The 72,089-nt window shown below is 45.6% G+C and overlaps 1 pseudogene; it reads right to left on the bottom strand.

Moving 5' to 3' along the window:
- Positions 1 to 19,029: 19,029 nt before the first annotated feature.
- On the bottom strand, positions 19,030 to 46,610 carry LOC115462056 (annotated as a pseudogene).
- Positions 46,611 to 72,089: the final 25,479 nt, after the last annotated feature.

The following is a 72,089-nucleotide window of genomic DNA, read 5'->3' as shown; positions in this document are numbered from 1 at the left end:
TGTTTATTTATTTATTTATTAGGATTTATTTACCGCCTTTTGAACAAATTCACTCAAGGCGGCAATACAAAGTATGGCATGATATACTACTTGCAATGACTACACAATATGTAATAGAACATTATAATTGGTAGTGAAGGGTAAGGCAAAGTTGTAACATATAGATGAGTAAAAAAGTAAGAAGAATTAGAAAGTAAGGTGACTGATTTGAAGAAAGTTGCACATGAGGTCAGAGAGATGGTTAAATATCTCAGCTAGGGTAGGAGTGGATAAACATGTCCCGCTGCAGTATGTGCAGCCCGAGTCAATCCTTGTGTGTGTGAGTGAGACTAACAAGTTAGTTACTTCTTCCATTAAAGGCTTGGTTGAAGAGCCAAGCTTTCACTTGCTTCCTGAAGTATAGATAGTCTTGTGTTAAGCGGAGCCTTTCAGGCAATGCATTCCAGAGTGTGGGGGCTACTCCGGAGAAGGCTCGCTTGCGGGTATCACATCATGTAATGTCTTTTGGAGAGGGTGTAGTTAGTGAAAGTCCTTGGGAGGACCTTAGTGTCCTTGGCAGTGTGTGGAGGATCATCCTATTCTTCAGATACTCGGGGCCATTTCCTTTCAGGGCCTTGAAGATCAGACATAGAGTTTCACGTTAGAGCTTCCTGCAGGCGCTGCTGTACCTTACTAGGTTTCTTTCCCGACTGTCTTCAACTCTGCAATTCTGCATCCACCTGGGCAATATTTTCCTGCAAGCCTTCCTGTGTCCTGCTTACCCTATATGGGACTGGTTCCTTGGTGTTCTCCTGGCTACAAGGTCCCAACTCAACCCAGGTTCAGTTTTCACCACCCCAATGGAAACTCAAATCCCTTTCTCGAGGCCCATTCCAGTGTGGCCCCCCATCAAACATAACATACTGGAAGACTGATTTTCCCCTTGCGCTTCAGGTGACACTGTTTTTATCTGGTCACCCATACAACACCCAGCAATCAAGTTGGATACCCCAGCAACATGATCACCTATTTCCTATTCTGGTCCCCTAGTATCCTTTTCACATGGGCCTTTTAGGACTTCAGATTCCCTGGTCCTAATTCCAGCTCCTTCCTGACAGTTGCAGTTAGCAACCTACCCTCCCAGCAAAGGTCCCCTCATTAGAACCATGGTACCCCATATTTCTGAGTCCCCATTGTCCATTTTTGATGGCCTTCCTCCAGGATGAGTCTTCCCTGGCAGCAGGATCTCCCCCCTTTGCAGACCTCCTAGACTTTCTTCAACCTATGCCTCTGATCTCCATGAGGTCTTTCCAGGTGAAACAGGACCAGAAAGAAATGACAGGAAAATCCAAGTGCAGATTGCGACTCCTTCAATCTCTGCACTTCCCTTTCTTTCTTTCTCCCGGGTACTCTTACCAGATAGGAATAATTTAGAGCCTTTCAATACTCCAGTGGCCTCCAGCTGGGGCTTGTTTCCTCCATGGACTGAATGCTCCTGCACCATCACTCTGTCATAAGCTGGCCTGGGAACAAACACAGACAGGGGCCCAAGTGCAGCTCCTTAAGTCCCCGCCCAAGGTTTCATAAACCCGCCTGGGTTATTGAGGGCCCCTTCTGCCCTCCCTTTAGCTTCTCCTCCTATCCAGCAGTGCCCACATTTTGTACCTCTTACCTTTTGTGACTATGGAAATCGCTCTGCTAAGTTTGGCTGGGGTCCTCTTCACTCAAATGCATTCATGTGGCCATCTGTCACGTCCCATCTGGGGTGCCATTGTGATAATAACCCTGGGTCCCAGGTCCCTTGAGCCCTTCTATTGCTTGGTCAACACTTCCAGCCTTGTAGTTTATTTGAGGTCAGGTCAAGGCCACAAAGTGCAGAATAACCTAGAGGGCAAAGTTGATTAAGACCAACTAAATGGAGTGGAGAAGTTGGTTAGTGCAGTGGACTTTGATCCTGGGAAACTGAGTTTGATTCCCACTGCAGCTCCTTGTGACTATGGGCAAGTCACTTAACCCTCCATTGCCCCTGGTACAAAATAAGTACCTGAATATATGTTGCAAAATTACCACAGGACGCCTGAGTGCATCCTGCGGTAAACATGCGCTAGAGGACAAATGCAAGGTGATGCACATTGGAAAGAATATCCAAATCACAGTTACCTGATGCTAGGGTCCACCTTGGGGGGGGGTCAGTGCTCAAGAAAAAGATCTGGGTGTCGTTGTAGATAATACGCTGAAATCTGCTCAGTGTGCGGCGGTGGCCAAAAAAGCAAACAGGATGCTAGGAATCATTAGGAAAGGGATGATGAATAAGACCTAAAATACTATAATGCCTTGGTATCTCTCCATGGTGCATCCACACCTTGAGTTCTGTGTTCAGTTCTGGTCACCATATCTCAAAAAAGATATAGCGGAATTAGAAAAGGTTCAAAGAAGAGCGACTAATATGATAAAGGGGATGGAACTCTTCTTGTATGAGGAAAGACTAAAGAGGTTAGGGTTCTTCAGCTTGGAAAAGAGACGGATGAAGGGAGATATGCTTGAGGTCTACAAAATACTGAGTGGTGTAGAACGAGTAGAAGTCAAATCGATTTTTTACTCATTCCAAAAGTAGAGAGACTAGGGAACACTTGAGGAAGTTACATGGAAATACTTTTTTTTTTTTTTTTTTATTTATAAGAAGTCTTTATTGTGCAATTCAAAAATACAGATTTGCTGCGATACAATAAAAATGATGCACCTGTCCACAAATCTTACATAAACATAGGTAAAGCCAGTACACTTTTCGTATATAACTGTAACATTCAAATACAAACCTTAGTAGACTTCAAGTTATTTTTCTTAAACTTTTCAATATTCGCTAATTGTCCCCCCTGTGTCCTACCCGCCCCCCCCCCCCCTTCCCATTTTCCCCCCCTTCCCTCCCTCCCATTTAATTTAGCGATGTAACCGTACAGGCTGCTGTCATGATAACATCACACTACAGAGTTTGCATAGCGATCAGAGAAATGTTTCCATATCGATTGCCATTTATTCATCTGGCGTTTTCTAACCGCTATCAACCTCTCCATCTCACACACATAGCTCAATTTGTTATGCCATTTTTTGATTGGCGGGACCCCTGTCTGTTTCCAATGGGAAGCTATGGTGACTCTGGCAGCCCCCAGTGCCTGTTGCACCAAGATTTGTTGGGGCTTCTTTAGTCCTGGTGGCTTTACTGAAAAGAGAAAGAGCTCAGGAGTCCACGGAATTGAACATCCCACCCACTGCTGTAACCGAGCATGTACTGACTTCCAAAATGCCCGAACTTTTACACATCTCCACCACACATGACCCATATTCCCTCTTTGTCCGCATCCCCTCCAGCACAGCCCGGAAGAATCCGGAAATATGCGCTGAAGGCGGTCCGGAGTGAGGTACCATCTGTATAATACTTTCATTGCATTTTCTTTAAATGGGACATGGCTATACACTCCGGCCACATGTCGCTCTATTCTCTCCCACTCAGTCTCCCCCAGGGCCATTCCAGTCTCTTTTTCCCAACTCTTCCTATGTAGAGTATAGCTAGGTACTTGTGCAGCGATACTGTGATATAATCGACTGATCAATCCCCGTGAGAAGGCAAATTTCTCACATATGTCTTCTAGGCATAACCGTTCCCTTTTTATGACCTTACGTACAGCCTCAGTTTTAAGGAAATGTGCTAATTGACAATAAGCAAATTCATCCCCATCCTCTATGGAGTATTTGATCTTCAGGGTTTCAAACGGGATCAGAGAATCCTCCTCAAACATCCGACCCCAATTGCTCAGGCCCTCCATATGCCACCGCTGAAAAAACCCCCGTTTCGTTCCCGGGTAAAACATGGGATTAAATGCTATAGGGGCCATACGTGTAGTATACAACGCCCTTTTGGAAACATGCTATCCCAATAGTGGAGAGTGACACATATGGACGGACACATACCCTCCCTCAGCACTCTGAAAGGCTTAGGAAGCCACACAAGCGATCCCAAAGGCCTTGTCCCCAAGGAATGTTGTTCAATATGCACCCATTGTCTATCAGGGTAATTCTGATGCCATTCAATCGCAGCTTTCCCCTGAGCGGCCCTGTAGTACCATAGAAGATTTGGGACACCCAATCCTCCCTTTCTCCTAACTTGGTAGAGCAACTGGCGCGCTAAACGCGGACGTTTACCCGCCCAGACGAATCGCATAATAGAGTCTTGCATGGATGCAAGGAGTCGCCTGGGCAGCATTACAGGTAGCGCTTGGAATAGATATAACAGACGGGGTAGCACGTTCATCTTAACAATGGCTATCCTTCCGAACCACGAAACCTCCTGATCTCCCCAACGCTCTAGGTCTAGCTTGATGGTGCGGGTCAGCCCCTTATAATTGGCCTCGGTTAGTTCAGATAGATTGGAAGTAATATTCACCCCCAGGTATTTGATGTGTTTTGTAGCCCACCGGAACTGGTATTGTGCCTTCAAGGTCTCTACTATATCCTCTGGAAGTGAAACATTCAAAGCCTCCGACTTTGTCATATTGACTTTGAAACCAGAAACTGCTGAATATTCCTCTATAAGACACAGAAGGTTAGAGAAAGTGGGCACAGGACGAGTAACATATAATAAAATATCATCCGCGAAAAGAGCTGCCTTATGTGTTCTATCCGCTACTCGGGCCCCATACACTCCCGGATCTGACCTTAGTTTTGAAGCAAACGGCTCCATAACCATTGCAAATAAAAGGGGTGACAACGGGCATCCCTGCCTAGTTCCCCTTTGAAGTCCAAACAGATCTGAATTACTCCCATTGACCCGAACACACGCTTGAGGAGAATCATATAGTGCCTGGATCCATTTCCTGAATTGGGCTCCAAATCCCATGGCCTCCAGAACCTTATACATGAAGGGCCAATGGACCCTATCGAAAGCTTTTTCTGCGTCCAAGCTAAGTAGACACAGAGGCCGTTTAGTATTTTTTGCTAGGTATATAAGGTCCAGGGTACGCCTGATGTTATCTGTGGCTTTACGATGCGACACAAACCCAACCTGGTCGGGATGTATGAGTGTCGGCATCAATGGTGCCAGTCTGTTTGTCAGCACTTTAGCCAGTATTTTAACATCTGAGTTCAAGATTGAAATAGGTCTGTAAGAACCACAGTCAACCGGATCTTTATCTGGCTTAGGTAATACTGCAATCCATGCCTCCATCATTGAGGTGGGCAACTTCCCCCCCCTTCCCACCTGATTGAACAGGTCCGCGAGAAGTGGGGCCAGTTCAATTGCAAATTTCTTATAGAATTCATTCGGAAGCCCATCCAATCCAGGCGACTTACAGGAGGGCAGGCCACGCATTGCCTCCTGTACCTCAAGTGGAGTAACGGGTTTATCTAACAATTCTCGGTGCTGGAGTGTTAAGCTTGAAATCTCACTATCAGCCAGGTAGGTATCGATAGATTCCGAGGTGGGTGCGATCTCTTGTGTATACAATGTTTGATAAAATTCCCTAAAGCGTTTACGAATAAGGTCTGATTTATATATTGTGGATCCTGTGCCATCACGTACCTGCTTTACTGTACGATCAACTTTTTGTCTCTTTAATTTAATAGCCAGGAGCCGGCCAGCCTTATTGGCAAATTCGTATACTCCAGCCCTTAACCTCTCTCGGCCCATGTTAAGCTGCTCTGTGTAAATGGAGTCCAGCTTCATCCGTTCTCCACGCAGTTGGGTCAGTATGTGAGGTGATTTATTAGTTTTGTGTTGGCCCTCCAGCACCTGTATCCGGTCCATACATCTCGCTATTTGGAGTTTACGTGCCCGCGAGCGTGTGCTTGCTAGTTTTAAAAAATAACCCCTTGAGACCGCCTTCATTGCATCCCACACAGTAGCTAAGGATGGGCCTGAATTAAGGTTGAACTCTAAGTATTCCTTCAACAGCTTTCTATAGCCGTCTTCCACCTCCTGTTCTAGCAACAAGCTCGTGTTCAGTGTCCATCTCCTATCTTTTATTTCCAATTTTATATTCGGCAAGGTGACCCATACAGGTGCATGGTCGGAGATCGTTATGTTGCCTATTCCAGCCGTTGGACCTTGCTCTACCAGCGAGACATCTACAAATATATGGTCAATACGAGAATAAGAATTGTGCACTGGGGAGTGATATGTGTAATCTCTGTCCGCCACATGTGTCAATCTCCATAGATCTAGTGTACCTAGGGAATGTGCCAATGACGCCAGCGCTAGAGCCTCTCTTCTCCCCTCCGTATTGGTAGGTCCCGTTCTATCCAATTCTGGGTTAAGGACTGCATTAAAATCACCCCCCATTATTAAAGGGCCCTGCACAAATAAGGCTAGCAAATTCTTCACCCTAGTAAAGAACTCTGCCTGCCCACTGTTGGGGGCATATACAGATGCTATCGTTAAGTCAACCTGGTCTATTTGGACATGTAAGAATATAAACCGCCCTCCCGGGTCTTTCTTTATTCGTAGCACCTTTACCGCTACTGCTGAGTGGAACATTACAGCCACCCCTCTTTTTTTGGAGGCCTCAGATGAAGCACAATAGACCCCAGGGTATCCCGAGCAGGAGAGAAGTTTTTCATGCTTGCTTCGGAGGTGTGTCTCCTGCAGGAGAACCACGTGTGGCTTCAACTGTTGTAGCTCTTTATAGAGCTTCTGCCTCTTTTGGGGCATATTCAAACCTTTAACATTATAGGATATTATTTTTAATTCAGCACTCATTATTCAAGGTGTAAATAGCGTGCAACTTTGATATTGACAGCAGCTTTACATTCCAATTTGCACCACAATATAAGCGTAAGAACATTTCAGTCACCCAGCATCTAGTACAGTCTATACATATGGTCCTTTCAGTCACCCCATCCCCCCCTTCTTTGACCTTACCCCAAGATCCCTTTCTTAATCGCATCCCTCCCTCCTCCCCCTGTTCTCCCCCCCTCCCCTACCCTCCCTTCTAGTTCCCAACCCTTAAAATCCCTCCTAGTTCCCCCATTCCCACCAGGTCTACCTGATTCCATCCCCCCACCAGACAGTGCCTTAGGCACCGAATGGGTTATCAGAGAAAGAAACCTCTCCGATCAGGTTGGCCACCCTTCCCCCTCCCTCACAAAACACAGCTCCCCTCTCTTTAGATTTATTGCTCATGATGCTATTCATCCGTGGCACACCCACCCCTTATAGGAGCATATACCACTGAAAACTTTCCCACTTCCAGACAGTTTGATAAGTCCCATTATGCTGACATCAATACTTATAACAGAGTTTACCAGTGTACAAACCAATTCAGTTCCTTTATTTCTGAGTCTTCTGACCCACACGCTTCCATTTCTGCAAGCGAGCTTTCGTGGAAGGCGCTATCTCTGTTGGCAGCGCAGATGTCGGGGTCAGGCCTGCATCGTGTAAGATCTGCCATGCTTCAGAGACCCGGCGAAGCCGGAGCTGTTTGCCTTTTAATTCAAAACATACAGCAAAAGGGAAGCTCCAGCGATATGCAATTTTTTCCTTATTTAGGATCTCCAGGACTGGTTTCATTGCCCTCCTTTGAGCCAGCGTGTATAATGAAAGGTCTTGAAACACTGTAATCCGCGCTTCTTTATATTCTAGCGTGGTCAGTTGGCGAGCCCGCTGCCAGACCCGTTCCTTAAATGTGAATGATGTAAAGCGCACAATTATATCTCTAGGCCTGTTTGCCATTGTTTTACCCAGTGCCCTGTGTGCACGATCTATCTCCAACTCTCCAGGGGTGTAGCTCTCTCCCATGATGTGCTCGCAGAGAGTTCGCACGACAGTTGGGATATCTTCGCCGCCGCCATTTTCAGGTACTCCCCGAAATCTCAAATTGTGTCTGCGCCCTCTATTTTCTAAATCATCCAGCTTATATTGTAGCTCCTCAGCCTGGTCAGCCAGTTGACCGATGCGTGCGTCCATGGCCGCGTTAGCCTCTGCTTGCTCGTCGGCTCTCTCTTCTAGTGTCACCACGCGGCCTCCCAGCTCCCGTAGATCCATGCTAATGGAGTCCACGTGTTCCAGAATTTCCACCCTGGATGCCTTAATTTCTTCGCGTATTGCTTCAAGGCATTTCGCTAGATCTTTAGGGTAACTTTTCTTTTTAAGCGCCGAACTTCGCCGGTCCACGTGGGAAGACGCAGTGTCAGAGTCTGATGATTGCCGCTGCTCCGGAGAAGCATGGCGCGACAGGCCTTTCGCCGTCTGCCTTGTCGAGTGGCGCTCTCCCTCCCGCGTCTGCGAAGTCGCGATTTTGCTCATTATGTGGAGCGGGTTATTCCAACCTTGTCCACCCGATTTGGCACTTGATTTGTGATGGGGCACCACAGAAAACAGCTCTATTCAGCGGGGAAGTGCAGGAGCAAGAGTTTTAGGCAGCCATCTAATCTCGTGACGTCACTTCCTCACATGGAAATACTTTTAAGACAAATAGGAGGAAATATTTTTTCACTCAACGAATAGTTAAGCTCTGGAACTCTTTGCCGGAAGAGGGGGTAACAGCAGTTAGAGTATCTGGGTTTAAAATAGGTTTGGACAAATTCCTGGAGGAAAAGTCCTTAGTCTGCTATTGAGACAGACATGGGAAGCAACTGCTTGCCCTGGGATTTGTAGTATGCAGTGTTCCAACGATTTGGGTTTCTGCCAGGTACTTGTGACCTGGCTTGTCCACTGTTTGGAAAACAGGATACTGGCCTAGATAGACCATTGGTCTGACCCAGTAAGGCTACCCTTATGTTCTTATGAGTGACACACCGAGTTTCCATGTTTTACTGGCTATATGACGCATGTATGAGAATATAGTTTTGAGAGCACTTAGTCCCCTGAAGAAGCTCGTTAGAAGAGTGAAACGAAGTCAAGAATTAAGCTAAGTTATTTTCTATTAAGCTACATGCCTTGCATCGGACTATAATAATCACTAAAGCTATGAAGAAATAGACATATAGTTACCAGGAGAAGTCACCGTGCACTTTTATACAACTAAACAAAAATTATTAAAACTATTGAAAAATATTCAAAAATCAAGTAAAAGGTAATTTAGAGGGTTTTTGACCAATGATATGACTGAGTCTAGTATGAGCTGGCACTAAGACATTATACTTGCTGCCAAGCCAGGACATCTGAGGTCTTTTCCTCCATTTAGTGATAGTAAAATTCCAGAGTAAGGAATTATAATATTGATTTGGAAGTTCACAGGCAGAGACACAAGAATTAGGTTGATTTTTAAGCTTATTGTTTTGTCATCAACATTTGATTTTGCTGAATTAGTGTCTACATATTGATTAATAACAACTAAGTCACAAAAAAGTGCCTTAACCAGATGACCACTAGGAATAAATTAATAACCCCTCCCCCCCACCCCCAAAGATGTGAAAGAAACAGTATATACCAGCCTCTATGACAGCCTCAGATTTTATGGCCAGTCCTATTAGAGCCAGTCCTATTCAGGGCCGGTCTTAGGCAGAGGCGACTGAGGCAGCCACATAGGGCCCCGCGCGGCGCACCTCAACTCTGCCTCTCCGACCCCCGCTCGCTCGGACCTCAACCAAAAACCAACCACATCATGATGATCCGATCCCGCTGCTCGCTCCGGACCAGACCGCATCGGCATCGTGATCACAAGACCACAATGTATTCTTCTACCACATACATATGCACTTGATTGCAAAAACACGTGTTAACAAGTATGCAAGCACACAATGCATTCTTCTACCATGTATGTACGCACTTGATTGCAAAATCATGTGCATATCTAAAGTCCGGAAATGGCAATCGCCATAACAGCAAATGTAAGCCACATTGAGCCTGGAAATGGGTGGGAAAATGTGGAATACAAATGCTACAAATAATAATAATAATAATCATCATCGCTCGCTCCCGCCACCACACCCCCCTCTGCTGAGCCCGCCGACAGCTCCCGCCTCCCAGACTAGTCCCAGGAAGGACAACGACGACGACGACAGTGTACTTGCAAGCAACTTGCAGCGTAGCGACGGCCCAGCCCGCCCCGACCCGACAGAGTGACAGTTGCAGCAGCCACAGGCACGACAACGGCTTCGCTCACCCCAGCTTTTCCCTTCCGCCTTCCTGCTCAATGTCCCGCCTTGTACTTCCTGTTTCCGCGAGAGCGGGCAGGAGTCATTGAGCGGGAAGGGAAAAGGAGCTGGAGAGCGTGGTCGGTCGGAGGTGAGAGCAGCCATCGGGAAAAGGAGCTGGAGCATCATGGTCGGAGGTCGGTGAGCAGCCATCCAAGGGAAAAGGAGCTGGAGCATCGTGGTCGGAGCGGAGGTGAGCAGGCAGGCAGCCATCGGTATTTAAAGCTCTTCCTTTCCCACAATATGCCAGCATGCTGCTTCTTTATATGATTCAGCACGCACGAGAGAGTTTATTTCTCTGTAACCTTGCGAAGAAATTTTGGGGTATAAATGACAGAAAGTTCATTGTGCAAAGATGCTGTGTAATTTTGTCTACCTTGCCAAGGTAGACAAAATTACACAGCATCTTTGCACAATGAACTTTCTGGCATTTATACCCCAAAATTTCTTCTGGGCGCTGACAGCTAACGTGGAATATGTGACTAACACACCAAAACATTCAGCACAACTTAACAAGCTGCCTGCAGCTGCAGAGCTGAACCAAGGAACACAAATGGGAGGTAACATTTACTGTACCTCTGAATTCCTCCCTGTTCTTTTGGCCTAGTAAGCCGAGGAAACTCATGCTGCTACACTGACTTCTAGAAAACTCCCTCCCTCTCTGGCATGCACATGCATACATGGACAGTCAAATTTCTGGATTCTGAAAGATTCGCTGAAGACCTACTGTGCATGCATGTGGTGGCTACCGTTAGCAATAGTGCCAGTGAATCAGAGACTGACTGACAGACAGACCTGATTCGCTGGCACTCTTGCTAACTGAATTCGCCACATGCAAGTGTCAGGCTTCTCTGATGCAGGGCTGGCTCATGCCTCATGGTGTGGATCTGCCCTGCATCAGCTGATTCAACCCAGTCCACGAGCAGAGAGGGTTATGGGAGACTGCTGACTTCGTGAGCTGTGCACTCAAGCAAGGAGGCAGAAGCGAAGACGGCACTAGACTGAATCAAGATGAGAGCGAGGCCAGACACCTTCCACAATAACCCCGCAGGAACTGCTTCCATCCCCGCAGGAGTCCCACGAACCCGGAGGGGATTCCCGCAGCACTCCCGTGGCCATAGAAGGGATTCCCACAGGACTCCCCTGGACTCCGCAAACCCTGTTCCTGTGCAGGTCTCTACTTGAGAATAAAAGTAAATCTTTCATCTTTATAAGATCCAAACATCTTAATTGCCTTCTTTTGAATATATCAGGCAGATGACTTAAACATGTTAAAGAATTGAGATTCCTTTGCTAAAATTTCAGTGCCAGCATAGCAAATCACAGCAAGTGCATATGGAATTAGCTGTAAATCAAGACAGCTTGGAAGGCAGGCGAGATCTCAAAGCCAAACTGAACAAAAAGAAAGAAGAGTTTACCTCATGTAATGGAATGCTGGAAGGTGAAGAAACATTAAGGACTAACAATGTGTGGGCAGTGGGTGGGCGGTAGCATAGAGGTTATGGTTTCTTTTGAAAATTCACACCTGTAGCAAACAAAATCTCTGAAAGCCCATATTGATACCCCCCCTTAATGAGAGAAATCCTTTAATAATTCTGGTTTGATGGGTTACAGAGTAATAGGGGAATTTGAAAGTACTGAATCTTTTCTTAATATTTTTCCTTTATTCTCCTTTGTTATGAGAATTGGAACTACTAATTGTAGTGGACTTGAACTGAATAATTTCTGGGGAGGGGAAGTTTCATGATAGCATTGTGCTTATTATTTCAATCAGTTTTTTTTGTACAAGTTTAGCTTCATTTGTCTTTATTTGAAATTTCATAAATAAAAAAAATTTTCTAAAAATGGAATAATCATATCAATGGGGTGGAGCTAGGGTGGGGTGGGGCTACGGTGGGCAGGGCTAGGATGGGGCCCCATCAAATTGGTCTGCATAGGGCCCCGCACTTGCTAAGACCGGCCCTGGTCCTATTAGAGCACCAAGCAGGTTCCTAGTTTAGCCTAGCGGTCAGTGCAATGCAGTGTGGAGAGGGGGACCCAGGCCCATAATCCACTCTATCTGTTATAGTTGTGGTGGAAAGTGTCAGCCCACCAAAAACCTACTGTACCCACATATAGATGACACCTGCAGACATAAGGGCTATTGTAGTGGTGTGTTGTTGGGTATGGTAAATTTTGGTGGATTTTGGAGGGCTCATCATACCATATAAGGGGGTAAGGGTGAGATATGTACCTGGGACCTTTTATGTGAAGTCCACTGCAGTGCTTTCTAGGATGTCCCACAGCTATGCTGGGATGTCTGTCTGATCAGTCTACTAAGAATGCTGGCTCCTCCTACATCCCAGTGGATTAATTTTGTTTGTTTTTCACTTGGCGAAAATGGTCAAAAAGATAGATGCACCAAGTACATCAACATCTAGCAAATGGCCATTTTGCTGTTTCGAAAATCGCTAAATTCACCACTTGAATTTTCAACGTGTTGAGCAAAGTGTCCAAAGTCAGATTTAAACATCATATCAAAACTGCTTTTCCATATACACTACCAAAGAAAAACAATACAAAAGAAAGTAGGTGACATAGCTCGCATTAGGAGGAGGATATGAGAAATCAAAAGAAAAATTAATAAGGTTAGCTAAGGAAGCAACCTGAGTTCTAGCAATCTTATGGCTTAAGCTTCATGGAATCCCAGTTCCTCCCAGCTATTCATAATTGAACAATTTATCCAAAACAAATCTCTCCAAATGTGATGGGTCAAAAAAGATATATTGTTTCCCTTGCAAAGGTATCAAACATTTATATGGGAACCTTAAAAAATACCTGAATTTTCTGACCACAAAAAGATCATCTTTCTTGTTAAAGTAAGACTTCAGTATCAATCATTTATCTTTCTCAGCAAAGAGAGTAACATGAAGCATAGCCCTAAAGGAAATATATCTGAAGGACCCTCCAAAACATTTGTGGACTCAAAACTACTTCCCTTGAGAAAGCCAAAAGCTCCTTCATTCACATTCTCCACACAAGAGCGATTGGACACATAATAACAATAAGAAATTTGTATATTCTCAAAATTAGAAATAACAAAAACCTCCTTAGAATATCTAGGCAGCAGTATATTTGCAGAAAGCAACCTTATATGTGGAAAATTTAATAATCTTAGATTCCTGGTTCATAGAGGATTTTTCAGCCTCTCAATCCATAATTGGGTAGAAAGTCTATTCTTAATCGCCAAAGATCCAGTAATCTGCAGTGTTGCAACCTGAGGTTCCAATAACTGGAGGCTCTTAAAAGAGCAAAGTTTATTACTCACCTCTTTTAATGTAGCTACAATTTTAAAGGGATAAAAGGCACAGTTGCCCCACAGTTTCCTAAATCAAGGCTTCAGTGCTAGTAACTACAATTCATATGTCTTTTAAACTACTATCTAGTAAAGAATCTGCTACCAAACTTAGGTCTCCTTTTACAAAGCCACACTAGTGATTCCTGTGCTGCAAATGTGACAAAGCCCATTCGATTCCCATAGGCTTCGTCACATTTGTTGAGCCAGAATCACTAGCGAGCCTTTGTAAAAGGAGCCTGTCACAGTAATCACCCCATTTACATTTACACTGTATCTGCAGTACTGGAGGGGGACACAAAGGAGGTACTTGGCATAGGTGGTGGAATTCTCTGTGTGGAGCTGACAGACATCTGAAATGTAGCTACTGTCAAAGTTCCCACTGGACTTCCTTCCATTATCAGATGTTTATCGATAGGGCCCTGAAGAGGGGTACTTGAGGGAACCACACCTTTAGATTAGCATTTAACCTTCCTCTTCCCCATTTTAATCGTGAGGGAAAAAACAATTACAACTTACAGTTCACAAAAGAGTTCCACACACCTCCAGTGATGCAAACCAGAGACAAGCTCCTTCACTGCTCCTCAGTGCTCCAAGGGGTTCCAAGGCCGCCGATGTCACCCATGGTGGCCATCACGCAACTTTCTCACTGTTCATAGAAGGACAACTAAGCCTGGCTTAGTGCTTCTCTGGTCACCAACTCTCTTCTACACCTGAGGACTGCAAGCGGGGTTGCCTTTTATGTGTTCTGTTCTCCACATGATTTCCTCACTCATGGCGTCCACCACACAACTCACTCACTGCTGATAGAGGGGCAGGTAAGCCTGGCTCAGCACTTCTGTCACTGCCAACTCTCTCCTCCTCCTCAGGATTGCAAATGAGGCTGCCTTTTAAGTGTTCCACTCTATACCTTGTGACATTACCTATGGTGTCTGCTATGCGGCTCCCTCACTGCCGATAGATGGGCAGGTAAACCTGGCTCTTCCATAGCATCCCACAGATCAATCCAGAGACGAGTGGTTTATGTCCCTCTACCAGCAGGTGGAGATAGAGAGAACTTCAGAGGTTTACTATATGTGGACATGTGCAGCCATCTTAACCTCAGTAATCTCTCTATCTCAGCAGGTGGATGGCATCCCCTGTGCAGCTGCAGTGTTTGCTCCTAACCTGTTCCCTCCAGTTTAGTTGAACTGGGGGCTCGGCATGGCTTTGCTGGTCAGTTGCCTTGCTTTCTTAGGAAATTCATGGCCATGGCTCCTATAGGTCCTTATAGAACTGAGATAGCGGGGGTGCAGGCTGGGATTGTTCTGGTGGCACTCTGGCTATGGCTGGGCTGTGCCTCCGGGCTTTGGTTGTTCTTAAAGTCTGCCGCAGGGTCTTCCTGAGATACTTGGTTTTCTAGGATCTCCTCGGAGCCCCCCTTTTCTCCTAGGGTACTTTCATGGAGCACCATTCCATATGGTGGACTTTTTCTCTCTTTCTCCTAAAGTACCTTTAGGGGTTCAACATCCCCTCTAGGATGTCTCTACTTTGGTTGTTTTCATGAGTCCTGGTCTTTGGTGGGACGGATGCTGGTTTCTGGCATGCTTGCACTGTGGGCCTTCCTGCCTCTCATTTCTCCTGCCCGGGAGCTCCTGCCTGCTATTTTGACTTGGCTGGGATAGTCATAGGCATGCAGGGTAGGCTACGAGGTATGTTCCTGCGGCAAGTTTCATCTTGCTAGCTCAGCCAGGCTGTCTTCTTGCTCCGGTTTGCATCTATATGGCCCTGCAGCTGCTTGATTCCGGATGGCAGCTGGGATTCGTTTTCAGGACACCTCTTTATCCATGAGGTGGTACTCCGGCTGGTCCCTGGGTAGCTGGTTCTTTAGGTGGAATGCAGAACCTGAGCTTCAGGTGGCTCCTACGCTGGAGGACTGGGTCCTTTTCTCTTCCATGGCACTTCTGCTTTCTTTGCAGTAGATGGGGTTGCCCTTCTCTTGCCGGGCAGCTCTGTTTCTTGTTTGGGGGATGGAAGCAGGCTCCCCTTTGCAGAGCCGATTCAACCCCATCCTGTTTGGTTTTCTGCTGTTCCTCATGGAGACCTAGGACAAGCTTCGCTCCATCTTACAGGGGGCAATTCTTGACACAGGGTCTCCTTGTTACACCGTCTCGGTGGGCATGTTTCTCTGTCTTCAGTTCAGGGCAGGACCCCATTTTGAGGGGAGTTCTGTTGCCTATGCCGGGCATGGGATGTGGTTTTGTCTGTTTCCCTAGAGGTCTGTCTCGATTTTCCCTCGTTTTGGTGGCCGGATCTAGCGCCATCGGGGTCTTGCTGAGCATGATTACACACCATAGTGTCTGGCCCTGTCTCTGGCAGTCTAGGCTCCATGCTTCTCAGCTCGGCAACCTTCCTTTGTGGCTGTCAGCCTTGCTTCATCTAGGGCCATTTTGGATCAACTCTGTCTCGGGATGTCAGACCTGGCTCCGTCCCTGTACGCCAAGCCTTGCTCTTGCACCGCCTCTGAGCTGTGCTGCGCCTTGGTGCATCAAACTGTGCTCCGCCTTGGTGCATCGAGCCATGCTCCGTCTCGTTGCGTTGAGCCGTGCTCCTCCGCCGTGCATGGAGCCTTACTCCATTGCTGTACGTCGAGCCCTGCTCCGTCTCTGTATACCGAGCTCCGCTCCATCTCCAGGTGTCTGGACGCTGAGCCTTGTCTGGTATGGAGCCTGCTCCATCTATGCTGGTTGAGACTTGCTCCATCTTGGACTGTTGGGGCATTGCTCTGTCTCCAGCCATGGGGATATTCTCTGTTTCTGGTAGTCGGCCTTCTTTCTTTGTTTCTCTATACTGAAACTTGCTCGGGCTCTGGTCCTTTATCCCTGCTCTCTCACTGGTCATGTGGCCTTCCCCAGTCTAGGGGCTTTGAGTCTTCTTCTGTCTCTGCAGTCGGGCCTTGTGCCATATCTGCATCTTGAGACTTGCTCCACCTCTGCTCATTGGGCCTGGCTGTTGTGTTGTGGGTGGCGAGGTGGGCTCTGTCTCTGGGCCCAAGCCTTGCTCTGCTTCTGGAAGTGGAGCCCTATTCTGTCTCTGCAATGCTCCGTCTCTGCACATGGTACTTTGCCCCGTTTCTGTGCAGCGAACCTTGCTCTTTGTGCATCGAGTATCGCTCTGCCTCTGCACCTCGTGCATTAGGCCTTGATCCTTCTCTGGGCATCGAGGATGCATGGTCTCTGTGTGGCATCCCTTGTCCTGTCTCTTGGAGTCGAGCCTTGTTGAGCTTTGCTCTGTCTATGGGTGTCGAGCCAGTTCAAGCCTTGATCTGTCTCTGGGCATTCAGCCTAGCTGATTCTTGCTCCATCTCTCAGCATCGAGCTTTGCTCTGTTTCTGGATGTCGAGCATTGTCAAGTTTTGTTCCGTCTCGGGACATCGAGCCTTGTTGAGCCTTGCTCCGTCTCTGGGCGCCGAGCATTGTCCAGCCTGGCTCTGTCTCTGGGCACCAAGCATTGTCCAGCCCTTGCTCCATCTCTGGACATCGAGCTGGGTACTGCCTTGCTCCATTTCTAGACGTCGAGCCTTGTAGAGCCTTGTTCCATCTCTGGACGTTGAGCCTGCAAGACTTGCTCCGTCACTGGATGTCAAGCCTTGTCGAACCTTGCTCCGTCTCTGGACGTTGAGCCTTGCTCCATCTCTGAACGTCGAGCCTTGCGCCGTCCCCATAGTTTAAAAAATGTAACATTCTGCCACAGCCTACAGCATTAATAGATAGCCTCTAGAAGGCACAGCAGGGCTTACTTTAGATATGGCGGAATTAGAAAAGGTTCAAAGAATAGTGATCAAAATGATAAAGGGGATGGAACCCCTCTCATATAAGGAAATGCTAAAGAGGTTAGGTCTCTTCAGCTTGGAAAAGAGACTGCTGAGGGGAGATATGATTGAGGTCTACAAAATCCTGAGTGGTGTAGAACGAGTAGAAGTGAATCAATATTTTTATTCTTTCAAAAAGTACACAGACTAGGGGACACTCAATGAAGTTACATGGAAATATCTTTTAAACAAATAGAAGGAAATATTTTTTCACTCAACGAATAGTAAGCTCTGGAACTCTTTGCGGGAAGATGTAGTAACAACGGTTAGCATATCTGGTTTTTAAAAAGGTTTGGACAAGTTCCTGAAGGAAAAATCCATAGTCTGCTATTGAGACAGACATGGGGAAGCCACTTCTTGCCCTGGGGTTGGTAGCATAAATTGTTGGTACTATTTGGGTTTCTGCCAGGTACTTATGACCTGTATTGGCCACTGTTGGAAACAGGATACTGGACTAGATGGACCATTGGTCTGATTCGGTATAGCTATTCTTATGGTCGCTGGGCGGGGAGCCTTGCTCCATTGCTGGCTGCCGTGGTTGGCGCTGGCCATCAATCTGGTGCAGTTTGCCAGCTCCCTTCAGTCTTCGGCCTTTGGTTAGTCGTGGGAGGTCCGGAGTTTCTCCATTTCTGGGCATCAGTCTGGTTTCCTCTGATGTTTGAGCTTTTTTCCTCACCAGGAGGTCAGGCCTTGCTCCATTTCTGAACGAGGGGGCCTTGTCCAGCTCTGGAGAATGTGCCGTCCTATGTCTCTACGGGACATATGATGTTATCTTTGGAATGGCGCATGTGCTCCCTCTTGGGAGGGTACGTGCTGGGGATATTTTTCGGGGTTGAGCATGGCTCTCTCTCTCGCTCTTTCTGAATCTTAAGAATGCTCCAGGCCCGAGGCTTGCTCCAATTTGGTATTGACAATACTGAGGTTAAGATGGCTGCACTTGTCTACATCTGGTAAACCTCTGAAGTTCTCTCTATCTCCACCTGCTGGTAGAGGGACATAACCCACTCCTCTCTGGATTGTTCTGTTGGGACTAATGGAAAGAAAATTATCAGATAAGGACTAATTTTATCATCAGTTAGCTGAGATGACACAAAGAAATAGTTTCTAGACTATGTTAACAAGTCCAATTTTATTGTGTAGTGCAAAAGACACATCAAGTCCAGATCAATAATGGAACTCAAAAAGACCCAACATGGCCATGTTTCAGCCCACCGGCCTGCCTCAGGAGGCCTTCTGGTCAATGCTCTGGACACGAAGCTTTGCAATATCAGCATTAAGAAGTAGTCTTCTCAGTGCTTAACAAGTAACATTGAGTAGATTCTGTCATATCTCCCCTCACCTGGTTGGAAGAATACTGCTAAGCGTATTTTTTCCACACCGATTTTTCAGTGCCATATATAAATCTAGCCCATAGAGACAGACGTAAAGACTTCAATATGTATACTTTGGAAGAAAGATGAGAGAGAGAGGGGATATGACTGAGACATTTAAATATCTCTGTGGAATAAATGCACAGGAGGCAGGTGTCTTATGTGAGAGGGCAGGTGATAGGAGAACAAGGGAACCACGGGAGCGAGGGTTGTAGAGAGCAGGGGAATGCCGACCTAGAAAGTTCCAATACCAAGTTCCTAGTATACAGAAAGCTCGCCCTCTGGTGGCTGAAAAACCAACTGAAGGGGGGAAGCGAGGAAGGAACTACCAATCCCAGGAACTCTCTCTTCCCAGACGAGCTATGCAGAAACTAGGGGAGGATGTAGAGGATTGGGAGATGATTTCTGATGAGGGTAATAGGGCCAGCTGGGAAGGCTTGGGAAGGAGGAGGCTGGTGATGAGGATAAAATGGAGGTGACTGAGGGACAGGGGGAGGAGAGCATGGAAATTGCTGCTCTGGCCCAGAAGGAGAAGGATACAGTGAGAGGTCTCCTGGCAGCTCCATTCGATTAGCTCCTGCGTTGTCAGGCCTTGGCAGCATTTTGGGGTTTGGCTCCAGCTGAGGTAGCAGACTATGACCGTCTTAAGAAAGCTATTCTGGACAGATATGGGGTGAACAGACAGACTTATCGCCGACGGTTCCGGAGTTGGAGGTGGACAGAGGGAGATACTCCAAGAGCTCTGGCTCAGAAACTAATGGACCTTGCCACGAGGTGGCTAGAACCGGATAAGAGGTCAGTAACGCAAATTTTGCAAGAACTGGTATTAGAGCAATTTTTAGAGGCTCTTCCTGAATTAGTAAGAAAATGGACTTGGTAAGGAGAGGTTGTGATACATTAGAAGCAGCGGTTAAAGGAATGGAATGCTACCTTGAGTCTCAATGTTTAGGAGGACAAAGGGGGTTTACCTCCCAGTCTAAGAACATGACCGGTAGGGTTTCTCACGGATATAAGGAGTGGGGACTGACTGAAGAGAGGAAGTGTTATCTTTTACAAAGTCAGTTTCCCCAGGGAAGTACTAACGGGCCGGGGTACCAATTTCTTGTCACGTACCCTGAAGCAGGTATGGGAGGCATTTGGGATCCAGCTCCTGCGTACGGCGGCATATCACCCCCAAACAAATGGTCTGGTGGAACGTTTTAACAAGACCTTGAAGATGTTATTAAGAAAGGGTTTGAGGGCATGTCATGAGCAGTGGGATCTATTACTTCCATTCATCCTGTATGTGTACCGAGAGAGGGTTCAGGCCTCCTTAAAAGTGTCACCATTTGAGTTGATGTATGGTAGGACACCAAGGGGAGTATTGGATATTTTGAAAGAACAATGGGTGCCGCCCCGGAGGAACAGGATAGGGATGTAAATAGTTATTTGGTGAATTTAAAAGAGCGTTTGAGTAGAGTACAGGAGGGTGCTCAGCAGCAATTAGCCAAAAGCCAAGCCTCCCAGAAGGCCTATTATGATAAAAAGAGTGTTAAAAGAACCTTTCAAGTGGGAGAAAAAGTATTAGTATTAGTGTCAGACTCACCGCATACATTCACAAGTAATTGGAAAGGCCCTGTGACAATATAAAAGCAGTTGGGCCCCACCACCTATGCAGTGAAACATGAACAAGGTAGGATACAAACGTATCACGTGAATGTCCTGAAGCCCTGGCAGGAAAGGCAGGGGTTATGGAGTCAAGGAATAAGAGAGGGGGAGGAGGATCTGGGACCTCAAATCACAGAGCTCTCTCAGGTAGATGAACCCCAAATTGACCCGGGTCTTAGTGAAGACCAACAACAGGAGCTCCGGAAGCTCTTATACGAATTTCAGGATGTATTAACCTCCCGCCCTGGTGAAACCACCCTCATAACACATGACATTATATCTGAGCTAGGGAAGGTAGTGAAGCAGCGCCCTTACCGCCTCTCTCCCCCCCCCCCCCCCCCCCAAGCGGCAAGAGGTTATACGTCAGGTTAGGGAGATGGTAGCATTTGGGGTGATTGAGGAATCATTCAATCCCTGGTCAAGTCCGATGGTACTGGTACCCAAAGCTGATGGGACCTGGAGGTCCTGCATTGATTTCCGGCAGGTCAATGCTCTATCGATTCTGGATGCCTATCCGATGCCACGCATTGAAGAGCTGCTGGATTGGTTGGGAACTGCCCCTTTCGGAAGAGGCCAGGCCAAAGACCGCTTTCACTACACCGGTGGGATTGTATCAATTTAAGAGAATGCCATTTGGGTTGCATTCAGCGGCTGCGTCCTGCCAGCGGTTGTTAGATAGGATTCTCCATCCGCACCAGGAGTATGCGGCAGCATACTTGGACGATGTAGTTATACACAGTGAGAATTGGGAGACTCATATGGTGCAGTTTTGGGAGGTGCTGGAAACTTTCCGTCAGGCAGGGTTGACCCTAAGGCCCAGATGCACTAAACTTTAACGACCCTTTAACGAAGAAATTTTCAACTGTAGCATGCATTAAAGGCCATTTTCCGACGATGCTAGCAGCTAACGAAAACGGAATGCAAACGAGTCACTTACAATTGCAATGTGGACAATTCGGGATGCACTAACCATACCGACGATTGCACCGAATCATTTACCGTGAAATATTTAACGTGAGGTCAGAGCTGTCATTAAAGCTTGAGCTGTCATACAGACACTGCTCCCGCTTCTCCCTGCAGCATAAAAATCCAAGCTGGCACATTTGAAAATATAAATAATCCACACAAACACGTGGCTCCCCGCTTCCCCATGCATAAAAAAGAAAATCAAACCAAACAGCAAAAAAGGATCAGGAGGGAGCAAAGGCGCTCGTCAGGAGCGTCCTGTATGGACGGCCTTGCCCCCCCCCTACCCGAGGTCGCCGCTGCTCCCTGCTTCCCCCTGTATTAAATAAAAAATCAAAACAAAAATCAAAAGTTTAGCAGCCCCGGCCCCCCTCCCTTCCTCTCTCTCTCTTTCTCCTTCTCCCACAGCTCCGCCTCCCGCCATCCTCCGCCCCCGTGCCCCGCCCCCCTGAAGTTGTCGCCGCTGCTCCTCCCCCTCCACTGGACCCCCCCCTCCGCCTTACCGGGCCCCGCGCAGGGCCTCTCACCTTTGTGTGAAGGCACTGCACGGGCAAGAACAACATCTGATCGCCGCGAGTCTTCAGGACGTCTCTCCTTCCCTAACCTGGGCCCGCCCCCATCTGACGTATCACCTCTTTGGCCTTTTGCCTCTTTGGCAGCACCCTTAACAGATAGACTGAAAAGTACAGCCCCTAATACGGCCTCTAATACACTTCGCTGGGATGTGGATGGTCAAGATGCCTTTGACAAACTAAGAATAATATTATGCCAGGAACCAGTGCTTAGAGCAATAGACTTTGACAAAGCTTTTGTGCTGCAGGTGGACGCTTCGGGGTTTGGGCTAGGGGCAGTTTTGTCTCAGCTGCATGAGGGGCAAGAGCATCCCCTCATGTACCTGAGTCGGAAGCTGTTACCGCATGAAACGAGGTACTCAACTATCGAAAGGGAAAGTCTAGCTATTAAATGGGCAATGCAGGCATGTCATTTTTAATTGGATGGCTGTTCATTTACTTTGGTGACCGACCATGCTCCCCTTAAGTGCTTGGGTCACATGAAGAACAACAATGCTCGCCTCACCCGTTGGTACCTAGCCCTGCAGCCCTACTGGTTCTGAGTGGAACATAGAGCGGGTCGCTTATTAACTAATGCTGATGTGTTATCACGGATTGCTAGTGAGGATATGGAAATCCCTAGCAATCAGTTGAGAGGGGGGGTATGTGAGAGGGAAGGTGATAGGAGAACAAGGGAACCACGGGAGCGAGGGCTGCAGAGAGCAGGGGAATGCCGACCGAGAAAGTTCCAATACCAAGTTCCTAGTATACAGAAAGCTCGCCCTCTGGTGGCTGAAAAGCCAACTGAAGGGGGGGAAGCGAGGAAGGAACTACCAATCCCAGGAACCCTCTCTTCCCAGATGAGCTGTGCAGAAACTAGGGGAGGGTGTAGAGGATTGGGAGATTATTTCTGATGAGGGTAATGAAGGCCAGCTGGGAAGGCTTGGGGAGGAGGAGGCTGGTGATGAGGATAAAATGGAGGTGACTGAGGGACAGGGGGAGGAGAGCATGGAAATTGCTGCTCTGGCCCAGAAGGAGAAGGACACAGTTAGGCATATTTTCAAAGCACTTAGCCTTCCAAAGTTCCATCGGTTTCTATGGAACTTTGGAAGGCTAAGTGCTTTGAAAATATGCCTCAGTGAGAGGTTTCCTGGCAGCTCCATTAACCCGGTGGTGAAAGACTAAGGGGTAAACTGACAGTACCTGACTGATTGTTCAATGTGTCACTTGTACCCTGAATAGGAGGCTGCTTCTCTTACTGTTGTGTGTGTGTGTGTGTGTGTGTGTGTGTGTGTGTGTGGGTGGGGGGGCAGGCATTTTGTGCCATTATTTCTGTCCCCCTCCACTTTCTAAGAATTCACTCTGCTTGAAATTCAGCTGCACCAGTAATCAGCATCTGATCCGCTCACAGCCATGGGCTGAACTGACCCCAGATATTCAGACTGGTGCCCTGTTAACTTTAGTGCATAAAGTTAAGACAACCTTTTTACTGTTCTTTTTGCAATTACTTACCTGCTTAGCGGACTGAAAATCACCACTAACTGTTTAAGGAGGTTCTCTTCCCACACTCTGGTCCACCTCTAATCTAACTGGTTAGGAAATGGCTGGTTTGCAGTGATATTTGGAAGTGCCATTGAATATTGATCTATAGCAATTAGATGAAGAACTGTCTGTATCAAAAAACTACTGATAGCAGATATTTCCATTATAAGTAGCAGATACTACAACAGAGCTGGAGGAGTAACCTAATGGCTAGCAGGCTATGATCCTGTCAACCTGGGTTCAATTCTCACTAAATTCCTTGTGACCATGGCAGTGCCGTAGTGAGGGCGGCTGACACCCGGGGCGGGTCGCTGCTGCGCACCCCCTCCCCCCGGGTGCAGCACAGTGCACCCCCCTCGGCGCGCGCATACACCCCCGGAGCGCATTCTTACCATCAGCGTAGGAAAGGGGACAGGTGGGAGGGCCGCTCCGCCCCGAGTGCACGTTGATGGGAGCTGCGTCGGCTCCACTGGTTCCCTGCTCTCTCTGCCCCGGAACAGGAAGTAACCTGTTCCGGGGCAGAGATAGCAGGGAACCAGTGGAGCCAACACCCCCCCCAGTGGCGTGCACCCGGGGCGGACCGCCCCACCGCCCCCCCTTCCTATGCCACTGGACTATGGGCAAGTCACTTAACCCTGCATTGCCCTGGGTACAAAAATTTAGATTGTGAACCCTCTAGGGACAGAGCAAAGTACCTGCATGTAACGTGTAGTATTACCCCTCATTTTTTTGTCTCTGTACTAATGGAAGTGCCTATGAAAACAGCATAATTCTGTGCACTTATAGGGAATTATTTTTTTTAATGCCAAAGGAAGATCCACCATAATGGAGGAACACTGGAATCCCACGGAGAATGCCAGGATAAAGGAACAGTGGGTAGTGGACTCTGGTTCCCCAGGGACACTACTACTACTTATAATTTCTAAAGCGCTACTAGACGTACGCAGCGCTGTACACTTGAACATGAAGAGACAGTCCCTGCTCGCCAGAGCTTACAATCTAATTAGGACAAACAGGACAAAAGGGAATATTAAGGTGAGGAGGAGTGGCCTAGTGGTTAGGGTGGTGGACTTTGGTCCTGGGGAACTGAGGAACTGAGTTCAAGTCCCACTTCAGGCATAGGCAGCTCCTTGTGACTCTGGGCAAGTCACTTAACCCTCCATTGCCACATTGAGCCTGCCATGAGTGGGAAAGCGCGGGGTACAAATGTAACAAAAAAATAGGGTTCTGAACAAGAGAATAAGGGTTAGGAGTTAAAAGCAGCATCAAAAAGGTGGGCTTTTAGCTTAGATTTGAAGACAGCCAGAGATGGAGCTTGACGTACCGGCTCAGGAAGTCTATTCCAGGCATACAGTGCAGCAAGATAAAAGGAATGGAGTCTGGAGTTAGCAGTGGAGGAGAAGGGTGCAGATAAGAGAGATTTACCCAGTGAACGGAGTTCCCGGGGAGGAATGTAGGGAGAGATGAGAGTGGAGAGGTACTTAGGAGCTGCAGAGTGAATGCACTTATAGGTCAATAAGAGGAGTTTGAACTGTATGCGGAAATGGATAGGAAGCCAGTGAAGTGACTTGAGGAGAGGGCTAATATGAGCATATTGACCCTTGCAGAATATTAGTCGTGCAGCAGAATTTTGAACAGATTGAAGAGGAGAGAGATGGCTAAGTGGGAGACCTGTGAGAAGCAAGTTGCAATAGTCTAAGCGAGAGGTGATAAGAGCATGGATGAGGGTTCTGGTAGTGTGCTCAGAAAGGAAAGGGCGAATTTTGCTGATATTATAAAGAAAGAAACGACAGGTTTTAGCAGTCTGTTGAATATGTGCAGAGAAGGAGAGGGAGGAGTCGAAGATGACCCCAAGGTTACGAGCTGATGAAACAGGAAGGATGAGTGTTATCCACAGAAATAGAGAATGGGGGAGGAGGAGAGGTTGGTTTAGGGGGAAAGATAAGAAGCTCAGTCTTGGTCATGTTTAGTTTTAGATGGCGCTGAGACATCCAGGCAGCAATGTCAGACAGGCAGGCTGGGTTTCAGATGAGATTCGGCTGAGATTTCTGGTGTGGAGAGGTAGATCTGGGAGTCATCAGCGTAAAGATGATACTGAAAACCATGGGATGAGATCAGAGTACCAAGGGAAGAAGTATAGATGGAGAAGAGAAGAGGTCCCAGGACAGATCCCTGAGGTACACCAACTGACAGTGGGATAGAAGTAGAAGAGGATCCACTAGAGTATACATAAAACCATATCAGACAGGCCTCTGAGGAGAAACCAGACAAAGAGTGTCCCAAACTGGGAGTGTGGTAAGATGGTGACCTGAAGTTCATATGTCCAACGGCCCAGCTGCTCTCTGAAGTTTCGTCTTCTTTACGTAAATTTCCTCTTTGCAATTACAGTTACCTTAACTGAGAGGAAGGGGACAACCAGCGGTCAGCCACTGATGGCCAGTGTTTTGTCCCCTGAGCAGCAAGTCTGGGGCCACTGCGCGACAAACTGCCTACAGATGAAAAGGTTGGTTAGTCCTTTGATTAGCGCCAGCGAAGGAGCATCGACGCTCTTGGACCTGGAAAAAACAACTCCATCACTCCTGAATTATTCAACCACCATGTCCAAAGGAGTGGAGGAGTGAGTTAGAGGCATATGCTGAAACGGAGGACGTTTACAGCAGAACTTGAATCGGCAGAATCACTCCTAAACACCTAAGAGAAATCAACTTGGAGTTTTTGGCTCCCGTGGAGGTTACATTGAATAAGTACATATGTACATAAGTAATGCCACACTAGGAAAAGACCAAGGGTCCATCGAGCCCAGCATCCCGTCCACAACGGATTTTTCCCAAGTCCATTTAGTAGCGGTTTATGAACTTGTCCTTTAGGAAACCGTCTAACCCCTTTTTAAACTCTGCCAAGCTAACCGCCTTCACCACATTCTCCGGCAACAAATTCCAGAGTTTAATTACGCGCTGGGTGAAGAAAATTTTTCTCTGATTTGTTTTAAATTTACTACACTGTAGTTTCATCGCATGCCCCCTAGTCCTAGTATTTTTGGAAAGCGTGAACAGATGCTTCACATCCACCTGTTCCACTCCACTCACTATTTTGTATACCTCTATCATGTCTCCCCTCAGCTGTCTCTTCTCCAAGCTGAAAAGCCCTAGCCTCCTTAGTCTTTCTTCATAGGGAAGTCGTCCCATCCCCGCTATCATTTTAGTCGCCCTTCGCTGCACCTTTTCCAATTCCACTATATCTTTCTTGAGATGCGGTGACCAGAACTGAACACAATACTCAAGGTGCGGTCGCACCATGGAGCGATACAACGGCATTATAACATCCTCACACCTGTTTTCCATACCTTTCCTAATAATACCCAACATTCTATTCGCTTTCCGAACCGCAGCAGCACACTGAGCAGAAGGTTTCAGTGTATTATCGACGACGACACCCAGATCCCTTTCTTGGTCCGTAACTCCTAACGTGGAACCTTGCATGACGTAGCTATAATTTGGGTTCTTTTTTCCCACATGCATCACCTTGCACTTGCTCACATTAAACGTCATCTGCCATCTAGCCGCCCAGTCTCCCAGTCTCGTAAGGTCCTTCTGTAATTTTTCACAATCCTGTCACGAGTTAACGACTTTGAATAACTTTGTGTCATCAGCAAATTTAATTACCTCGCTAGTTACTCCCATCTCTAACTCATTTATAAATATATTAAAAAGCAGCGGTCCCAGCACAGACCCCTGAGGAACCCCACTAACTACCCTTCTCCATTGTGAATACTGCCCATTTAACCCCACTCTCTGTTTCCTATCCTTCAACCAGTTTTTAATCCACAATAGGACTTTTCCTCCTATCCCATGACCCTCCAATTTCCTCTGTAGCCTTTCATGAGGTACCTTGTCAAACGCCTTTTGAAAATCCAGATACACAATATCAACTGGCTCCCCTTTGTCCACATGTTTGTTTACTCCTTCAAAGAATTAAAGTAAATTGGTCAGGCAAGATTTCCCCACACAAAAGCCGTGCTGACTCGGTCTCAGTAATCCATGTCCTTGAATCGCTCCATGGTGCGACCGCACCTGGAGTATTGTGTTCAGTACTGGTCTCCGTATCTCAAAAAAGATATAGTAGAATTGGAAAAGGTACAGCGAAGGGCGACGAAAATGATAGTGGGGATGGGACGACTTTCCTATGAAGAGAGGCTGAGAAGGCTAGGGCTTTTCAGCTTGGAGAAGAGACGGCTGAGGGGAGATATGATAGAAGTGTATAAAATAATGAGTGGAATGGATCGGGTGGATGTGAAGCGACTGTTCACGCTATCCAAAAATACTAGGACTAGAGGGCATGAGTTGAAGCTACAGTGTGGTAAATTTAAAACGAATCGGAGAAAATTTTTCTTCACCCAACGTGTAATTAGACTCTGGAATTCATTGCCGGAGAACGTGGTACGGGCGGTTAGCTTGACGGAGTTTAAAAAGGGGTTAGATAGATTCCTAAAGGACAAGTCCATAGACCGCTATTAAATGGACTTGGAAAAATTCCGCATTTTTAGGTATAACTTGTCTGGAATGTTTTTACGTTTGGGGAGCGTGCCAGGTGCCCTTGACCTGGATTGGCCACTGTCGGTGACAGGATGCTGGGCTAGATGGACCTTTGGTCTTTCCCAGTATGGCACTACTTATGTACTTATGTACTTATGTAATTTTGTTTTTAATAATAGCCTCTACCATTTTCCCCGGCACCGACGTCAGACTCACCGGTCTATAATTTCCCGGATCTCCCCTGGAACCTTTTTTAAAAATGGGCGTTACATTGGCCACTCTCCAATCTTCCGGTACCACGCTCGATTTTAAGGATAAATTGCATATCACTAGCAGTAGCTCCGCAAGCTCATTTTTCAGTTCTATCAGTATTCTAGGATGAATACCATCCGGTCCAGGAGATTTGCTACTCTTCAGTTTGCTGAACTGCCCCCATTACATCCTCCAGGTTTACCGTGAAGTCAGTAAGTTTCTTCGACTCGTCCACTTAAAATATCATTTCCGACACCGGTATCCCACCCAAATCTTCCTCGGTGAAGACCGAAGCAAAGAATTAATTCAATCTCTCCGCTACGTCTTTGTCTTCCTTGATCGCCCCTTTTATCCCTCGGTCATCCAGCAGCCCAACCGATTCTTTTGATGGCTTCCTGCTTTTAATATACCAAAAAAAATTTTTACTATGTTTTTTGCCTCTAATGCTATCTTTTTTTCGTAATCTCTCTTGGCCTTCTTTATCTGTGCCTTGCATTTGCTTTGACACTCCTTATGCTGCTTCTTGTTATTTTCAAATGGTTCCTTCTTCCATTTTCTGAAGGCATTTCTTTTAGCCCTAATAGCTTCCTTCACCTCACTTTTCAACCAGGCCGGCTGTCTTTTGGAGTTCTGTCTTTCTTTTCTAATTTGCGGAATATGTTTGGCCTGGGCCTCCAGGATGGTATTTTTGAACAGCGTCCATGCCTGTTTTTACCCACTCAGTTGTCCCCCTAAGTTTTTTTTCCATCGTTCTTCTCATTTTATCATAGTCTTCTTTTTTAAAGCAGAGTTTAAAAAGGGGTTGGACGGTTTCCTAAAGGACAAGTCCATAAACTGCTACTAAACGGACTTGGAAAAATCCAAAATCCCAGGAATAACATGTATAGAATATTTGTACGTTTGGGAAGCTTGCCAGGTGCCCTTGGCCTGGATTGGCCGCTGTCGTGGACAAGATGCTGGGCTCGATGGACCCTTGGTCTTTTCCCAGTATGGCATTACTTATGTACTTAAACGTTAACGTATTTGACTTCCTGTGTATAATGTGAAGGGGTGGAGCAGATGGAAGTGGAAGGGGAAGGAGTGAGGAGGCTCAAGAGCAAAAGGAGACAGAACAGAGCATTGCCTTTACTACCTCCCCAGAGAGAGAGAAGAGAAAGGTTAGTGCCCCCTGAAAAATGGAGGAGAGAAAAAGACTACACTACGCAGCAGCCCCGGCGCAAGCCCTGGTATAGAGACTACCTTCCCCAGCAGGTCACGGGGGAGAACTCTGACAAGGCAAGGGCGGGGACCCCGGAGGGTAATCAGGTGAATGAGAACCAGCTGAAAAGTGGGTGGGACGAGGAACCCATGGAGTGGCAGGAGACCGGAGAGAGAGAGATAGAGGAGAGCCTGGGTGAACCCATGGACCTTTCTGCCTGGGCTCATTCGGTAGGAAGAAAACTGAAAACTCAGGTGAACTCGTGGTATGACATCTGGACTGGATGGGGGGAAGAGAAAGGGTCATGAGGGAGGAGGGTCAGTGCACTGATAGAGTGACCCACGAAGGGTGGGATCCTTTCTTGTTCCAGCAAGAGTTCAGTCGGTGTTTGAACCAGGGGCATATCTGCGTGGGGCCACAGGGGCCTGGGCCCCCGCAGATTTCACCCTGGACCCACCTACCATCGACCCTCTCCACCTCCCCCTCCCTCCCGCACGCCCGCCACCAACCCGTTGCTGATCTTTGCTGGCGGGGGACCCCAAGCCCCCGCCAGCCGAAGTCCTCTCTTCCGTGCAGGATGCAAGTTGCAACGCTTTCTGTTCTTCTGAGTCTGACGTCCTGCACATACAACGTGCAGGACGTCAGACTCAGAATTTGGAACTCAGTCTGACATCCTGCGCGTTGTACGTGCAGGACATCAGACTCAGAAGAACAGGAAGCATTGCAACTTGCAGCATGCATGGAAGAGAGGACCTCGGCTGGCGGGGGGTTGGGGTCCCCCGCCAGCAAAGGTAAGTGACAGCAGCGGGGGAGGGTTGGCGGCGGCGGGAGGGGGTGGAGAGTGTCATTGGTGGTGAGGGAGGGGGGTCTGGCAGTGGCAGGGGGGTCCGGAAATGGCGGGGGCGGGATCGGTGGCGCCGGGGGGGGGGGGGGCTAAAATGTGCCCCCTCCCTCTGGCTCTGGCCCCCCCTACCGCCAGAGTCCAGATACGCCCCTGGTTTGAACTGTTTGTAATGAAGTGCTAGTGTGTTAAAGTGAGAAGGGAGGGGTGTGTTCCTCCCCCGAAGTGACCTGCTCCCAGACGAAAGGAAACTGGGTGCTTTGAACTGAGTGCTAAGGCACAAAGAAGTGTTTATTTGAACTGTTTCAAAAAGCCGGGAGGGAGCAAGTTGCAGAGGTTGTTTTTTTTTTTTTGGTGGACTTCAGCCCACCGCTCACCTCCCTCGAAAAGGGAATGGAGGTGGTGAGCAGGGAGCCGAGCTGTTGGGACTGTTTAAGGTGGCTACCCCTTGGCTCTAAACACAGCAGGGATTGAGTTGGTTCTTTTTCTTTTTTACCCCTGCTGAGCTTGTGCCCTGAGAGGAAACAGGAGAAGACTGTTTTAAAGGGCTGCTGTAGTTCTTTTGAACTTACTGGACTGTGAATCCCTGAAATAAAAGGAACTTGTTGATTTTTACTTTTTTTGAGTGGATTTCTTTAAGCATGCCCTGAGGACTCCCGTGGACTACAAGGTTGGGACAGGAATCTGGTGAGCGTCACAACCGGTCCCCGGCAGGCAAGATCCTCCGGACCCCGAGAGGCCGGTGGGATCTTTCACAATAGTTACTTCAAGGTTGATATTAAAACTGATCATATTATGATTACTGTTATCAAGCAGCCCCAGTACCATAACGTCCCTCACCAGATCATGCGCTCCACTAAGGACCAAGTCTAGAATTTTTCATTCTCTCGTCGGCTCCTGCACCAGCTGCTCCATAAAGCTGTCCTTGATTTCATCAAGGAATTGTACCTCTCTAGCGTGTCCCGATGTTACATTTACCCAGTCTATATTTGGATAATTGAAGTCACCCATTATTATCACATTGCCCATTTTGTTTGCGTCTCTGATTTCTTTTATCATTTCTGCGTCTACTTGCTCATCCTGACGAGGCGGACGGTAGTATACTCCTATCACCATCCTTTTCCCTTTTCTACATGGAATTTCAACCCACAATGATTCAAAGGTGTGATTTGTGTCCTGCTGAATTTGTAATCTATCTGAGTCAAGGCTTTCGTTAATATACAATGCTACCCCTCCACTAGTCCGGTCCACCCTATCACTATGATATACTTTGTACCCTGGTATGACAGTGTCCCACTGGTTATCCTCCTTCCACCAGGTCTCAGTAATGCCTATTATATCCAATTTTTTCATTTAGTGCAATATATTCCAACTCTCCCATCTTATTTCTTAGACTCCTAGCATTTACATATAGACATTTCAGAGTATGTTTGTTGTTCCTATTTACCTGATGCTTAGAAGTAGAGAGATCGTGGATGCTTTCCAAAGTGCTCTGCTCAGACAAATGGTATTGGAACCCATGAGGGAGGGAGTGACGCTGGATCTGGTGCTCACAAATGGGGATAGTGTGTCAAATGTCCGAGTGGGTGCACACCTGGGAAGCAGTGACCATCAAATGGTTTGGTTTGATATGACAGCTGAAGTGGAGGGCGGCCACTCTAAACTCAAAGTCCTGGATTTCAAGCGTGCTGACTTTAGTAAAATGGGGGAATACCTGAGGAAGGCGTTGATGGGCTGGGAGGACATACAAGAAGTGGAAGGACAGTGGTCCAGGCTGAAAGAAGTAATAAATAGGGCCACAGACCTTTATGTAAGGAGAGTAAATAAAAGCAAGAGAAAAAGGAAACAGATATGGTTCTCCAAGCAAGTGGCTGAGAAAATAAAGGCTAAAGAATTGGCGTTCCTGAAATGTAGAAAAACTCAAGAAGAGGAACACGGGGAGGAATACCGGATGAAACTGAAAGAAGCCAAGAGAGAGATACGTCTGGCGAAGGCGCAAGCGGAAGAACAAATGGCTAGAAATGTAAGGAGGGACGACAAAAATTTCTTCAGGTATATTAGTGAAAGAAGAATGACTAAAAAGGGAATTGTGAGACTAAAAGATACTGCGAACCGTTATGTAGATAATGATGAAGAAAAAGCCAATTTGCTAAATAGATACTTTTGTTCTGTTTTCACTGAAGAAAATCCTGGAGAAGGACCACGAGGGTTTGGCAAAAGTACATTTGAGAATGAAGTGGATATAGCACCATTCACGGAAGAGAGTGTGTATGAACAACTTGGAAAGCTAAAGGTGGACAAAGCCATGGGACCGGACGGGATCCACCCCAGAATATTGAGGGAGCTCAGAGAGGTTCTGGCGGGTCCTCTTAAAGATTTGTTTAATAAATCCTTGGAGATGGGAGAGGTTCCGAGGGATTGGAGAACGGCAGATGTGGTCCCTCTTCACAAAAGTGGCGATAGGGAAGAAGATGGAAACTACAGGCCGGTAAGCCTCACCTCGGTTATTGGGAAAGTAATGGAAGCGATGCTGAAGGAAAGGATAGTGAATTTCCTGGAAACCAATAAGTTGCAAGATCCGAGACAACATGGTTTTACCAGAGGGAAATCGTGCCAAATGAATCTCACTGAATTCTTTGATTGGGTAACTGCAGAATTGAATCATCGACATGCTATAGACATAATCTACTTAGATTTTAGCAAAGCTTTTGACACGGTTCCCCACAGGAGGCTCTTAAATAAACTTGATGGGCTGAAGATAGGTCCCGAAGTGGTGAACTAGATTAGGAACTGGTTGACGGACAGACGACAGAGGGTGGTGGTAAATGGAGTTCGCTCAGAGGAGGGAAAGGTGAGTAGTGGAGTGCCTCAGGGATCGGTGCTGAGGCTGATTCTGTTCAATATATTTGTGAGTGACATTGCCGAAGGGTTAGAAGGTAAAGTTTGCCTATTTGCGGATGATACTAAGATTTGTAACAGAGTGGACACCCGGGAAGGAGTGGAAAACATGAAAAAAGATCTGCAGAAGCTAGAAGAATGGTCTAAAGTTTGGCAATTAAAATTCAATGCGAAGAAATGCAAAGTGATGCACCTAGGGAGTAGAAACCCACGAGAGATGTATGTGTTAGGCGGTGAGAGTCTGATATGTACTGAGGGGGAGAGGGATCTTGGGGTGATAGTATCCGAGGATCTGAATGCGACGAAACAGTGTGACAAGGCGGTGGCCGTAGCGAGAAGGTTGCTAGGCTGTATAGAGAGGTGTGACCAGCAGAAGAAAGGAAGTGTTGATTCCCCTGTACAATCGTTGGTGAGGCCCCACCTGGAGTATTGTGTTCAGTTTTGGAGGCCGTACCTTGCTAAGGATGTAAAAAAATTTGAAGCGGTGCAAAGAAAAGCTACGAGAATGGTATGGGATTTGCGTTCCAAGACGTATGAGGAGAGACTTGTTGACCTGAACATGTATACCCTGGAGGAAAGGAGGAACAGGGGTGATATGATACAGACGGTCAAATATTTGAAAGGGATTAATCCGCAAACAAATCTTTTCCGGTGATGGGAAGGCGGTAGAACGAGAGGACATGAAATGAGATTGAAGGGGGGCAGACTCAAGAAAAATGTCAGGAAGTATTTTTTCACAGAGAGAGTAGTGGATGCTTCGAATGCCCTCCCGCGGGAGGTGGTGGAGAAGAAAACGGTAACGGAATTCAAACATGCGTGGGATATACATAAAGGAATCCTGTGCAGTAGGAATGGATCCTCAGAAGCTTAGCCGAAATTGGGTGGTGGAGCCGGTGGGGGGAAAAGGGGTTGGTGGTGGGGAGGCGAAGATAGTGGTGGGCAGACTTATACGGTCTGTGCCAGATCCGGTGGTGGGAGGCAGGACTGGTGGTTGGGAGGAGGGGATAGTGCTGGCCAGACTTATATGGTCTGTGCCCTGAAAAAGACAGGTACAAATCAAGGTAAGGTATACACATGAGTTTATCTTGTTGGGCAGACTGGATGGACCGTGCGGGTCTTTTTCTGCCGTCATCTACTAAGTTACTATGTAACTGGACACTACTGATTTGCCATCTTTTGTCTGATTTTTAGTTGTATTTAAGGGCACCTGGCCTACCACAGTCTGTTGTGCAACCTCACTATCCAGAAACCCTATCTTCCCTGTTTGTGAGGTATCTTTGCAAGATACCTTATTCCGAACCATCCCGAATACCATCTGGAAGGTGCTTCGGGACCTAACGGTGGCAGTAAATAATTTTGTTTCAGATATAATTTTATTAGAGAGTTACATGGACAATTTAACTGAACCCTTTAAGAGTGAAAATTTGATATAACAAATGATTCTACACAAGTAAGAAGTAGTTATGATCTTGAAAATGATAATAGACCAGAAACTTTGAATAATAAAATGAATATTATTGTAGGTGATTAATATCGAGATTATTGTTTTTCCCAGAGTTCCGGGTATGACTCCTAAAGTTTTCCTCAGAAATATTTCCTCAATTATTACTTTAAAAGGAGTGATGCCTGTGAAAACTGGGATTACTTTAATCAGTGGAATTTGAATTAAAGACTTAAGTATCTGTATTGTTAAATAACTTCTGGTTTTTAAAAGAGAAAGAATGTAACCAGATGTATTATTTCTAACTAATATTGGACAATAAGTATGTTTTCAATGAAATGATTTGACTATACACCGTATTGGCCTTGAAGAAGCCAACCAGATGATCAATGTGGAATAATGAATTAGACGAGTAATATCTGGGGATAATCAGGTTGGGAAGGGAAGGAGAGATAGTGGGTTACGAAGAGCTGCAAACCCAGGTAGGAATATCTTGGGTCTTGGTTAGCGGGGTCATCATTAGGTTGAAGAGGATTGGGGATAGTGGTGATCCTTGTGGTACTCCACAGTCTGCTTTCCACGGCAGTGATATGTTTGATATTACTTGGTATGTTCTTGTGGTTAGGAAACCTTTGATCCATCTTAGTATATTACCACCAATCCCGAACTTATCTAGTAGTCTTAGTAGTACGTTGTGGTTTACCATGTCGAACGCACTAGACATGTCGAATTGGAGGAGGAGGATGTTTTTGCCTATTGCTATTTCCTGTTTGAATTTGGAAAGGAGAGTGAGCAATACTGTTTCTGTGCTGTGTAGGGGATGGAAACCTGACTGAGATTCATGTAGAATTGAGAATTTATTTATATATTCTGTGAGTTGTTTGGCTACTATGCTTTCCATCAGTTTGACTGACATCGCGATGGATGCTACTGGATGGTAGTTATTGATTTCATTTGTTTTTTTCGTGGAGTCCTTTGGTATCGGGGTGAGTAGAATATTGCCATTTTCCTTAGGGAAGAGACCTCGCTGAAGCATGTAATTTAGGTGGGACGTGAGGTTTGTTATGAGGCAGTCAGGGGCGGATTTCAGTAGGTAGTTGGGACACGTGTCTAGTTTGCAGTGAGTGTTGGAGAACCTGCTGATCGCCTGTGCAACTCTATCGACGGTGAGGAGGTCGAACTTTAACCAGATTCGGTCAGCCAGGTATCCTCCATTAGTTGGGTCCAGTTCATTAAAGAAGTAACATAGTAACATAGTAGATGACGGCAGAAAAAGACCTGCACGGTCCATCCAGTCTGCCCAACAAGATAACTCATATGTACCATATTTTGTGTATACCTTACCTTGATTTGTACCTGTCTTTTTCAGGGCACAAACCGTATAAGTCTGTCCAGCACTATCCACGCCCCCAACAACCAACCCTGCCTCCCACCACCGGCTCTGGCACAGACCGTATAAGTCTGCCCAGCACTATCCCCGCCTCCCAACCACCAGTCCCGCCTCCCACCACCAGCTCTGGCACAGACCATATAAGTCTGCCCAGCAATATCCCCGCCTGCCACCGGCTCTTGCCACCCAATCTCGGCTAAGCTCCTGAGGATCCATTCCTTCTGAACAGGATTCCTTTATGTTTATCCCACGCATGTTTGAATTCCGTTACCGTTTTCATCTCCACCACCTCCCGTGGGAGGGCATTCCAAGCATCCACTACTCTCTCTGTGAAAAAATACTTCCTGACATTTTACTTGAGTCTGCCCCCCTTCAATTTCATTTCATGTCCTCTCGTTCTACCGCTTTTGCATCTGCGGAAAAGGTTCGTTTGCGGATTAATCCCTTTCAAATATTTGAACATCTGTATCATATCACCCCTGTTTCTCCTTTCCTCCAGAGTATATATGTTCAGGTCAACAAGTCTCTCCTCATACGTCTTGTAACGCAAATCCCATACCATTCTCGTAGCTTTTCTTTGCACCGCTTCAATTCTTTTTACATCCTTAGCAAGATACGGCCTCCAAAACAGAACACAATACTCCAGGTGGGGCCTCACCAACGACTTATACAGGGGCATCAACACCCCCTTTCTTCTGCTGGTCACACTTCTCTCTATACAGCCTAACAACCTTCTAGCTACGGCCACTGCCTTGTCACACTGTTTCGTCACCTTCAAATCCTCAGATACTATCACCCCAAGATCCCTCTCCCCGTCCGTACCTATCAGGCTCTCCCCGCCTAACACATACGTCTCCCGTGGATTTCTATTCCCTAAGTGCATCACTTTGCATTTCTTCACATTGAATTTTAATTGCCAAACCGTAGACCATTCTTCTAGCTTCCTCAGATCTTTTTTCATGTTTTCCACTCCCTCCGGGGTGTCCACTCTGTTACAGATCTTAGTATCATCCGCAAATAGGCAAACTTTACCTTCTAACCCCTTGGCAATGTCACTCACAAATATACTGAACAGAATAGGCCCCAGCACCGATCCCTGAGGCACTCCACTACTCACCTTTCCCTCCTCCGAGTGAATTCCATTCACCACCACCTTCTGGCATCTGTCCGTCAACCAGTTCCTAATCCAGTTCACCACTTCGGGTCCTATCTTCAGCCCATCAAGTTTATTTAAAAGCTTCCTGTGGGGAACCATGTCAAAAGCTTTGCTGAAATCTAAGTAGATTACGTCTATAGCTCGTCCCTGATTCAATTCTCCTGTCACCCAATCAAAGAATTCAATGAGATTCATTTGGCACGATTTCCCTTTGGTAAAACCATGTTGTCTCGGATCTTGCAACTTATTGGCTTCCAGGAAACTCACTATCCTTTCCTTCAGCATCGCTTCCATTACTTTTACAATAACTGAAGTGAGGCTTACCGGCCTGTAGTTTCCAGCTTCTTCCCTATCACCACTTTTGTGAAGAGGGACCACATCCGCCGTTCTCCAATCCCTTGGAACCTCTCCCGTCTGCAAGGATTTATTAAACAAGTATTCGATGTCAGTGTTGTCGTGAGGTAGTGTGTTGCGTAGGTTTATAATTTTTTCATAGAAGTACTTGGCAAGTTTGTCTGCGGATGGAATGGCTGTTTTTGTTGTTGTGACCATATCTCCCCTCAGCCATAAGTACATAAATACATAATCATCGCCATGCTGGGACAGACCAAGGGTCCATCGAGCCCAGCACCCTGTCACCGACAGTGGCCAAAAGAACAAGCAATTTCTCCCGCCCATCATAGAAATACTGTATTATTCCCTCACCCATTCAATAACATTCTATGGCTTTTTCCTCCAGGAAGCCGTCCAACCCTCTTTTGAAGTCCGCTAAGTTAACCGCCTTAACCACCTTTTCTGGCAGCGAATTCCAGAGTTTAACTACGCGTTGAGTGAAGAAACATTTCCTCCGATTCGTTTTAAATTTATCACACTGAAGCTTCATCGCATGCCCCCTTGTCCTAGTATTTTTGGAAAGCGTAAACAGACACTCCACATCGACCCGTTCCATTCCACTCATTATCTTATAGACCTCTATCATATCTCCCCTCAGCCGCCTTTTCTCCAAGCTGAAGAGCCCCAGCCTCTTCAGCCTATCCTGATAGGGAAGTCATCCCATCCCCTGTATCATCTTTGTCGCCCTTCTCTATTCCACTATATCTTTTTTGAGGTGCGGCGACCAGAATTGAACACAATACTCAAGGTGCAGTCGCACCAATGTAGCGATACAACGGCAGAATAATATCCTTATTTTTGTTTTCAATCCCTTTCCTAATGATAACCAACATTCTATTTGCTTTCCTAGCCACAGCATCACATTGAGCAGAAGTTTTCAATGTAACATCAACGATGACACCTAGATCCCTTTCTCGGTCCGTGACTCCCAACGCTGAACCTTGCATGACATAGTTATAGTTTGGGTTCCTCTTTCCCACATGCATCACTTTGCATTTGTTCACATTAAACATCATCTGCCATTTAGACGCGTGGAGGGGCATAATTGAACAAAAACGTCTATCTCCATGGGCGTTTATCTCCGAGAACGGGTCCGTGAAGGGGCAGACCAAACCGTATTTTCAAAAAAAATAGACGTCCATGTTTTATTCAACAATTTGTGAGCTGGGCGTTTTTGTTTTTCAGTGATAATGGAAAATGAAAGCGCCCAGCTCAAAAACGAATAAATCCAAGGCATTTGTTCGTGGGAGGGGCCAGGAGTCGTAGTGCACTGGTCCCCCTCACATGCCAGGACACCAACCGGGCACCCTAGGGGGCACTTTTACAAAAACAAAAAAAAAAGGTAAAAGAGCTCCCAGGTGCATAGCACCCTTCCCTTGTGTGTTGAGCCCCCCAAATCCCCCTCAAAACCCACTGCCCACAAGTCTACACCATTAATATAGACCTAAGGGGTGAAGGGGGGCACCTACATGTGGATACAGTGGGTTTGGGGGGGGGGGGGTTGGACGACTAAGCATTAAGCAGCACAATTGTAACAGGTAGGGGGGGATGGGCCTGGGTCCACCTGCCTGAAGTCCACTGCACCCCCTAACAACTGCTCCAGGGACCTGCATACTGCTGCCAGGGAGGTGGGTATGACATTTGAGGGTGAAAATAAAAAGTTGTGAAACATCATTTTTGGTGGTGGGAGGGTGTTAGTGACCACTGGGGGAGTCAGGGGAGGTCATCCCCGATTCCGTCTGGTGGTAATCTGGTCATTTAGGGCACTTTTTGGGGTCTTATTCGTGAAAAAACAGGGTCCAGGAAAAGTGCCCTAAATTCTAGCTACAAATGCATACTTTTTTTCCATTATCGGCGAAAGGTGCCCATCTCTCCTCAGCCGATAAACCACGCCCCAGTTCCACCTTTGCCACGCCTCCGACACGCCTCCGTCAACTTTGTACGCTTCCGCGATGGAGTGTAGTTGAAAACGTCCAAAATCGCCTTTCCATTATACCGATTTATTCGTTTTTGTGAGATAAACATCTATCTCCCGATTTGGGTCAAAATCTAGGCGTTTTTCTCTTTCAATTATAAGGTGGCTAGTCTCCCAGTCTCATAAGGTCCTCTTGTAGTTTTTCACAATCTTCCCGCAATTTGACTACTTTGAATAACTTTGTGTCATCGGCAAATTTGATTACCTCACTAGTTACCCCCATCTCTAGGTCATTTATGAATATGTTAAAAAGCAGAGGTCCCAGCACCGATCCCTGAGGGACCCTGCTAACTACCCTTCTCCATTGCGAATATTGACCCGATCCCATGTCCCTCTAATTTCCTCTGTAGTCTTTCATGAGTGACCTTATCAAATGCCTTCTGAAAATCTAGATACACAATATCAACCGGCTCACTTTTGTCCACATGTTTGTTTACCCCTTCAAAGAAATGCAGCAGATTGGTGAGGCAAGACTTCCCTTCACTAAATCCATGTTGACTTTGTCCCATTAGTCCATGCTTTTGAATGTGCTCTGTAATTTTGTTCTTGATTGTAGTCTGTACCATTTTGCCCGGCACCGACGTCAGACTCACCGGTCTATAATTTCCTGGGTCTTCTCTGGAACCTTTTTAAAATATTGGCATTACATTGGCCACCCTCCAATCTTCTGGTACCACGCTCGATTTTAAGGATAAATTACAAATCAATAACAGTAGCTCTGCCAGCTCATTTTTTAGTTCTATCAGTACCCTAGGGTGAATACCATCCGGTCCAGGAGATTTACTACTCTTCAGTTTGCAGAACTGCTCTACTACGTCTTCCAGATTTACAGATATTTCAATAAGTTTTTCCGACTCTTCAGCTTCGAATACCCTGCCCGACACCAGTATCCCACCCAAATCTTCCTCGGTGAAGACTGAAGCAAAGAACTCATTTGGTTTTTCTGCTATTTCTTTGTCTTCCTTGATCGCCTCTTTTACACCCCGGTCATCCAGCGGGCCAACCGATTCTTTTGCCGGTTTCCTGCTTTTAATGTATCTAAAAAAAATTTTACTATCAGTTTTCGCCTCTATCACTATCCTTCTTTCAAAATCCTTCTTTGCCTTTCTTATCAGTGCTTTGCATCTGACTTGACATTCCTTATGCCGCTTCTTATTTTCCTCATTTGGTTCCTTCTTCCATTTTCTGAAGGATTCCTTTTTAGCTCCAATAGCCTCCTTTACCTCACTTTTTAACCACGCTGGCTGTCGTTTGGTTTTCCGTCCTTCTTTTCTGATACGTGGAATATGTTTGGCCTGGGCCTCCAGGACGGTGTTTTTGAACAGCATCCACGCCTGTTGTAGGTTTCTTACCCTCTCAGTCGCTCCTCTAAGTTTTTTTTTTACCGTTCTTCTCAATTTATCATAGCTTCCTTTTTTAAAGTTAAATGCTAACATATTTGACTTCCTATGCTTACCTTTTTGAAAGCAAATTTCAAAGGCGATCATGTTATGTTGTCAAGCGGCCCCCGGACTGCTACCTCCCGTACCAGATCATGCGCTCCACAAATGACTAAGTCTAGAATTTTTCCTTCTCTCGTCGGCTCCTGTACCAGCTCCTCCATAAAGCTGTCCTTTATTTCATCGAGGAAGTTTACCTCCCTAGCGTGCCCTGATGTCACATTAACCCAGTCTATATGGGGGTAATTAAAATCACCGTTTCCAACAAAATTCTACTTTGTTATCACCCAGTATTGGAGGTGTGCAGTCACTAGTATTCATGAAACGTGGAGAAAAAAAGACTTCAGAAACCATAGAGAGTACTCATTATGCAGGAACAACCTTTCAATTTTAGAGTACTCCTCTCCTTCAATCACTAGTCTTCACAAAAAAAACTCCACTCTTCTTATTCATGCAATACATGCACATACATCTTCCACAATACTATATAGTAGAGGCTTATGTAAACGCTATACATCCGGTCAACTAATTGTTACTTAACTTAAATGCTCTTGATGCTGCCGGTCCGCATTGTCTTCCACAGCATACGGAACTCACAAAGCCCAACAGGAGAACCCTGTTTTGCCACTATCGGGCTGTTTCAAGGGCTAAACACTGCCACAGACAGCTGCATCCAATGCTTCTCAACTTCACCGCGCCAACTGCCTCGTCGCCGAGGAATATGCCCTACCTATCAGAAGAATATATTCTAGTGTTCACTAGATGTGCAGTCATTAATATACACCTTCCATCACAGCAGGGGCGTAGCCAGACAACAGATTTTGGGTGGGCCTAGGCAAGAATTGGGTGGGCACCAAGTGTTCTCACCCCCCCCCCCCCCCATCAAAAAAATTTATCTCAGCTGGTGGGAAAACACTTCTTTCCACCTTGGCAGCAGGCATTCACTGAAAACTGAGCATGCATGTGCCGGTGTTATGGAGAGTAGTGTTTTCGTTACCATCAGGGGAAAATCTTCAGCTGGCGGAGCTTGGGATTCCCAACAGTTACTACTAAACATGTGCTACTGTTGGGTGGGCCTGAGCCATAAATGGGTGGGCCCTGGCCCACCCAAGCCCACCTGTGGCTACGCCACTGCATCACAGAGCACCACCTTATAAATTACCCAATGAGGAATCCTGCACATACACAGGGCTCTGCCCATGTGTCTGGTCATTACCTCATGTTTTACCAACCGTTGTTCTTATATGTCCAGCTAAAACTGGTTTGTACTAGTTTGCAGATAAAACTGTTATCAGGCCTCTGACTACAGTGAACAGGATGAGCTGAAGTCTGCAGTAACAGGCCTCAGAACAAACACAAAGGACAAAGAAGCATAGTTGCTTGAGAAATTCCATAACAAACCCTGCTAAGCTAACCGTCTTTACCACATTCTCTGGCAACAAATTCCAGAGTTTAATTACTCGTTGAGTGAAGAAACATTTTCTCCAATTTGTTTTAAATTTACTACTTTGTAGCTTCATTGCATGCCCCCTAATCCTAGTACAGTGCAATACGCTTAAGTGCAAGGGTCTGGGACCAAAGAAATGCATACAGTTAACTGGAGCGTGCACTGAACCGTTGTGACCCAAAGAAGCTTGACATCTGATAAACATATGTACAGTACTGTTTATTATTATACACACAGTATACAGTCTCAGTTAACTGACGTTAGGCTTACTTGAAGTAATCAATTATAGTCCTCTGTACACTATTGGGTCTGTGAGTTCCATAGACTACGTCTGCCAGACGGTAAAAACTGTCATAGCACTGACATCCAGTGGCCTCCAGACAGACCCGCACGGTGTTGAGACTCTCCAGCGCTCTTGCAAAAGTGACAAGAGGAGGTTGTTGAATTTCATCAGCATGTGCCTCGCTGCTCATTTCATCATCTGTTTCATCATCAGCCATTGTTGCCTGCGTGTAGGCGCATATCTCGACATCAGTGCTGTTGTCAGCTGTTTGTAGATCGTAATCAAGAGCTACATAGCGATGAAACTCCTCTTCAGTAACACCGGCTGGGATGTCAATAACCTGTTCATCTGACGCGTTTGCAACAGCTGCATGTTTCGTCCCCCTCCACATCCTTGCCCGCTTGTAGCAGTTCACAATGGTTGCCTATGTAACATGATTCCAGGCTTCCTTCTGCATATGTAGGGAATCCAACAGTGATAGATTACGAGCCAGTTGAACAGCATGTTTATCCTTGCCAGTCTGGTCATCTATAACACTCATCAGACGACGTAGCACAAGAGCCCGATAATGTTGTTTGAAATTAGCTATTATGCCCTGATCCACAGGTTGGATCAGAGAGATAGTGTTTGGTGGCAGGAAGACCACCTTGACGTTAGACAGCCTGACATCATCCCTGTGTGCAGCACAATTATCACAAAGCAACAAAATCTGACGCTTTTGTACCCGCATTCTAGTGTCTAACTTCTTTAGCCACTGCTTCCAAATTTCCCCAGTCATCCATGAATTTGCATTAGCCTCGTATGACACAGGAAGTCGCTTAACTTTCTTGAAGCAACGGGGCTGTTTGCTCTTTCCAATGATGAGGGGTTCCAACTTCTCACTCCCATCCATATTGCAGCAAAGGAGGATCGTCAGTCGGTCCTTCAACGTTTTACCTGCATTTTTTGGAACTTGAGGATCATTTCTCTTTACACATGATTCACAGAGTAATTCTTTGGAACTGACACTTCAATAATCAATGTCATTCTGGTGTTTCTTTTTTTACCAATATATCCGATTTTCTTGTATCCAGCTTTTTATCAATTTGGATGAGGATGTCCCAGTTTATTATAACCTCTTTATTTTCCACAGTTCTCTTACGGACATGATCCCAATGCTTTTCTGGTATACTGATGATGTAATGCTTACAGCAGTGGTTCCCAAACCTGGTTCTGGAGGCACCGCAGCGGTCAGGTTTTTAGGATATTCATGAGAGAGATCTGCAGAGTTTCCAATGCATGAGACGTGTCACCTTGTTGTGCCTTTCTGTATAAAAATTTTATACCATTAGCACTTTGCAGCCAGCCATGAGATGAGTACGTGTTTCTAGCTTTTTCTTACTGAATCTACATGTTTGTTGCATCAGTTTATTTAATGCTTCCTGTAAATCATCTTTGTTCGTAATTTGATGTCTTAGGCTGCAACAATCAATCGCTCATCCTTAGGTTTCACTTCACCTCTCCTTAACCTTTCATGTGTCCGATGTTGATCCACGAATGGTTCTTCGAGTAACAATTTGTATTTCCCACTGTACTTAAGCAGTTTCTTTCATTTTTCAACATCTTTTGTGCATTGGGACCTGATGATGTCATTAGGTAAGCCTGGAGGCCTATGATAGTAGCTCAGTAGATGTAATCTATTTCTATGACACCCATTTCACCTTCAGCTCTAGGAATATACAGTCTTAGCATACATTGATTCTTACAGATGACCTTGTGGACACTAAGGAGTTTTCTCATGCGCATATCTAGTTTTTCAATGTCTTTAAGAGGCCAGTCTACAGTACCAAATCTATATTAGAATGCATGAAATGTCAATTGATTAACTGCCAGTATCTTATTCCATGTTAATGCACTCCTCAATATCAGTTTTAGTCTCCTATAATATTCTTTATTGATTTTTTTTTTTCTCTCAGCGGTTTCTGCTTAACTGTTGTTCCTTCCTCCACTCTTAGATATTTATATACACTTTCCTGTTCAAGGTCCTTTATCTTACAGTCATCAGTAAGAGAGAGATTTTCAATTTTGTTTACACTTCCCCTAAGAAAAGTTGCCTTAGCACAGGGGTTCTCAACCCAGTCCTTCGGACACACCTAGCCAGTCAGGTTTCAGGATACCCACAATAAATATGCATGTGTCCTACCTCCATTGTATGCAAATTTACCTCATGCATATTTATTGTGGTTATCCTGAAAACCCGATTGGCTAGGTGTGTCCCGAGGACTGGGTTGAGAACCCCTGCCTTAGCAAATTTGTCCACATTTTTCTCCATGGTGGATTCTTTCATGCTTAGACCAGACTTGGTGAGGAAACATTTATCACATTCAGAACACTTATATGTTTTTTCTCCAGTATGGATTCTATAATGAATTCTGAGAGAAACTTGTGTCTGAAGTTTTCACCACATTCACAACATTTATATGGTGTTTCTCCAGTGTGGATTCTTTCATGACTTCTGAGGTTACCTTTTTGATTGAAACTTTTACCACATTCAGAACATTCATAAGGTTTCTCTCCAGTGTGGATTCTTTCATGAATTCTAAGAGAAAACTTGTGTGCAAAGATTTCACCACATTCAGAACATTTATATGGTTTTTCTCCAGTGTAGATTCTTTCATGAATTCTGAGGCTACCTTTTCGATTGAAACTTTTAAGACATTCTGAACATTTATATGGTTTTTCTTCAGTGTGGATTCTTTCATGAATTCTGAGAGAAAACTTGTGTCTGAAGTTTTTACCACATTCAGAACATTTATATGGTTTTTCTCCAGTGTGGATTCTTTCGTGAATTCTGAGGCTACCTTTTTGATTGAAACTTCTACCACATACAAAACATTTATATGGTTTTTCTCCAGTGTGGATTCTTTCATGATTTCTGAGTTGATCTTTTTGATTTAAGCTTTTACCACATACAGAAAACATTTATATGTTTTTTCTGTAGTGTGGATTCTTTCATGAATTGTGAGATGACCTTTTTGATTGAAGCTTTTACCATATACAAAACATTTATATAGTTTTTCTCCAGTGTGGATTCTTTCATGAATTCCGAGATAACCTTTTTGATTGAAACTTTTACCACATAGAGAACATTTATATGTTTTTTCTCCAGTGTGGATTCTTTCATGACTTCTGAGGTGACCTTTTTGATTAAAGCTTTTATTACATTCAGAAGATTTATATGTTTTTTCTCCAGTGTGGATTCTTTCATGAATTCCGAGGTAACCTTTTTGATTGAAACTTTTACCACATACAGAACATTTATATGGTTTTTCTTCAGTGTGGATTCTTTCATGAATTCTGAGAGAAAACTTGTGTCTGAAGTTTTTACCACATTCAGAACATTTATATGGTTTTTCTCCAGTGTGGATTCTTTCGTGAATTCTGAGGCTACCTTTTTGATTGAAACTTCTACCACATACAAAACATTTATATGGTTTTTCTCCAGTGTGGATTCTTTCATGATTTCTGAGTTGATCTTTTTGATTTAAGCTTTTACCACATACAGAAAACATTTATATGTTTTTTCTGTAGTGTGGATTCTTTCATGAATTGTGAGATGACCTTTTTGATTGAAGCTTTTACCATATACAAAACATTTATATAGTTTTTCTCCAGTGTGGATTCTTTCATGAATTCCGAGATAACCTTTTTGATTGAAACTTTTACCACATAGAGAACATTTATATGTTTTTTCTCCAGTGTGGATTCTTTCATGACTTCTGAGGTGACCTTTTTGATTAAAGCTTTTATTACATTCAGAAGATTTATATGTTTTTTTCTCCAGTGTGGATTCTTTCATGAATTCCGAGGTAACCTTTTTGATTGAAACTTTTACCACATACAGAACATTTATATGTTTTTTCGCCAGTGTGGATTCTTTCATGAATTCTGAGGTTATTTTTTTGAGTGAAGCTTTTATCACATACTGAACATCTAAATAACTTTGCTCCCTTGAGGTTCATTTGATGCACTTGTTTCTTGCTAATGCTGATTAATTCATGTCTTCTCAGTTCATATACCTGACTGAAGTTTTTATTATTTACAGAACATTTTGATGGTTTTCTTTCTTTGTGAACTTTTTGATAACTTCTAAGTTGTGCTTTATATGCAAACGATTTTTCACACTGGAACTGTTTATCCTGTTTCTGAATTTTTTTTTTGTCTTGTCAGGGTTGACTTCCCAGTGATCATTTCCTCACATGTAGTGCTCTGACAAAGTCTCTGTATGCTCATTCTCTGATTTTGTCTGAGATTTGGGCAGTTGGTGGAAGTTTTCTCTTGTTCAATACATACATTCAAGCTCTCTCCTTTTGGGATTTTTTCTTTCACACTAGGTAGTCTTACATTACTAATACCTCCCATGTTATCAGCTGAAGTATCTGGGCTATCTTTGGAGGGGTATTTGTGTTTCCACTCCTCCTTCTCTTCCCCATCTCATACTCTCATTCTCTTATTCCCAAATCCACCATCTGTTGCATAAAAATGAAAGTATATACATAAATTATGCAGCTATTGAGTAGACATATAGGCAAATATCCTCATAGAAGTCTTTAAAGTCACTTGTTTATAGACACGTGTAGGTGAGCAATGGCACATGAAGAGACATAAATAGACCATACTGCTCTCATCCACTGGTTCTGGACATCTCATCTTCACCTCCAGTCAATGCAGTGATTCCCTTCACTCTGATTACATTCACTAACCAAAAACTCTAAGTGAAAAATTGGAAATATTCCACAGCACATAGCAAGGATTTAGTTACATAAGAATTCTTTGCTCACCACTTCTAGTATCAAGTTGCTCACTCAGAGGAACTTCTTCCATTTTCAGGGTATCTAGTGTGGGCTGAACAGTATAATTTTGGCCCCTGTAAGAACAATGGAAAAATAACTTAGGTTTTATAGGAAAGCTTAAGACCTTCAAAAAGCAAAACTTGGTTAAAAGTGAGATGATGGGATTTTTTATGATGTCTGAAAATGTAACTGTCCTGGTGGAAGAAGTTTAGGATCCTGAATAGTTCTAAACATGAACCATGTTCCTACAATACTATGGTAATGAAAACTGCTGCCTAATATACCCTTTGTTATAGAATCCCTCCTCCCTTCAGCCTGGTGCTATCAATGTGGGTCTTCAGTCCCCCTTCCCACTGCTACTTCCAGTGGGTAGATTACCCAGTCTTCCTTTTTATGTTTAAATCTTTTTTATTAAAGAGTATAAGGAATACAATACAGAACCCACAATATTTTGAAGATACAATATATGATACAAAGTTTTGAATTCTCAATAAACCTGCTATTTGAAATTCCATATGTTGTCTTCTTTGGTAGTCATTAAGTTTAAATCTGTTTATTGACATATTATATGAAACCTGTGTATTTATTGTCCGGTATAAAGCCTTACTGATATCACAGACAACTTGTAATCCTTCCACATACATCAAATCATTTTCTTCTTTTATCCCTAGACCCCCCCTCCCCCCACCCTTCCTTCCTTGTAGTTTTATATATTAATCTTGTTTATTAACAGACGTAATGAACCATTCACTGAAACTTATCAAAGAAACTACACTACAGGAGATGTTCTCTGATGTCATATCTTCAACAAATAAGTTACCATTTTGCATTTATTTATTCCTCCCTTAATCACCCTCCCTCCCTCCCTCCTTCCCTATATTGTCAACCAACATTTTAGGGCAGTGTCACAGCTCTTTTTATTTCCAAGATAACATGTAATTAACTGTCTGTACATCAGAATATGAACCAGTCTACGCCTTGCTGTAAAGTACTGCCCTACCTGTCACACTGTCTTAGTCTCCCTAACTGATGTAGGGCCAAAGAGTACCAGATTAGAAGTTCAGCAGCAAACTTCGCGCTCTAGGCGGGAGAGTGTCCCACAATGGCTCCCATTGCGCCCTGAACCTATGGCCTGCTGAACTGTCCAGGTCCTGCACTCCACATCTATCAATTCTCATTTGTTTCACTAATTGGGATCGCCATATCTGCAGAGGGGGAACTTCTTTTACTCTCCAATATTGCAATATGGCTGTTATTCCAAAATAGATTGCTATCTTTGCAAATGTCCTGAATCCCTCTGTGGGGTCTGCGGTGTATCTAAAAATATTGAATAAGATTGTAGGTTCCCGCACAAGGGTGCAGTGCCATAATTGATCTATCCCTCCTATGACTTGTTTCCAGAACTTTTCAATACCGGGACAGCTCCAAAACATGTGGCCGAGTGAGGCCTCCTCATGGTCACATTTAGGACATGCCCCCGTTGTATCAAATCCCGCTTTTCGCGCTCTGTGGGGCGAAATGTGTGTTCTAAGCATCCACCGATATAGTCGTTCCCTCTGAGGAACAGAAAGCCTCTGTTTGTAAATAGATTTCAATTGTGTTCTAAACTCTTCCTCAGTGAGTGTGCACCCTAAATCTTTTGACCACTCATGCGCTAGCCGCCGGAAGTCTATCTCTTCTGTGGAATCTTTGAGTTGCTGGTGGTGGAATTTCAGGGGCACCCTAAGCTGCGCTCCCAGGGTAAACTCCTCCGATAAGACTTCCACCACATCTTCCGTAAGGTCTGTCCAGTCCAGGGAGGCCACATAATGGTGTAATTGATAATATGCAAACTGATGTGTCTTAGGAATCCCATATCGTGACTGAAGTTCCTGATACGTGTGCATGTGTCCCTCTTCTGTAACTATATGCGCCAGGTATATAATCCCCTTTTTTGCCCATCTGCTAAATATACTGGGCCCTTGGCCTGGGGGGAAAGCAGGATTATCACAAATTGACATCCAGGGGGACACTCGGGGGGAGAAGCGGCGGCGTCTACACACCCATCTCCAAGTTTCCCTGAGAGATTTCAATAATGGGTGTATCTGAAATGCTGATAGGGGTAAGGGGGTTCCAGAGTGTAGTAAATGACTAAAGTGGATATCCCTGAACATCGAGGTCTCCACTGATGTAACGGAGAAATCCGATGTTCCCCGGTACCAATCGTTTACGTGTCGCATGGAACTCGCTATTGCCAGGTATTTTATATTCAGAAGTCCCATGCCGCCCCCCTCCCTTGGGGCTGCTATCTGGTGATAAGGTATCCTAGGCCTTTTACCCTGCCACAGGTATGCTTGTATTAAACGCTGTAACTGCCTGTCATCTCTATTTTTCAGGTAAAGTGGTAACTGTTGGAAGACATAGAGCCATTTGGGAGCTATCATCATGTTAAATAATGCTATTCTTCCCCAGATAGAGAGTGGCAGCTCCCTCCACATCAACAGTTTACTCCTAGTCATTTCCAATAATGGGGAAATGTTTTCTTTATAAAGGGAGGTTCTATCACTTGTAATGTATACCCCTAGATATTTCAGCTTCGTTGCCTCCCATCTAAGTGTGGCTTTTCCTTTCCATTGTAAATTAGTACCTGTGTCCATATGCATCGCACAAGATTTGGATAGATTAAGGCTAAACCCTGATAACATTCCGTACTCCTCTATCAGAGTCAAGGCCATATTAAAAGACTTTTGCGGATTAGTCAGCACTAGGAGGACATCATCGGCATAAGCCAGCGCACGAACCTCCTGTTCTCCCAACTGCACACCGCTGATTCTAGGGTCAGAATTTAGCTGTCGGAGTAGTGGTTCTAATGTTAGATCGAACAGTAGTGGTGACAAAGGGCATCCCTGTCGTGTTCCTCTGCCTATCTGAAATTTTTTCGAGAGCCCCCCGTTCGCTGCTATTTGTGCCTCCATGTTAGTATATAAAGCCTCAATTGCTTGTTTTACTCCAGGAGGAATCCCAATCCAGTCTAGCATATAGAATAGAAAGTCCCATCCTACCCTGTCAAAAGCCTTGGTAGCATCTAAGCTTACCAAGATTCCAGGAATCTTCTCGGTTCGGCAACGTGCCATTGCGAGCAAGACTCTCCGGGTGTGCAACACGGAGTGTCTATTAGGCAGAAAGCCTACCTGTGCAGGCTCGATCACGTTGGGTAAGAACTTATTGAGTCGTGTGGCCAAAATTTTCGCAAGAAGCTTAATGTCAACGTTAATTAATGATATGGGCCTGTAAGACTCCGGTTCCTCTACGGCCTTCCCTGGTTTCAACAATAATGATATACATGCAGTATTTTCGTGTATTGGGAATCTCCCTTCCTGAATTACCGCTTGATGATATTCAAATAGGGGCCGTATCAATTGGGGTTGCAACATTTTGTAAAATTCTCCGGAATACCCATCCATCCCTGGTGCTGAATATGCTTTCAGCCCTTTAATCGCTTCTGACAGTTCTTTGGGCAGGATGGGAGCCTCCAAAGTAGCAATATCAGTTTCTTTGAGCCTTGGCATTTGGGCCCTTCTGAGAAATTCCTCCATGTGTGCCTCCCCGGATGTATGCTCGGCAGTGTATAGTTGTGTAAAGTGTTCTTGAAATATTTGAAGAATCTCATCTGGACTGTTAGTAATGCTTCCTATTTGTCTTTTCAGGACTGAAATAGTTCTACCCCCTCCCCTTCTCCGCACCACCCGAGCCAACATGCTTCCCACTCTATCTCCGAATCTGTGGAACTTATATTTTAGGAAAGTCCTATTTTTTACCGCTCTTTCCTGTAATAATGAGTTTATAGCAGCCTGGACAGATAAATATGCCTCCCTGTTTCCTGTGGTTTGCTGCTGCATATATCGGCGCTTAGCTTTCTGCAGTCGCTTATTCAGATGTAAAAGGCTAGCTGCATTCTTTCTCCGTTTTCTTGCTACATAGGCAATTATGTCTCCCCGGAGCACCGCCTTACCAGTACACCAATACAGTTGCGGGTCAGACTTATGTTCTTTGTTAAATGAGTCATATTCTTCCCATTTTTTGACCATGTATTTTAGAAAAGATTTATCTTTCACTAAATGATTGGGAAATCTCCATTGTCTGTGTATTTGGAAGTTGCATGGCGCCCCTAATTCTATCCATACCGGACTGTGGTCAGAAATCAATACTTCTTCAATCTTTGTGTCTCTTATGCACTGAAATAAAGCTGATGATATCAATATATAATCCAGCCTTCCCCAGGTCCCATGTGCTCTGGACTGATGTGTATACTCCCTTGAGTCTGGGTGCAAATTCCGCCATGCATCTATCACTGAGAGGGAGCTTCCAAACTCCTTCAACATCCGAGTGCCCTTCCTACTCTCCATTCCCTTGTGTCCCTCCCCTGAATAATCTAATTTGGGGTCCATAAGCACATTCATGTCTCCCACAATTATCAAGTGCTTGTCTTCATATGGAAGTAGCTGTCTGGACAGTTCAGGAAAGAAAATACTGTCAGGGGGGGTGGGTGCGTATACATTTAACAAGTATAATTCCCTCCCTTGCAGCCACATTTTAACCAAAATGAATCGCCCATTGGGATCTTGCAATACTGTCTCTACCGTGCAAGCGAGTTTTTGATGTATGCAGATTGCCACCCCTCCCTTCCGCCCTTCGGAGGACGCGTGGATCACCTGACCTACCCAACCCTGCTTGAGTTTTTCATGCTCTGGCGCTGTCAATTTTGTCTCTTGCAAGCAGGCAATGTCTGCGTTGAGGCGTTTTAAGTGTGCTAGGATCTTTTTCCTTTTTATGGGAGACGTAATGCCTCCTACATTCCAGGTGACTACTTTACAGTGTGTTACCGCCAAGACATATTATCTTCATATCAGTATACCAGAAAAAACTCAGCTCCTGGGTCCCAGCCCTTTCCCAGAAGCTGTAAATGTTGCCTCTGCTTTGTGTTTCAATATTCTGATTTTGACATCCTACCCATTCGTTGGTCTTGTGTATAATCTGAGTGAAAGACCTGCCCTTTGTGTTTCTATGTGCCCCTTTCCCTAAGTATTGAATCCCATTAAGTCCCCATTCCCCCCCGCCCATTACCCTTCTCTTAACGAGAACCCTTTCCCTCTAGTTTGAACTTCCTCTTACTTGTGGTGCGAGACCGCTATGTGACTCATCTCCCCTCGCCTACCCCTCTCCCCCCTTCATAAGGGGATCCCCCCCATCCCTCGGTGATATCTCTAAAGCCACCCCGGTTCTACTACCGGGGGGACTCTTCAAATAGACAACAACAATACAGTTATAACTTTTTAACCCATCATTTCTTAATCAACATTTTCTTTGCTATAGACTTATCTTGCATATTGTGTCCTCGTCATATGCAGGGAACCATAAACAGGGTTAAGACATTGTTCTTTCTGCCTTTTGCCAAACATAGAGTCAAGTTGGTGCATCAGCTGGTGCATGTAGTTCGGTTTCTAGAAACTGTTGGGCCTCCTGGACAGAGTGAAACGATCGCCATCCGTTTTCATGTTGAATCTTCAATATGGCTGGGTAGATCAGCATAAATCTTGTTTTTCTGCTTACCAGTGCCGTGCAGAGGGGGTGGAACCGGCGACGTTGCTCTTGTACCCCAGCCGAATAGTCTTGAAAGATTTTTATCGATGCGCCATCGTATTTTAAGGTGTCTCTTTTCAGTCGAAAGCCTCTCATGATTTCTTCCTTGTGTAGATAATTGTGAACTTTGATTATCACCAGTCTGGGTCTTTGCTGCCCTGGTTGCCGACGGCCAAGCCTATGGGCCCGTTCTATGCACAGTTCCCCATAACTGTCCGACAGGGCAAGTTCTTTTTTAAGCCAGCTTTCCAAAAGATGTCCTAGTGATTTCTCAGGAATTGCTTCAGGAAGACCCACAATGCGGAGATTGCATCTCCTTGCTCTATTCTCCATGTCCTCAATCTTGTCTTGCTGTGCTTTAAGTTGCTCCATCAAGCGCGTGACATCTTGAACATTCTGCGCTCCCCTGTCCTCTGCCGTTGATATTCTGCTCTCCGCTTCACCCATTCGTCTCACCGTGTCAGCCATGGTGGATTCTAAACTGCTCATTTGGCGTTCTAGCAAGTCAAATCTGGGGTTCAATGCGGCGCTGACCGCCATGGTGATCTGTGCAAGTTGTTTGTCAGAAAAATCACCAAGCTTTTCAAGTTTACCTTCTGCCATCTTGATCCCAGTGGGTGGTGGGGAGTTTTTCCCTTTGTCGTACTTAATACCGCTTCTAGTTGTTCCTGCTGATTTGGGCCTCAAAAATTGCTCCATGCAGAGGGTATTACAGTTTCTCTCTGGCCTCTTCGTCACTGATCTTGCTTGTTTAGCCCTTTTGCCCGGGGGTAATTCGATGGTATTGTGGGTCTGGTTTTTACCCTCTTATCAACGTGATCAGTCCAATTCTAAAAGTCTGGAGAGTCGCTCCCCGCGTTGATCCAGCCCGTATGTTTTATTCGCTGTATGAGTTCTCCCCTAGTTAGCTGTCCAGAACAAGGCCGCAGACACCAATTGTCTATTAACACCCGGCGTCGCCCTCTCTTTTCAGCCAGCGTGTTGTGGTAATAATCTTTATTAACTATCCCTACTATGGTGAGACAGCGTCTTTGCACGCTGGAGCATGAATTAGTGTACTCAGCTCTTTATATTGAGATGTTTCCAGAGAGTCTCTCGTCATTTCTGTAAATGGCCCCGTTTCTGTGCGCCGAGGGGGGGAGGGGGAAGAAAAATGGAAGCATCATCGACTTTCTCCCGCTTCCTATTGCCCTGCCACGTCTCCGATTTCCCCAACAATCATCCCCTACGTACTTGTTCTGCTCGCCTTATTACCGCGGCACGAGTGCTTTGCACGCTCTCACTCTGCATCTTTGGCCGCCATCTTGCCACTTTGCCGCGTGCGTCGCGATCATCTGTCGTTCCCGCTTTATAAGGCGTGTTGGGTGTCTTTCGGTGGAGTCCTCCGATACTGGAGGGCTTTAGGCATCTTCTGGGCGTTGCATGGTGAGTCTGGGGAGCGGGGGAGCAAAGAGCCCGACAGCGGAGTTGCGGAGCTCCTCTAGACCGCGGCCATCTTGCCGCTCGGCTCCGCCGGAACCAGTCTTCCTTTTTAAAAAGAAAATTTTCATTTTCATACAATTCATGTTTTTGTCTCTGTACTAGAATAAATTCAATAAAGACAAAGAGCCATTGCAAAAGAAATTAAAGAAAGGCAAATTAGATTCAGAAAATGAACTATTAATTCTATATTCTGGCAACAGATATATGACAACGAATGGACATCACGAATGGATTCCATACATTATCTCAATCAATGGGAGGATAGATGCAGAAGCATACTAAACAAAATAGCACCCTTAAAGACAAGACTATCAAAAAGGCAAAACTTGATACCATGGTTCAATGACAAATTAAAAAAACTCAAAACACAATCCAGGAAACTCGAACGAGCATGGAAAAAAAATAAAAAATGAACATACACTCTATGCATGGAAACAAGTACATAGAAAATACAAATATGCAATAAGGCAAACCAAAAGGTCCTACTACAAAACTAAAATAGGATCGGATTGCAAAGATTTGAAGAAACTATTTCAACTCGTAAATAAGTTACTAGACACCACCCCTATCACCTCAACCAACACAGATATCCCACCCGCAGACAAACTTGCTAACTACTTTAACGAAAAAAATAATAAAATTACGCAGCACACTTCCTCATCACAACACTGACATTGAAAACTTCTTCAATGACCTGCACCTAATCCCTGGAGGATACCCAGCTGACCGTATCTGGTCAACATTTACTCTCCTCACCACTGAATCATTTGCTCAAGCGACTCACAGGTTTGCCAACACCCTCTGCAAACTGGATATATGCCCCAGTCATCTACTTAAATCCACCTCCGACCACTTCACAGCAGACCTCACATCCCACCTAAACTTCATGCTACAACAAGGTCTCTTCCCTGAGGAATATGGTAACATCCTACTCACCCCAATACCAAAAGACACTAAGAAAAACACAAGCGACCTCACCAATTACCGCCCAGTTGCGTCCATCCCACTAGTAATCAAACTGATGGACAACTTGGTGACTAAACAACTTACGGAATACATGGACAAGTTCTCAATATTACACGAATCACAATCAGGATTCTGTCCCCATCATAGTGCTGAAACTGTACTAGTCACTCTCCTGGTCAAATTCAAGCAGGAAATAGCCACAGGCAAAGGCATACTTCTCCTCCAATTCAACATGTCAAGCGTATTCGACATGGTAAACCACAATATACTACAAAGACTCTTCGGCCACTTCGGGATTGTTGGAAATGTATTTAATTGGATCAAGGGTTTTCTAACCACCAGAACATACCAAGTAAAATCAAACTCAAACATATCACCACCATGGAAAGCAGCCTGCGGAGTACCTCACGGATCACCACTATAACCAATACTCTTCAACGTGATGATGATCCCACTGGCAAAATCCTTATCTAATTGAGGCCTCAACCCATTCATCTACGCAGACGATGTTACAATCTACATTCCCTTCAGATATGACTTGACAGAAATACCCAACAACGACAGCCTAAATATCATGGACTCTTGGGCAAATTCATTCCAACTGAAACTGAACACTGAAAAAGCACACTGCCTCATCCTCTCATCTCAACACAACAAGTACAAACCCACAACCATAAACACCCCAGGACACACCCTCCCTACCTCAGACAGCCTAAAAATACTCGGCGTCACAATCGACCGCAACCTTACTCTTGAGAGCCAAGTACACTCCGTAATAAAGAAAATGTTCTATTCAATGTGGAAACTTAAACGAGTAAAACCTTTCTTCCCGAGGGAAATTTTTCGAAGCCTAATACAATCAATTTTACTAAACCATGCAGATTACTGCAACGGAATTTATGCGGGATATAAAGAACAACTCACAAAAAAACTCCTGACCGCCCAAAACACAGCAGCCAGGCTGATATTTGGTAAAACACGATTCGATAATGCTAAACCCCTCCGAGAAAAGCTGCATTGGCTCCCAATCAAAGAACGGATCAGCTTCAAAATATGCACTCTGGTCCACAAAATTATCTACGGCATAGTCCCAGGATATATGACAGACCTCATAGATCTACCAACCAGAAACAGAATCGGATCATCATGATCATACTTAAACCTACACTACCCAAATTGCAAAGGACTTAAATACAAAACAACCTACGCATCCAGCTTCTCCTACATAAGCGCACAACTATGGAATGGACTCCCAAAAGCTGTGAAAACAATCCATAACCACCTAACCTTAAGGAAATCACTGAAAACCAATCTCTTCAAAAAGGGTTACCTCAGTGATCCAACATAAATCCTCACACCCAGCAACACAGCATAGCCAATGATCGTACCAGACAATCTACAACCTTCATTCCTTTGACCCTCATGGAGCCTGACACACACCCACATCATTTGTCCACAATATAACCTTGTATTTGTTATCAACCAACTTGGCGAATGCCTTTACGGTACTATCCAGCTTATAATCGAAAGAGAAAAACGCCTATATTGGGACCCAAATCGGGAGATGGGCGTCTTTCTCCCGTGGGTGCCCAAATCGGTATAATCGAAAGCTGATTTTGGGCGTTTCCAACTGCAATCCGTCGCGGAAACGGGTAAAGTTGATGGGGGCGTGTTGGAGGTGTGGTGAAGGCGGAACTGGGGCGTGGTTATCGGCCGAGGAGAGATGGGCGTCTTTAGCTGATAATCGAAAAAAAGACGTTTTTACTGCGATTTTGGGTCACTTTTTTTGGACCCTTTTTTTTCACGAACAGGTCCCAAAAAAGTGCCCCAACTGACCAGATGACCACTGGAGGGAATCGGGGATGATCTCCCCGGACTCCCCCAGTGGTCACTAACCCCCTCCCACCAAAAAAAACCCACTTTACAAACTTTTTTTCCAGCCTCTATGCCAGCCTCAAATGCCGTACCCATCTCTATGACAGCAGAATGTGTTCTATCCTGTGACAGCCTTTCCCTGGTTCTGATGTGGCTCTCGGGTGAGTGTGACACCTTTTCTGTTATGCGCACTGCAGAGTCACATCAGCAATGCATTGTGGTGGGTGTAGGGTATTGGGCTCCGTGATTCCAGTAGCTTGTGGCAAATGCTCACAATGTTGGTAGTTGGTATGCTCTACTCCAATGGTGCTTTTCCCCCTGCTTACTGGGTCAGAGTGTGCCCTGTTTTGTTTCCGGTAGTCCATGAGGTAGTGGCCATTTTTGTAAGCCAGTTTTAGATCCCTTTCACGTGTTAGCCACGTTACAGAACTTAGTTCTTCCCTTGAATGTGGCTGAAAGAGGGCATTGTACACCATTCTGCCAGCTCTGACTTACTGCTCATCTCAGTACCAGGGAGACTCGTTGCCAGTGGGGCACAACCTCTGATCTGCAGTTAACTGTGAGTAAGCGTGCTTATTCCAATAAAGGACGTTTTCGAAGAGATTAGTCTTCAGGTGTCAACTGGTGTGCCAATGTTATATAGCAGCAACAAGTCCTAGAGGCCTGCATGTATGCAGGTCCCCGGAGCACTTTTAGTGGGTACCGCAGTGCACTTCAGCCATGCGGACCCAGGTCCATCCCCCCTCCCCTACCTGTAACACTTGTACTGGTAAATGGGAGGCATCCAAAACCCACTGTACCCACATGTAGGTGCCCCCTTCACCCCTAAGAGCTATGGTAGTGTTGTACATTTGTGGGTAGTGGGTTTGGGGGGAGGGGGGTTGGGGGCTCAGCACCCGTGGTAAGGGAGCTATGCATGTGGGAGCGTTGTCTGAAGTCCATCGCACTGACCTCTAGGGTGCCCAGTTGGTGTCCTGACATGTCAGGGGGGCGAGTGTACTACAAATCGTGGCCCCTCCAACGACTAAATGGCTCGGATTAGGACGTTTTTTTTTGTTTTTTTTTATTTATCTTTTTATTAGAGTTAACAATTTTCAGAGCATACATTAACGCATCTTGACAATATATGCCATACATTATGCAGTACCAAAGAAAAAACAAAAACAAAAACCCCCCTGAACTCCCCCCTCCCACCCCTCTCAGGAACACATCATCAAAAGGTTACACATTGTTTTGCCACAAAAATCACCGAATATACTCCTCATCCTGTAAGCCCTCGCCACTCTACATAAGTGGACCAGGTTTTAAGAAATCTCATCATTCCTCCTCTTCGCATGGCAGTCAATTTATCCATCATACAGCAATAGTCCACCTTGGTAAGTACTTGGTCCACAGTGGGTAGTGTTTGTTGTTTCCAATACTTTGCAATTAAAGTCCTGGCTGCTGTAACAATGTATCGTAAAAGTGCAGAGCAGGAGCCTTTACTCTCTTTTGCAACTAAATTTAACAGACATAAGTCAGCCTCAAACTTTATCACCAGCCCCATCCCGCTCTGCAGTCTGGACTGTAAGTCCTGCCAGAACTGCTGTATCATTGGACACTCCCACCAGATATGCCAAAATGTACCTTCTGCCCCGCACCTACGCCAGCAGACTGCCGATCCATTTTTAAAAATGCGGAAAAGTCGGCTCGGGGTCATATACCATTGATACAACATCTTATACCCATTTTCCAATAAAGGAGTAGCTACTGAAAATGCCAGTAAACGTTTAAATATTCTTTTCCAGATCAGTGGATCATATGTGGCACCTAGTGTCGTCTCCCATTTCTTAATGTATTTGCCCAGTGGTTGGGTCTTATGCAACAGAGCACTGTAAATGCGGGATATCCCCCCTTTACCCTCCCCTGATCTCATGGCTAACTCAAGCTCTGTATCTGCAAGGGATAAGTCCTCTCTCGCTTTTCTCTTTATAAAGTCTCTAATCTGCATGTACGAGAAGTAGTCTTTGTCCCCTAACCCAAATTCCTCCTGAAGTGTGTGAAATGAATGGCACTTCCCATCTTCCCATATTTGGCCCAGCAAGCGCAACGAGGCTGCAGACCAATGTCTATATACCCCATCTGTCCGACCTGGAGTGAAGTCGGTTGCAAAGATGATAGGGGTCATCACATGATATTTACGCCCAGGGAACCATGCCGCTCTACATCTAACCCATTCCCCCAGGATCACCCCCATCGGGCCCCGTGTTCCCGAGATAAGGTCTCGTATGAGCGGCAGGGGGAGCCACGCTACTGCCCAGATTGGCACCCCTTTTAAGCCCCATTGCGCATCATAGGTCCACAACTTATTCGGGTCTCTCTGTACCGTGGACAGCATCTGAAATAGGGCAGCTCTATAATATAGGCTAAAGTTAGGCACTCCCATACCCCCATCTTTCCATAGTTGAAAGAGGTCACTACGAGCCACTCGAGGTGGTCTTCTACGCCAGATAAAGGCGAACACTTTCTTATGAAGAGTGTGAAAAAATGTGTATGGTATATGAACTGTCACTGCCATAAACAGATACAGAAGTTTGGGGAGTAGTGTCATCTTAACCGCTGCTATTCTACCCATCCATGACATATGTAACCCTCCCCATCTGTCCAGTTCTTGCAAAAGTTCGCGTAGTTTAGGTAGAAAGTTCTCCCGAAATAGGTCCCCAGTGTCTGGCGTTAAATTAACCCCCAGATATCTAATATACTGAGGCGACCAGAGGAAATGAAAGGAGGTTTGTAGCTGCTCCTGTAGCTCATTCGAGCACTGTATGGGCATGATCTCAGACTTCTGCATATTAATTTTGAGACCAGCCACCTGGCCGTATCCCTGTATTATCTGCATTACAGCTTGCAACGATATCTCAGGCTGCGACAGTGTCAGCAGTATATCATCTGCATAAAGCAGTAGCTTGGTTTCATGCCTCCCAATTCTAATGCCTTGTACTGTAACTTCTGCTCGGATCAAAGTTGCTAGTGGTTCCATGGCTAGTGCAAACAGTAATGGGGAGAAGGCATAGCCCTGTCTTGTACATCTAAACAATTCAAAAGGCTCTGTTGTCGTGTCATTAATTCGCAGCTGACTCATCGGCTGTTGGTAGAGCGCCGTGACCCAGCTTAAGTATTGCCCGCCAATTCCAACCTTCCGTAGCAGTTCAAACAGGAAGGGCCACAGCACTCTATCAAACGCCTTTTCGGCGTCCAGTGACACAAACACTGCCGGGTGTCCCAACTGTTTAATTCTATCCAATAGGTATTGTGCTCGCCTAGTGTTGTCAAAGGTCTGTCTATTTGCTATGAACCCGGCTTGGTCCTCGTGAACCAGATATGGGAGTACTTTCTGCAGCCGGGCAGCCAAGATGGTGGTCAATATTTTATAGTCAGTCCCCAGCAGGGAAATAGGCCGGTATGAGCCACAACTTTGCGGATCTTTATGTGGTTTTAGTAATAAAACCACCTCAGCTAGGCGCCACGATCTTGGGAGCCCGGTGTCAGCCCGTATAGTATTGAATACTCTAAGTAGAATTGGTGCCAATAACGAGTTAAAACATTTATAGAATCGGTTATTATACCCATCTGCTCCTGGAGCTTTTCCACTAGGCAGACCTTTGATTCTGATGTCACCTCTTCTAGCTCTATGGGGGCAGATAGCATCTCATAATCATTCCCCCCGAGAGTTGGCATATCTATGTTACTCAAATAGGTCCGAATGGCCTCCTCCTCCATCCCCTCATCTGGGCAATAGAGTCTCTGGTAGTATTCCACAAAGAGTCTCTTAACATCTGCCGGTTGATCCCAAAGCCGCCCATCCTCTGTTCTCACGCTACTAATGACATTCCTTTGCCTTAACTGTCGTAATTTATATGCTAGTATTTTACTAGCTTTGTTATTGAATTCATAAAATTCCTGTTGTGTCTTCTGCATCTGCTCTTTAATAATTTTGAGGTCCAAGTCCAGCAACTGCACCCTGGCTCTATGCAGTTCCACTTGCTGGCTCGGGGAGGCCTGATTCTGTTTGGCCAATGGGTCTAACCGATGTATTGTTTGTCTCAGAACTGTTTCTTTTTCCTTATGGTCTTTCTGTATAAAGGCTTGTATTGAGATCAAGGACCCCCTAATCACTACCTTCAGGCTTTCCCATAGAATCTCTGGTGCTATGCCCGGGACATCATTGAATTGCAGAAACTCCCTGATCTCTCCTGCGAGTTTCTGAACAGTTTTTGGATCGTCTAATACTCTATCAGGGAGCTGCCACCTCAACTGTCTATCTTTTACTGGGAATCCCCGGAGAGTTATAGAAAGAGGGGCGTGATCCGACCATGTTCTTATATGTATTTCTGAAGATTCCACCTGCATAGTCACCCCCGCGCTTCCCATCCACATATCTATTCTTGATTAGGAATCATGCGGAGCCGAGAAGCACGTATAGTCCCTCTCTCCCCCATGTAACTAGGGTTACCATACGTCCGGATTTCCCCGGACATGTCCTCTTTTTGAGGATTTTGCCCGCGCCCACGTTTGTCCGGATTTCTGGACAAACGTGGGCGCGGGCAGGCGCGTGCGTGCGGTGGGCGCGCGATCGGCGCCGTGGGTCGTGACCTGGTCTCCCATCCCCTCCCCTTCCTTACCATGTTCCCTGGTGGTCTAGTGACGTCTTCGGGGCAGGAAAGAGCCCCCTCTTTCCTGCCCGGAGCGCTGCCTCCCCTGTCTATCATCCTTCTCGGTCTGGCTGGGGATTCAAAATGGCTGCCGAGATTTGAACTCTCGCGAGGCCGCTTCAACTCTCGGTGGCCATTTTGAATCCCCAGCCATACCGAGGAGGATGCAGCAGGCAAGGGCAGGCAGCGCTCTGGGCAGGAAAGAGGGGGCTCTTTCCTGCCCCGAAGAGAAGACGCTACTAGACCACCAGGGCTAGATAGTGAGGGGGGGAGGGGACTATGTGACGGGGGGGGGGCGTGGCGGAACCCGACCTGAAGGGGGCGTGGCATGAGGCGTGGCGGGGCGGGGTAGGGGGCGTGACATGTGTCCTCTTTTTCAGAGGACACAAAATGGTAACCCTACATGTAACACCCTCCAAATATCCACCAGGCCCCACTGATTTAAGAACTGAAGCAAATTATCCCGATCTGATTGCGCATAGTTCGCTGTCCCACTAGAGTTGTCTAAAGAGGGGTCCATCGTCAAATTAAAGTCCCCTCCCAGCAAAAGCTCCCCTTGCACACTGCGTGACAGCTGAGCGCCCAGTGTCTCAAAAAAGGCTCCTTGCGCGTGATTCGGGGCATAAATGTTAACTAAGGTGTAGGTATGACCCCCGAGACTCCCCACCACAATCACAAACCTGCCCCCCACATCTCTCTTGACCATTTGTATTTCCCATTGGTGCCCTTGTTTAAATAATATCCCCACACCCGCTGTCTTTGTTGGTTGCCTATTAAATGCCAGGAATTGGAGTGGGTATCTAGAGTGCTGTAGCAAATGTTCGTGTCGGGGTAACAGGTGTGTTTCCTGTATAAAGAGAACTTCAGCCTTCACCCTTAGTGCCTCTCGGAAAAGCCTCCTACGTTTTAGAGGAGAGTTAAGACCTCGTACATTAAGTGATAAACATGTAAACCCAATCATGGTGGGGCCTTATCTGTAATTCTATCAGCTTTCCTCCTGATCCGTTGCAACTTATCTAAACAATGTGTAGTGTTATCAGTTTCCTGAGAGATCCCCAGATCCCACCCCCCTCCCTCCTCCCTTCCCCTATCCTTCTTTAACCGATGGGAAAACTGTATCCCACCTCCAAAATTGTGAGAACGGTGACTACCCACTCGCCAGTAGATGTCCAACTATCCCATATCCTTGTCTATAACTACATTCTTATCTCCCTTACTTTCCCCATACATATCAACTCGTGGGCACATACATCACATCAACCAAACCTTGAGCCTCAATGTTCATACTACAGCAGTCAAGTTATATTAGATCGTGCTGAAGTCAGCTGCTTCTCAGATTGTTGTCTAGTGAGGCGCCCCTTGCCTCTCGCCACTCGCGTCCAACGTTGTCTTATCGGGCGTGCATCCCCCTCCACTCTGGTCTGTTCCTCCGGGGGCCTCCGGGGTGCCTCTACTTCTGGCCATTTTTCCCGAGCTTCCTCCGCAGTAGTAACCCTGTGCCATTTTCCATCTTGGTTATATGTCAAAGCAAAAGGGTGCTGCCATCTGTAGGGTATTCCTTTATCTCGCAGGTATCTGGTATAGTTCCGCAGCTCTGCCCGTCGTTTTAATGTGGCAGGGGCAAGGTCTTGATAGATTTCAATAGGGAAGGATTCCCAATGCACCACTTCCAATTTCCGTGCCTTACGGAGGATAGCTTCCTTTGTTTTGTATTCCGTGAAGCATGCAATAATGTCCCGGGGCACGTTAGCTTTCGTGCGTGCCAGCACTCTATGCGCTCTGTCAATTTTGATCATGGAGGGCGTCACTTCTTGCCCCTCTTCAGATAGCAACATACTTGCAATTTGCTGTATGGCCTGTTCGCAGTTCACATATTCAGCTTGCTCTGGTATGCCTCTAAAACGTAAATTAGATCTCCTCCCTCGGTTTTCTAGGTCTTCCACCTTCTCACTCAGGGACCTGCACATGGCCTGTTGCGCCTCCAGCGTAAGTTCGACGGAGCTCAGGGCTTCCTGCTGGCTCTCCATGTGTTCGTCCAGCTCCTCCACGCGGTGTCCCATCTCGGAGACCTCGCCCCGGAGCTCAGCTGCTAGGGTCGCGAAATCTTCGCGAACCCCTTTAATGTCCGCTCGAATCACCTCCAGCAGTGCCCAGAAATCTTTTGCAGAGAGTTCCCCCTCCACCGCAATATCTACTGGAGATCTATCGCGTCGGGCCGTGTCGGCTTTCCCGCTTTCTTCTGCGGGCGCCATCTTGTCCGCCATCTGCAGCGGCCGGTAAGAGAAGTCTTTTAAAGATTTGCGGGGTCCGGACGCCTCTTTGCCTGCCATCCCTGTGCTCCGCTGCTCCTCTAATGCTCACTAGGCCCGATCGTGTGCTCCGATTTCGCCACCTGTAGTTATATATTATCGATCTTCGTTACTGGCGTGTGGAGCTGTTCTCTCACACAGCCATCGCTCAGCGTGACGTCACCGCTCTCCCGGATTAGAACGTTTTTGAGCTGGGCGTTTTTAGTTTCCATTATCGCTAAAAAAACAAACGCCCAGCTCAAAAACGTCCATTGTATGTTTCCTTTCTGTGTTACTTTAGACTCCTTAGGCAGGCCTTTGGCTGAAACACAGTACTTTGTTGAGTCTTCAACCATCAATTGTCAATAAATACCATTTTATTGAATTTTTGAAATGTCTCTCTGATCCACTCAGGGTCTCCGCTCTAGGTGCCCAGCGCTCCCACCAGGTGCTGTGGAGAACTTGCAGCCCTTCTGCGTTTCCTCACAGCTATATCAGGGGTGACTCCCAGGTCCACCCCGATCTTCCCAGGGCCCTCGCTCCAAGTGCCCTGGGTTTCCAGGTGCTTTTTGGCTAGGATCAGGCGACCCTCAGGGGGAGGAATGCTGGCTTTGGCCTAACCCCTGGTAAGCCTTTCCTCAGCTGAGAGGTGCCCAGCTCTACCACCAGCTGCCTTTCAGGTGCTGTAGAGAATTGCAGCTCATCTGCATATCCTTTCAGCCTTCTCCGGGGTGACTCCCAGGTCCACTCCGATCCACTCAGGGCCTCCGCTCTAGGTGCCCAGGTCTCCCACCAGGTGCTGTGGAGGACTTGCAGCCCCTTCTGCATTTCCTCACAGCTGTATCCGGGGTGACTCCCAGGTCCATCCCGATCTTCACAGGGCCCTCGCTCCAAGTACCCTGGGTTTCTAGGTGCTTTTTGGCTAGGATCAGGTGACCCTCAGGGGGAGGAATGCTGGCTTCAGCCTAACCCCTGGTAAGCCTTTCCTCAGCTGAGAGGTGCCCAGCTCTACCACCGGCTGCCTTTCAGGTGCTGTAGAGAACTTGCAGCTCATCTGCATATCCTTTCAGCCTTCTCCGGGGTGACTCCAAGGTCCACTCCGATCCACTCAGGGCCTCCGCTCTAGGTGCCCAGCGCTTCCACCAAGTGCTGCAGTTCCCCTCTGAGCTCGGAGACAATTAAACTAACCTCGCCTCCAAAGTCCTAGACCATGGAAGGGAAAGAAAACTAAAAGGATTTTAAGATCCAGTAACCAGACAGATGGTAATTACAAGTTACCAGTTGTTTATTTAAACCCAATTTGGGGTATGGAAAAATTGATGTTCTTAACACATTAGGTTCTTTTGTAACATAAAAATACATTTATACGTAAACTAATAGCATAAGTTTTCTTACAGGTGCAGCAGTAGAACAACAGTGAAACCAACAGACAAGTATTAACCAAAGTATCTTATTTGTTCTCTCTCAGTCTATAAATTTCCTTTATATTGTGTGTCTCAAGAATCAATTATTTTGAATTACTTTGTCTTTTAGGTGTGAACACCCAGATTCAGTTTCTACAACAGTTAAGTCAGATTAAACTGTGACCTTTCAGTGTCCTTTTGCATAGGAGTGAAGACTTATCTTTGGCCCTTCTTGGATCTTCTTAGTTTTTCCCCCTTGTATGTTGGAGCTCAGGATCTTCTCTTTCAGTACAGGAACCTACTGCCTCACCCTTTAAATGAAATCAACAAAAAAAAACCTTCCTTCCTTCCTTCCTGACTAACAGCAGGAACAGCACTAGCTGGGATTCAGGGATAACTGTGGCTTGCTAACTAACAAAATAAAGAATAATTGTATAACCTTAAATAGCTTCTCTGTTCTCGTACTGAGTTCCCTAACTAAGTAAGGGCACTCTTCATTGGATCTTGCAGTCACACAGCTCTCAGCATCTTTGCTTCTCCAAATTCATGCAGTCCTCCACTCTAGTGCACCAGCATGTGAACACACATACTGCCTGCAAACCCAACCTTAAGCTTGGAAACCAGTTTGCCTAGTGGCTTAACTGGGATTACTTGCACAAATTTGTTTTACACAATTATGGTCTCTCTACCAGTGTTAACTTGCAAAACTTTTAAATAGCACACAAACAAAAATCAGTTTTAGTTCTTTTGTTTCTCTTGTTCAAATCACCTTCAGCACACTTCACCTGCATCCAGCCAGTGTTTCAGCACTAAACGCTGGCAGAGAAATTCCCTTTCAGATACTTAAACAGTACACAAAAAAACATCAGTTTTAGAACTTTCTTTCTCTGCTCAAATCCAACACTTTTCACTTTCAAATCTCTTCACCTGTATTCAGGAATTTAAAGCTCACAGAAAAACTTACTTTCACACACTTTTCTGCCTAGAAATCCTGTCATGCACTGGGAAAACCCTTCAACATAGCCCTCTGAGTCATTGAAACACAGAAGCCCCTCCACCACTAGAGGGGGGGGGCCCTTAGGAGGTGACGTGTGTTGTATTATTGTGCTACAAAACCCACTGCCTCTAAGAAGTGGACCTGGACCAGAGAAAGGAACCCAGAACCAGACCAAAGCCAAAGCTGACATCTGACCTCTGGGGACCATAATGGACAAGGACCTCAGAAAGCTGTTCCTAAGTAAGTGCCTTTTTGTTTTAGCAAGCAGCAGTAAAAGGGGCCCTATGGTGGCGTGAGCCCCCTTTTATCACTGCCCGGTAAAAGGGAATTTCTGGATGGGGAACAAAAATGGCCATGTGTTAAGTAAAACACTTGCCATGTGGCCATTTCCTGATGGAGCCCTTCTGCCTCCTATTTAGGAGGCAGTAAGGGCTCCTGTGGTAGCCCAGCAGTAACCGGGTAGCACGTGACACTGCCTAATTACTGCCAGGCAAGCTCCTGGTGCTAGAAAATACATTTTATTTCTAGCGCCCTAGTTGCTGCGCACCAGAAGCTAGAACTACTGCTTGGCTCCTGAGTGAGCCCAGCGGTAGGCTCAATTTGGCACGTGGCAACATGGTGGTATGAGTATCGCCACTTTGTAAAAGGGCCTCTTAAGGATGGACCTGGAAGAAATGGATCTGTTCTATGGGATCTGCCAAGTTTTTCTTAGTGACCTGAATTGACCACTGTGTGAGACAGGATGCTAGGCTTGATGGACCTTTGGTCTGACCCAGAACGGCATATCTTATGTTCTTATGATCTCTGTCTCTGGAGTTTAAAACTTGTACAAAGTGAGGTTAAACTGAGCTTTGCTTTTGTAAGGTTATACTGTTTGTTGTGTTCTAAGTGTGCTGTATGTCTTGCATCTGTGTTGCCATAAGAGATATTTCCATGATTGCTTATTTGTTTGCTGGTTCCTAGTATTATAATATTCATGCTGCATTTGTTTCAATAAAAGACCTTGTTAAATTTAGAAAAAAAAAAAAGGAGGACTGGCAGATGGAGCTCATTGATTCAAGCTGTTATCTCCAAAAATCAAAGGAAGACTATAGAGAAAATAATTAAACTGCTCTTGAGCAACAGGTTGGAGGAAGAGAGAGAAAAGGTATGAGGATACAGAAACTGTATGTAAACAGAAGAGAAAAAAAACAAATTAAAAAAATGATAAATTGAAGTATAAACTAAAATGAGAAATTAATGAAAGACACTTGTAAAAATGCACTTATTTTAGGACCAATGATGGAGTTTTTATGTTACGATTACTGATTGAGGGTGAGGTCCATTTTCTAGCCCACTATAAACCATAAGTTGTATTTCACTGCTTATCACCCTCTCCTCCCCTCCCCAAAAACATCCTGCTAGACTATGGAATGCTTTGAAGTCCCCATACACATCTCCTACCCACCCTGCTAGACCATCTATGAGGGACTGATATATACACTGTCAGCTAACACATTTGCTAATTTCTGATCTGATGAAGAAGGGCAACCTTTGAAAGCTAATCAAGAAATGTATTATGTCCAATAAAAAAGGTATCATCTTATTTTCTTTTCCATGTTTTATTTTGTTTTGTTTCTATTGATTACCTTTAAGAATGGACTAATATGGCTAACACACCTCTTTACTCCATTATATATAAATTTAGAGGTAAAATCTTGAAGTGGTTTCCAGTATTCTGGGAAGGGCTGAGTGTGATTTTTCACTTTTCCTAGTCTAGTATATTTTGTCTAGCCAGTATTTTAGGCCACAGCTGAATGCCCTCATCGGGGACTCTATTTAGCAAAAGACACTGTGCTGCATTTGCAATGTAAGGTATTCTCATATATCTAGAGGAAATCCCCCCCCCCCCCAAAGGCTTTATTTTCATAGGTAACACCAGATACACTGAAGGGCTTTTTTTCAGTAGGGCAGTGCTACTGCGAATGTGGGATGGGGAAGGCCTGGGGTTGCCTGACCTTTAGTGATATTATTGGGCAGCTCAACTTAGGTCACTCCTAGAGTGAGAATAGTGTCTGATCCAGAGACTTAGCCCTGAGTACGTGCAGAGCAACTCATGCTACATAAGACCACCAGCTAGCTTGTTGATGAGTGTGATAATGATCTTTTATTCTCTACAATGCCATCAAGATGACTAAAGGGTGGGAGTGCCACCAGATGTCTTAAAGGTACTTTTCCCCTGCCTGGTGGTGGTGGTCCACTGTGAGGTGGCCACATAAATGGTATATGCTTGAACTGCTCATGCTTGCATCCATACACGACAAGCTCCCTGGGATGTTTGCTTTCTATCTGAGTAAATTGACTGCTCAAAAATAAATAAATAAAGAGGTAGATTAGATTTGAGAAGATCTGATCACCATTTCTTTTGTGCTTCCAACTTGCACTACCATGAGGACTTTGAGAGACAGGAGCATTAGACAATGCTAGATAGCTCCAATTAGGAGTCTGTTAGTGGGATTCCCTGTATTTGAGCTGACTGGTTATTTACCTCTTCTTGGTTGTCATGTCAGCCTCTTGGTTTGAGGTTGAGGAATTGAGGGGTATTGGTTTTACACCTGTTTTTTGGCACATGTTTGTGTTTGTATTTTCATTAACAGTCAATAAAAACTCAATAAAACCAAAAATTACTTCTTTTTTTTTTTTTTTAATAATAATTTGTATTATTGTCAAGGGAAATGTACACAAATAACATCCAACATAATATAAAACACCTACTCACATAGTTCCATGTACAAACTCTCATCTCATACTGCATTTGTGGCACTTTTGTACAGCAAATAAATTGCACACGAAGTATCATTCCCACCAAATGCAGCCAGAAAGTGACATTTCCTCTTGTTCATATTTTCCCATTTTTACCCCTCTTCTTACCCCTCCCCCCCGTCCCTTAAACCAGCCCTCCCCCCCCCCCCCTACACCCCCCCCCCCCCCGGAGACCTACTGATATGTTTACTTGTTCAAACACCTTTGCTGGTTGTGTGTTCAGTACTCCTCGCACAAGGTAACTGCAAAATACACTCAAGGTTTCTTTCCCATACCAAGTGTCCTGCTGGTAAACGCTCTCTCTCACCCTCAGACTCAAGCTGCTCACCATCACCCCTTTCCCAGCCTGCTATTTGTCACATAGCAGCATACCATTGAGTAAGAGGTGGGGGTGACTTATCCACCCAGTGCTGTAAAATGACTTTTTTTGCTAACACCAAGGCCAGAAGCACAAACCTGCATTGTAGGGTAGAAAGCCCCTGGGCACCTAAATCTGAGTCTAGTCCCAACAGTAATATCCTGTAATTCCATTCTACCGAGGAGCCAACTACCTCCTCCAAGTGTGTCAGCACCCCATTCCAGAACACCTTTAACACTCTGCACTCCAGAAAGTGGTGTACCAATGTGCCTTTATGATTCACACATTTATCACAGTCCTCTGAGTCCTACAGACCCATTGCTTTCCCTCTACTTCGAGTGATATATGCGTGATGCAGAATTTTTAGTTGAGTTTCGTGACAACTTACATTGGGGGTTATCTGATAGGCCAGGTCATAGCTTCACTGAATCCCTGGAACCGAGACCCCCATCCCCAACATATCACTCCACTTTTTTGCTAGAGACACTAAAGCTGTGTGGGGAGGCCATGAAGTAGTACCAGCGTGAGAGCTTATTATATTCCACTGGCATCTGTTTAAACACCACATCTAGTGCAGTAAATACAGGGGTTCTCTTTTCCTCATTACGCAGTCTTCAAAAGGCATAACTGACAGCCCCCCTCCATTCCCATCTGCCCCACATATCTACCCCCCTTCTTTGCCCACACTCAAAAGAAAGAAGGTCCCTGCCCTATGGGGAAGTCTGGGTTATCTTGGAATTCTATAAACAGAGAGGGTCCCTTGGCTCCCCCCAACCGTTGCCTCCACCAATCCCACGCCAAACGTAACGGTTTCAAAAGAGGTGAGAGCTTGACCCTTGTCTTCCTAGCATGCAAGGCATTGAAAACTGACCAGGGGTGAGCAGCATTTTCACACACATCTGCAGGTGCAAACACATAATGTCCTGTATGTACTTCATGTATCCACCTGAGAACTGCAGCCACATTGTATAATCGGAGATCTGGTAAGTTCACACCACCTGCAATCCTTGCTCGAATAAGTGTGTTATACCCTATTCTAGCCCTTTGTCCCCTCCAAATAAAAGACGAGATCACTCCCCTATATGCAGCCTCATCTTTGCTAAAAATTCAAAGTGGCATCATTTGTAAAGCATAAAGAATTTTAGGGAAATAGCACCATTTTAACAAGAGCCACCCTTCCTAGGAACGAAACCGGTACCTCCCTCCATTGAATACATAATTGTTTGATCTTGTCTAGCTTGTCACAAACATTTTTTTGTACATAACAATGAAGTCTAGATGTACCTTGGTCAGATCACCATAAATTAAACATATCCTTACAATGGAGAATAAAAAACACACGCCATAATCAAGAACGTACAACCTACACTTCAAGAGGAAAAATAGATCCCACGACATTCTGGCAACAGCTCTACAATGACGAATGGACAATACAAACAGACTCGAATAATTATCTCCAAGACTGGGACATTAGATGCAGGAAAACACTAGATAATATAGCACCTTTACGAACAAGTTCCTCACAAAGAAACAACTTGATACCTTGGTTTAATGAAGGATTGCAAAAGTTAAAAACCCAGGTTAGGAGATACGAACGAGCATGGAATTAAAGGAAAAATGAAGATGCATTAAACTCCTGGAAACTAATCCAAAGGAAATACAAATATGCCATACGTAACTCCAAAAGATCGTACTACAAAACAATAATTGGACCAGATTACAAAGACACACAAACTTTTTCTACTAGTGAACAAACTACTAAATACCACCCCAGTCACTTCAAATACCATAGATACCCCATCAGCAGACCAGTGGCGTAGCTACGTGGGGCCTGAGGGGGCCTGGGCCCCCGTAGATTTGGCCCTGGCCCCCCTGGCGACGTTCCCCTTCAACCCCCCTCCCGCCACCAACCCTCCTCTGCCGCTGTCCGCCCCGCCGCCGCATCAGATACCTCATTTGCTGCAGCCAAAGAGAGTTTTCTTTAGTTCCGTGCCGGAGTACGCCTTCGTTCAAGGAAGTTCCTGCTGTGATCAGTTGTTTCTGACGCCTTACATCCTGCACGTAAGGCGTCAGAAACAGCTGATCATAGCAGGAACTTCCTTGTATGAAGGCGCTACTCCGGCGCTGAACTAAAGAAGACTCTCTTCGGCTGCAGCAAACGAGGTAT

Source organism: Microcaecilia unicolor, chromosome 2 (assembly GCF_901765095.1).
Source record: "Microcaecilia unicolor chromosome 2, aMicUni1.1, whole genome shotgun sequence".
Lineage (NCBI taxonomy): Eukaryota > Metazoa > Chordata > Amphibia > Gymnophiona > Siphonopidae > Microcaecilia > Microcaecilia unicolor.
The sequence above is the reverse complement of the archived record's forward strand: the minus strand, read 5'-3'. Positions and strand labels throughout refer to the sequence as shown.